The following is a 71626-nucleotide window of genomic DNA, read 5'->3' as shown; positions in this document are numbered from 1 at the left end:
AGCTCAGGTTGAGACCTTAGGGTGGTGAGATCAACCTGAGTCCGGCTCTGCACTCAGCGGGGAATCTGCTGGAAGGTCCTCTCCCTCTGTCTCTCCCTGTACCCTGACTCATGTACTCTCTCCCTCTCTAAAAGAAATACATAAAACCCTGAACATAAATTAATACATAAAATGGAAAAAGACAGGCAGTAATGCATGTTGGTGAGCACATGAGCAACAACAATTAGAATCTATACGTCTGTTGCAAGAACGAGTATAAAACAGTCGCTTTGGAAAGTGGAAGTTTCATACAAAGGTAGCATACACCTGCCCCATGACTTAATGATTCCACTTGCATGCATATACCCAAGATAACTGTGTGTGAATCCTCAAAAAGCTGTTCTTAGGGGCTTTATTCAATGGTTTGCCAGTTTCATACAGTCAACATGCATCAACCAACCACTCAGGCTTTCACTCCTGCATATACCTGGGAGAACCAAGTATGTGTTTACAAAAAAAAAAAAAAATGTACAACAATGTTCATAGGAGATTTACTTATAATAACCAAAAGCTGGAAATAACCCAAATGTTCATCAGTAGAAGAATGAATAAACATTTTAATGTACTTATACGAGGGACTGCTACACAGTAATACAAAGAGAGGAAAACCTAGTGACATATGGGATGACATGAATGAATCTTAAAAACATTATGCTGGGTGAAAAGAAGCCAGTCCCCTTCCCTGCCATATATATATATATATACACACACACACACCCCTTACCAGTTACATGAAGGGAAAGAACAAGCAAAACTAGTGTATCATTAAAGAACTGAGAGAAGTGGTTATCTCCAAAAGCAAGGAGATATTGATTAGGAAGAAACAGAAGGACACTTTCTAGGGGAATGGAAATGTTCTGTAACTTGATTGGGATGGTGGTTACAAGGGTGTGTTTGTGGGCTGAAATTCATTAGGCTGCACATTTAAGACTTATGTATTTTAGTGTTACATACACTAAAATTATACTCCAGTAAAAATATATTTAATAAATATTACCAAGCTTCTGTTATGTGCCTGGACCTGTATGAGGCATTTAGAATTCAAAGATGAATGAGACAGAAAGGAAACTTCTGCCTAGAAGGGATGTTGGAGTTTTGGGTAATGTATTGATAATAACCTTCTTTCTCTCTCTCCTGGGTCCACAATTAAAAGAAGGAAGGAAGGAAGGAAGGAAGGAAGGAAGGAAGGAAGGAAGGAAGGAAGGAAGGAGAAAAAAAAAAGCACAGGGACTTATGGGTAGCAGAATGTCAGCATTATTACCACATAAGGATTGGAGAAAATGGCTCTGGATTTATCATCCAAATCTAGACATGATCTGGCAGTCCTTGGACTCCCAAGAGTCCATCCAAGGAGAAGTTTGGGTCTACAGATCAGACTTCCCAAGATGGCCAGCTTCACAGCCTGACATTTATAACAACATGGATGGACCTTGAGGGCATTATGCTAAGGAAAGTAAGTCAGAAAGAGAAAGACAAATACTGAATGATCTCACTTATATGTGGAATCTCAAAAAAATGAACTCATAGAAGAGAGCAGAGCAGTGGTAACCAGGGGCTTGGGGGTAGGGGATGTGGGGAGTTTTTGGTCAAAAAGCACAAATTTCTAGTCCTAAGATGAATAAGTTTTGGGGATCCAATGAACACTATGGTGATTATAGTTAATAATTCTGTTTCACATACTTGAAAGTTGCTACGTGAGTAGATCTTAAGTGTTCTCACCACAAAAAGAAAAAAAGGAGGTAATTACGTGACATGAAGAAGGTATTCTAACCCTGTGGTGGGAACCATTTTGCAATACATAAGTGTATCAAATTAACACACAGTATGCCTTTAACTTACACAGTGTGTATGTCAATTATATCTCAATAAAGCTGGGGGTGGAAAAAAAAAGATTCTTGGCTTCTCAAGATTGTTGCAAAGTAGACCCACTTTCCAAGATTGCTGGCTCAGGGAATGGTAATAGAACAAGAGTAAATCTTTAGTGCTTTTGAACTTTCAGGAGACTAGCTCCACCCAATTGAGAAACAGAGGCCAGTGGATGTCAATCAGGAAAGTCAGTCCTCCTCCATAGGAGTAAGTCAGGAGTGGGAAGAGAGGCTGACTCCATGTTCCAGCAGAAGACCCTCCAAGTGAAAACACGAGGCCAGAGAAAGGCAGGGTGCCCCCAAGACCCCCCACACAGGGAGACAGACATAGAAACAAGCAATTGCAAAATGTTTTGTAGATGACAACAAGTTTACAACAGGTACACAAAAGAATGGTCTGCTTTACTGGGAGTGAGTCATAAAAACCTCAAAAAGGAGAAAGATGAGCTGACCTTGAAAGACAAGGAATGGAGGGACTTTCAAACAGAGTTTTCCCAGAACCCAAGAAAAACCATGAAGATATGAAGTGGTCTGACACACTTAAAAGATCTTTGGGGACTAGGTAGTTGGTATAGCTACTTGGTAAGAAGAGTGTGCTGAGAAAAGAGGCTCCATTACAGATGCCCTTGGACGCTATGCTAAAGATCTGGGAATTTATTTCCATGTAATAGAGATGATCACATGTAATAGAGATGATCATATAATGATATTCCTGTTTCGGGTGGTTGCCTACATGATGAAAGGTAATTCTGAAGGTCAGGGTGAGAATCAAGGAGAGGGACACTGAGGATCTGACATCTTTGAAGGAGATGGAGAAACCAGGAGAATGACCGAGGGGAAAGAGAGAGTTCAGTTCGGGAAGTGTTGCATCTAAGAGATTTACTGGACCTGGACAAATCTCTCACGGCAGCCCAATGTACCACTCTGTAGCTAAAGGGGAACACTGGGGCTGAATGTATAGATTTGTAAGTGATCCAAATGATTAAAGTTGTGGCTAGACAGGATGAAAATAGAAGAAAGCACTCCCCTTCTTGGCAGAGGATTCTATATTTCCATGTACCCTCTTTCTCACCAGTTGTGTTGTCTCCTGTGGGAGGAGTTTACTGTCCCATCCCACTCGTGTCATGCTGGACCATGTGACTTGCTTTGGCCAATGGAATGGGATGCCCAGTGCACTGAGAAAGCTCTAAGAATTATTCCATGCTTCTGTAAGCTCTCGCGCTTGATTCCTTGCGTCACAAGGCTGGCGCATGCCGAACAGGGGCTGATTTTATTTTGTTTTTTAAAAAAATACTTTAAAATATATTCTTTTTTTTAAAGATTTTATTTATTTATTTGATAGAGAGAGAGATCACAAGTAGGCAGAGAGGCAGGCAGAGAGAGAGGAGGAAGCAGGCTCCCCGCTGAGCAGAGAGTCCGATGCGGGGCTCGATCCCAGGACCCTGGGATCATGACCTGAGCCGAAGGCAGAGGCTTTAACCCACTGAGCCACCCAAGTGCCCCTATTTTAGAATACACTCTCTTTTTTTCAGTTAATACCCATAGGTTTGTTTTATTTATTTATTTATTTATTCAACTGGTTAACATGTGGAGTTCAGTAATTCATCGGTCTTATGCAATACCCAGGGCTCATTACATCATGTGCCCTCCTTTTTTTTTTTTTTTTTTAATAAGCACAGGTGGAGTATGAAGTAGAATTTAAGTATATGGAGTTTTTTTTTAAGATTTTATTTATTTATTTGACAGAGAGAGAAATCACAAGTAGGCAAAGAGACAGGCAGAGAGAGAGGAGGAAGCAGGCTCCCCGTTGAGCAGAGAGCCTGATGTGGGGCTCGATCCCAGGACCCTGAGATCATGACCTGAGCCAAAGGCAAAGGCTTAACCCACCGAGTCACCCAGGCACCACTCATGTGCCCTCCTTACTGTCCATCACACAGTCACCCTATTCTCCTCACCCCCTCCCCTCCAGGGAGACTGATTTTCTGACTGAGATCTACGAACAAAAAAGACCAAGACTAAGGAGAGTTTTAGTCTACTCACTGTCTGGAGCAGAGCCATGGCCATAGCAGAAAGGTAGAAGACCCTCAGCTGACAGGCAGCATGGGGGGAATTAAACTTTTTTTGTTGTGAGCCATTGAAGCTTTGGGTTAAACCTTGTGACAGCGAAACTAATACCCATTCTCACCTCTCACACCTTCTCAAATCTACTAGAATGTAAATTCCATGAAAGCACAATGTGATTTTGCTCACTAATGTTTCCCTGGGTCCCAAAATGGTGACTGGCCCCCATAGTAGTTGCTCAATAAAACCTTGGACAAGCCACCTCCTCTAACACCTCTCGGTTTCCCCTTTTCTCAGGTGACAAACTTATTTCTTTCATTTCACTGAGAAAATGAATCAATCAGAGGGCTCCTCTCACCTCTCACCACCACATGTATCAGCAGACCTACCTCTGACCCATTATTCACTATCTTCCACCTGTTATAGTAGAAGCACTGTCTATGCAGGCATCTCAGGCTGGGTCTTTTGTCCACACATCAAATCCTTTGGTCTTTCTCTTATTCAAAAACTTTGCGCCTGTAATTCCTCTCTGTCTCTCTTGCCAGCATTTCTTCAGCATGCTACTATAGCATAATAAGTCCCCTCTTAGAAAACAAAAAAGTAATTTTTAAAAGTCACTAAATACGTGCAAACAATGAATCATGGAATACTACATGAAAAACTAATGAAGTACTGCATGGTGATTAACATAATAAAAATAAATAAATAAGTCACTAATTGCCAGGGACCAGGGGAAGGAAGGAACGAATAGGCAGAGCACAGGGATTTTAGGGCAGTGACGCTGCTCTGTATGATATTCCAATGCTATATACATATCATTATACATTTGTCCAAATCCCCAGAATTTATAACTCTAACAATGAACCTTAGTATCAACTATGGACTCTGGGTGACGATGACGTGTTCATGTAAGTTCATCCGTTGTAACAAACGCACCACGCTAGCGGAGGAGGCTCATAGCGGAAGAGGCTGTGTGGGCACAGGGGGGCAAGCGGTAACTGGGAACTCTTCCTATCTACCTCTCAAGCTTTCTGTGAATCTAAAACTAAGACATAAAGTCTATAAAAAATCAACTCACTAGCCTCCACTGCTACCATGTCAGGCCAAGCCACTGTCTGTCTCACTTGGACAACTGTGATAACCTGATCACTTTACTCTTCTGCTCTCGGCTTTCTCAGAGCGTCCATCAATTCAGAATAATATCCCAAACTCCTGACCTGGTCTATAAATCCTTAAATGATCCAGCCCCTCCCTACTTTTCCAACCTGGGTCTCTTTCCTCTGTCCTCTGGCTTGTTCACTCGCACCAGCCAGATGGTTGATCCTAGGACATTGAGCTCATTCTGCCATGGGGTCCTGTTCCTCCAAATAGCTTCCTGGCTGTTCCTTCACTTTACCCAGGACTCTGTCCAAGTGTCACCTCCTCAAATGGGCTTTTCTTGACCCCTCCGCCCCTTCCTGGCGCGCTTTACTTACCTAGGTAGTGTCCTTTGTAACAACTATCACCATGGATCATTACACTACCTATTCATTTGTTTGTTCGTTTATTGTCTACCTGCCCCACCAGAACTTAAGCATCACAGCAATGGCAAATTTTGTCTGTTTTGTCCCTGCTCTAATGCCAGTGCAATGTGGCAGGCACATATTAGGTACCTGATAAATAGTAGTGGAAACAGAGCACCAAAAATGAGCTCAGCAGAAGATGAAGAATTCCCTTCTTTGTATAAAAAAGACAGATAAATCACCAATGCGGGGAAATAACAGGAGAGATGTGGTTTTTTTTTTTTTCCAGAAAAAGAGAAGTGAGGAAATTAGGATTTAGTCCTTGTCTACAGCCTAGATGAAACCAACCTAGTCTCAGCAGATCTCAATCGCTTCATGTATCAACAAAGCAACGGAATGTTTCACAACAGTTTGGGAGGAAAAGAAAGGAGGTAACTCAAACAAAAAGTTTTGAGCTTTTCAGAAAAAATGAATTTCATCAGTTTGAGGTATCGTGAATACCCCAGCTGGTGACGGCAGACAGAAGAGAGTTTTGGATTTCATGAATTAAGCAAATTGCTAATGTCACATTGGGTTCTTCCTTTGTTCTGTTTTACTCCTCCAGGTTGATAAAAAATAAAAAATTTGTCTATTATGAAATAATCCTCTTACCCCATGACCTAGAATGTTCCTGTTTTGGATTTTGCTTATTGTTTTTATTTACTTCTGTTTCGTTTCTTTCCCTTTTCTCAAACTCCGGAACTAGAAGATGCTAGAAAAAATTGTAGGGAAAGTTGTGAGTTTTCACGATAAGGGCAAAGTTTCTCAGAACTTAAGTAAGGAAAATATTGTGCTCCTCCATTCTTACCCTCCCTTGTCCAGCTCAGTTTCTGGAGACCCATTGGCTATTAAGGAGAAGCAGGTCTAGAGTCAAAGAAAACACACTCTGCTCCTAAAAAAAAAGGAACATACATCAGCAGGCTAATTGCATCCAGCTCCCACCTAAAATGAAGGTGTGAGTACAATCAAACCCTTTGAAACCTACAGCATAACTGGGGACTCAGATATACCACAATTGAATGATTTCTCCTCAAACCCAGTTCCACAGAGTAAATGAAATGAAAGTAATGAAACCAGTTAAGGCTAATATTCTATAGATCTTGTCCTCTAAGACCAGAGCTCTAATGTCATCATTCATTCAACAGATACTTACAGAGTACCTATTAGGTGCAAGGTAGTGCATGAGGCACTGGGAATAAAAAGGTGACCTAGCAGCACTTTCTGCCTTAGAAGCACGTACAGTCTGGTTGGAATGATCAGATATGTCCCCAGAGACCTGTAACATGTTATAAATTTGAAAATGCCCTGAGAGTGATGGAATAGTGGCACTGTTTAAGACGTAGATAGACCTAGCTATCTAGACATGACACCAACCCTAATTAATCGTGCAAGTGTGGGTGTTCCCTAACCACAATGAGACTCAATGTCTTCATTTGTAAAATGGAAATTGTGATAGTGCTCTGACCTTAACCAGTTGCTGTGAGAAGGCAATGAGATAATACACATGAGATAATACACATAAATGCTTAGCCTGGTGCTCACCATGTACTGGATGCTTAATCAAGGCTAGTGATTATGATTCTCACTGAGATGCCGAGGAGAGACAGTACTTCCAGGACAGAGGGATAAGGTGAGATTTCCATCAGAAGGTAGCATTTGAGCTGGGTATTAAAGAATCCGATTTGAACCAAGGAAGGAGGATGTTGTGGTGTTAGTGAGCTGTTGATGACTTTTACTTTATTGTTTGATTGTAGCAAAGCCAGCAGAAAGGAAAATAGTGGAGAATTCCTACAGAAGAGCTAGGCTAGGGCAAATGAGGGAGAATCTTGAATGCCATGTTGATGAATTTGGGCTTAATTTCAAAGACATTATGGATTCTTAAGACTCTAGGTTTCGAGTAACGGAAGGGAAAAATGACTGTGCTTCAAGAAAATCAACCTGGAAACAATGGAGAAGAAGGATGGAGGAGCCAACACGTCCCCTCCAAGTAAATCCCTACAGCCCCCTGAGCTCTGATGGAGCCCCAGGACCTGCTTGGGTAGCCATTAGTAAATGATCAGTGTTGGCATGAAGGAAAAGATGTGTGCTTATGCACCCCTGAACTAGAGCTACAACGGAAGAGATGACATCCATCTAGCAAACACATCCTGTTCTCAAATAGAAAAGGGCAAAAGGAATCTAGATTTTTGGCCATCTTTGCGAGATCCAACAGGACTGGTCATCATAAGCAGCAAATGGTAGCAAGGTCAACTGTCAATTATGAGAGAGGGAGGGCTCAGTTTTTGATTCGTTCAAACCAACCATTCTCTCAGTATCTTATAGGCAGGGCAATTCACAATAGCCAAATGGCTCCTGGGAAACTAGACATGAGAAGAGGGGAGTTATCCGACTCACAGTGGATTTAGATTTTCCATGGTACCCCGGTGCCCCGCCTAGTAAAATCTGGTGGAAATTACAAACTGTAGAAATTCAACTCTGTATTACAATAACAGGATGCACCTGTAGATTTCATAGAATTAGCAGCGGCGTTCTCTCAACACCAGTTTGAGAGAAATAAGGCTGTTTGCATAGCACCAACTGGGGCAAAATCTGAAATAGTATGACATTCCTCTCAACGATGAAACATGTCACTGACAGCAGACGCCGACTACACATCCGCCCCCACGTAACAAACAGGTATTGAAGCCCGCCACCCCCCAACTTCTCTTGTATTGGTTGCTTTGCTACTTGGGGGATTGCCAATTTAACAGACATGTTTGCAGGTGCCTGGGGGCTTTTCTAGAGGCTCCCAATCCCCATAATTACATTGTGGGCTCTTTGAGAGCAGGAACCCTGGATTTCTTTGTCTTTGCATCTTTCAGATCCTGGACTGAGTGCCTTGTTCCTGGGTCCCCGGTCTGTATTCCTTGACTTATAATGAAGGGTGCACCCAAGAGCATGTGTCCTGTGTGAGAAAAAGGAAACGCTAGGACCTGTAATGGAGATTTCAGACCTATAGCTAGGAGATAAAGGTGAGAAAGGCTCAGGACACCGTAGGCTTGGGAAAACAGCCTCTTACTGAACTGAACAAGAAACATGAACTACGTAAACAGTCGGCTTTCTGCAGCATCTCCCGTCATTGGGCTGCCAAGGGTCCTCCTCTCTCTGGATTCTGCCTCTGATGCCACAGCTCGGCGAGGTGCTCTGCTAGGAGTGTGAGATGACAGAGCAAGGCTGCTTTCATGTGGTGCCGCTGGGAAAGGCAGGGCAGGACTGCACACTCAAAGGATCCCTGCAGAACCCAGCAGTCATTTCTCTTGTCAAGAGCTCGTTTCCTTCTCTGAGTGGGTTGTGAGCAACCTCAGAGCAGGTCTGAATTTCTCAGCCTGCCCCAGATCCTAGCACCACGCTTTAACCATAGGTATGCGGTCAACATTTGTTGAGGGATGACTTGACAGAGGCAAAATTATTTTATCCAAGTTCTACCTTATCCCTTCCTGAGACTCGCCTGGTGGAGAGAGGAGCCCACAAAGAAATGGTGAAGAGGATGGCAGCAGGAAAGAAGAGGGAGAAACTGTGGGATCCTGAGCTCACTGGCCTTCTCTCTTGCCCCTATCTCACAGAGAAAGCTGGGCTCAGCATGTTAACACACCCTCAAAGTGAAGTCAACTCCAAAAGGCATGAGCAAGAAATGGGATTTTTTACTCAAGCTTTTTGTGGAAATATTGGGGAAAGGGGCTAACATTGCAAAGCAAATCGCAAACTATTATTTGCCAATGATCTTAAAAATCTCTTTAAGTTCGCTATCATTTCCCCAAAGTTCCCTTTAATTTTTCACTCTCCGAACCCCTTCTCTGCCAGCCTCTGTCATCTCTACCTCTTTTTTTCTATAAAGCAATTTTTCTCACCCTTGGCATCTCTAATGTGAAAACTCAGGCTCACCCTATTGACTATGCCTTTGAGAACTGGTGACACCATCGTCGATAAATAGGAATCAGCAAGCTATGTTACCTCATCACCTATAGGACCCACCATCCCTCCCTGTGATCACTGCTTTCTTATCTCTTTCTTCCTTATCCCATCCTTTCTCCTCATTTTTTGTTTCTGCTTCCAATCATTCAGGATCCGTCTCTTACCTTTCTTTCAAAGGAGAATATGTGCCACTTGGGACTAGGGGCATTGTTGAAAGGGCCATCAAAATGACAAGCCATAATGGTAATGAGGGGAAAGTGAAAGAAGGTGATAGATTTCTCACGTCTTTTCTCTTCACCTGCTCCTCCTTTACCCCCTTCTCCCTTATCCCTTAGAAATCATTTCTGCTGCAAGCTAGCTACTATTAGTGGGGTGATGGAAGAGATGGGGGAACCAAGGTTTAGGATAGTCTGGATGATAAATGTCAAAAACAGAGTTCCTCCTTAAGGACCACCCAGCATAGTGGGAGCAAGAGAGCAACCAAAAGTGAACAACTAACTCTTGTCCATTAATGGCACCGCCTTTCTGCCTCTCACCTAACTTCAGGCTCAGGCACCTGGATTTAGCCCCCTGTTGCTTCCTCCCATCTGCCCTTGCTGGCCTCTTTGTTCTGTGTTCACTAGCATCTTCCCCAGGGAACTTTCAAGGAAGGGAAAAGATGAGACTCAAATCAGTGAATTCTACCTCTACCAAAGCTCACAACTTCCACTCTTTACTTCTTGCCCCTGTATGCCAGGTAAAAAAACTGCATTTTTCCTTTGCAAGGTGTCCAGACGTCATTCCTCCTTGCCATTCCAACTTGTGTCACTTGATTCAGGTCCTCATTATTTCATGCCTGGGGACTATCATAGCATCTCTATACTCTCAAGATCCCCTGGTGTCTGTCCCCAGCTCAGGCATCATATGGATTGTGTCCCACTCCTTCTTTGACATCTTCAGTGGTTAAAGTCCAGATATCTTATAATGTCCATCATGGTCCACCCCAGTTTGAATCCAGGTGACATTTGTACCCATAGCTTCCACCACCTGTCTACCCGGCTCTTCTTCTGCCCAAATGCAGACCGTGCCTTGTTATCTCAGTATGTCCTACCAAGGCTGCACTGACCCCTCAAGGGTAATTCTTAGGCCTTCCTTGATCATACCAACCCACTAGATTTTCCCTTCCTGACTTTCTGCTGTTCTTATCATGGCCATTTTTATTTGTCATTTTTTACCATAAGAAAATTATTTCTCAAGCCTAAAATAAGGCAGATTGGTCAGCCATTTGTTGTCTGATGTAAGGAAGAGTTTCTTCTGGGAAGTACCAAGCTTTTCTGGTAACAGGGTTGAGCAATTTCCTGATTAACTGAGACTAAACTTGCAGAGCTGACCATCTGTCCTGTGAGGAACTCAGTTACCTTTAACCAAATGTTCCTTTCTTGAGCCTAATCTATCAATGCCATCTAGCTACTTCTTCTTCCAAAAACAAAGCAAAACCACCTACTAGAAAAGAAATCTTTGGACTCATTGGAAATTACCTCCTTGCAGCAGGCTTGAAACAAAACTTGGACATATGCTCACAAAGAATTTGCCTGCAGTTGCTTTGTCATAGGCTAGTTATATTTTTATGCATAATTGTCTTCACAAATAGCAGTATAACAGCATAAAACAGTGGATTATGGGACAGCGTGACAGGTACTATGACTGAGTAGATACGATTAGAAAAGACCTCTTGGAGGCAGTGATTCTTATATGTCTTTCCATCTCAACTGTAAATTCATTAACCACAGCAGCTTTGCTATACAGAGTGTCACTGTGAGATGATGTATAATTCACGACAAAATGGTTCTGCTACCCTCTCCTCTACCTAGATCTTCTGTGTCTGCACTGTGCAGTGTGTTCAACTAGAAAGCTCAAGGTCAGGAAACAAGGACTGAAAGGTCACTTAGTGCAAACTGGAAAATCAGCTATTTGTTTTATATTAGCCTGTCTTAGTACCAAGAGTGGGTCCTCTTATTTTGTCAGAAAAATTGTGAGGCCTTTGTGATCTGGTATTATTTTGAAACTTTTCATTAAGATGATTTAAATATTTTATAAAGACCATCAGTTACTTTAAAGGTATTTTTTGGTGCTGCTTTATTAGTGGTCCTAGGAGTTCCTTAGCTGCTTGACCTTCAACAACTTCCTGTTTCAAATGTCAAGATATGTTTATGTGAAGCTTTAATATTAGGGAGAAACTTCAAATTACAACCTGTCACACAATGGAATCATTGAGTTAGATTTATTGTTTAAAGCAAAATGGCAGAGTCTTCATATTGGGAAGGATAAGGTAAAAATGTTTTTGCTTAGAAGCTAAGAAAATGCTTTGGGGGGGCTTTTAAACCAAATAACTGTAATTTTTATGAGGATTGTTGGCTTAGTTAGGTCCTTGTAACGAAGGCCACATTTGACAGTCCTTACATGCTTACACTGGTATGTAGGGAAAAAGAGAAGAGCATAGAAATTGCACGTGGCTCCAAAAAAAATTGTCAGCTAATTTGCCTTCAGAAGCTCACTTCTTTTTCAAGAAATTTCAGGTTGCATTTTTTTTCACAGTCACTTAGAAATGTTAAGTCTTGCTGCTTGTTCATGTCAGTCCCAGTTGCAGAACCATGTAAAATTCTTTTAGTCACAGAGGTGAGTCTGCAGGGCTGTGGGATATACATGTTGGGTATTCGCTAAACTGAGTAATGTCATAAGCACAGGATGAAATTACTACCCAAGTTACGTGACAGACCGGAGACCAGTAAATTGACAATCACAACATGACAGTGTGATGGAGACCTCAGCTCACCAAATAGCTCACCAAAATCATTCTTCCTTTCTTCTCTGGTAAATGAGTAGAATACATTCCCAAGCCTCCCATAGCCGAATCACTATTTTCATTTTAACAATTTGTTACCGGGGTATCTGGGTTGAGTGGCCAACTCTTGGTTTTGACTTGGGTCATGATCTCATGGGTCCTGCAATGGAGCCCTGTGCCAGGTTCCTGACTCAGTGCGGAGTCTGCTGGAGATTCTCTCTTTCCCTCCCCCAACTCATCCATATACATGTTTTCTCTAAAAATAATTAATACATCTTTAAAAAAGTAATTTGTGGGGGTGCCTGGGTGGCTCAGTAGGTTAAGCCGCTGCCTTCGGCTCAGGTCATGATCTCAGGGTCCTGGGATCGAGTCCCACATCGGGCTCTCTGCTCAGCAGGGAGCCTGCTTCCCTTCCTCTCTCTCTGCCTGCCTCTCTGCCTACTTGTGATCTCTGTCTGTCAAATAAATAAATAAAATCTTTAAAAAAAAAGTAATTTGTATACTGTTTTTATAATAAAAATGAAAAATAAAAGATATTTAATCTATTTTACTAATACCTTATCACTTTGTTACTAATAAAATAAAATAGATTTAGTTCTTCTAATTACTATGAGGAGGAGCTGAGGGAGGTTCTATTGTAAAACAAAAAAATCATGCTTCAAATTTTGATTATTTTATAAAGAAATTAATTTGTGAGATTAACTTCTGTTGTCTACTTTAATCCAAATGTACATTATGAGTCCTGGTTAGTATTTCTTTGATCCTCAAACAATTTGTAAATAAATATCATTAAATTTAATTTTACTTTAACTTCATAAAGGAAAAAGAAGCTGACATAAAATTGAAGGTATTAGTGAACTTTAGGTAATTGTCACTTTCCCTCAAGAAATATTAATTGCTAAGACCTTCTAGAGTTTAAGAAATCATGAAGCACACAAAAAATCTTGGAGGTGATCATGGTTTTATTTGCTTCTTCATTACCTATGTGCTCATTCTCTGAACGTGTCTGGATTTCACGTTGTGGCCTTATTTTCCTTTTAGTACTTTAGTCTTGCTGGTAGCCACTAGCCTGCCTTTTTCTCCTTCCTTTTTTGAACAATTCAGTCCTAAATCTTTCAGGGAGAGCAAAGCAAGGAAGACAAATGTGGTTTCCGGTGGAAGGTGGCACAGTTGCCCAGAACAGTGGTGGGGTCACAGCCCAAAGGTAGTGAGGAAGGTGTCTCCATGGGGAGACTGTCTGAAATGAGGAATCAGGGTCTAAGCAGAATGGAGTGGGGGTCCCCACAGGGAGCGGTCCAGTGGGGGAAGTTAGAACCTGATCAGGGTGAGAGGGGCCCAAAAGGACAGGCCGATTGGCAAGGGCTATCTGAGCCCAAGTGAGATGGAAGGAGGTTCACACGTGGGGTTGGTGGTGGAACTCAAGCAAGTAGAGAAGGTCATGCCCAAAAGGAAGGGCCCAGCATAGTGGTGCTAGGGGTGCCGCACCCAAGCAGGGTCAGAAGCACATCCGTGAGGTGTGGAGGGCTAGCCTGGTAAGGGCTGTCAGAGCCTGATCAAGACAAGCTCATTCCCTCCGAGTTTGGGAGTTGACTCAGAGTAGGAAATCAGAGTCTGAGCAGGGAAAGGAGGGAATCCATGTGGGGTAAGGAATCGTGGCAGGAATAAGAGGCTGATAACATACAGGGGGCTTTATCAAAAAGTGAAGAGACTAGAGATAATGGAAACCAAATTTCCCACTGTCAGGGAAGGGAGTTAAAAAGACAGGAAAGGAAAAAACTAGAATTCAACCCTGTGGTATTAGATCGAAAGTGGGATGTTGGGATGTATCAGTGTGAACACATTCATGATTTTCAATATGCATAGATGGGTATAGAAATACATATAGATAGAAAGGTGAGGGTGAACATGTGTGTGTGTGCATATGCGTGTGTACATACATGTACTGTACGTGCATATATTCTCTAGCTTTGTCCACTGGGAGAGCCTGGGATTAGTTCTTTCCCGATGGCAATGAGCACATCATTGAGCATATAGTGGCTTCTAAAGACTATTTTCCTTTAAAGGAACCAGGGTCTTTGGATAAATGGCTGATTCCAGGGCTGGGAAAGAGAAAGTAAAAGATGAGCCCAGAAAATCTTTTTATGCCCCCAAAGCAAGAAGTACTCAAGAGGAATGACGAGGCACATCAAAAGGACACAGAAGCCAGCTTGAATGGGCCCCCAACTGACAAATGGAGACAATTTGAGCACTGAAATGAATAGTAATAGATTATAACCTACTGCATAAAATAAAAAATCATGGGTCCACATAGATACAAATAAATGAATCAATAATGGATATTAAATCCTATCACAAAATATTTAATACAAAGAGGAAAACAATGTCTCTAAAGCAGGGGTACCTGGAAGATACCATTTTATTTAACCAACGGACCAGAGTAAACGTCATCAGTAATGGGATAAAAGGGTGTGAGTAAGAACACAGCCCCACTTCCACATTATTCCTGCCAAAGACACAAAACTAAATCGAATCACCAGGAAACAGTCTATAAATCCAAACTGAAGGAGAATCTACAAAGTGTCTTATCTGTCATCTTCCAATGAGTCAGGTCATGAAAACCAAGAAAAGACCAAGGACCTGCTAAAGGCACACGACAAAGAGATGCAAGAAATGGTTCTGAACTGGATCCTTTTGCTGGGAGGATGTCACCGAGACAACTAGAAAAACCTGAGTCCAAGGACAGATGGTAGTAATGCATCAACCCTGTTGCCGAACCGATGGTTGTAGTGATGCTGGGGAATCTTCGTTGGTCAGAAATACTCACTGAAGTATTTGGGGCAAAGGAACGTCGCACCGGCAACAATTCTGACATAGTTTATTGGGAGGAGGTATTTGTATTGTACTTACAATTTTTCTGTAAGTTTGTTTCAAAATTATGCAGTGATAACTATGTCTAGTAAAATTCCATTAAATTGGAAATTTTGATCAGTGAGGTACACTCTGGAGAAAACAGGATTTGCTGCCCTCCCCTGTGTGCAGTTGAACGTGTTCCTAGCAGTGAGGGTAAGCCCGCTCTGGAATCTTAAAAAAATAATCTTGTCACACTTTGATAAGTATCCCAGAAAGAGATCAGTTGACTGTTTTTCTCTGCAAACTCTGGTACTCAGCTAGGAAACCACCCACAGTTCATTTGCAGAATTCCAAGGCTCTCTTCAGAGCTAGTTGCTTTCCTGAGAGAATGTCAGAGGTGGAGATAATATATATTGGTACCATGAACTACTTTGGTCTGCCCAGACGGTCTTCTTTTGCTTGTTTTTGAATACTTAAAAAACTGTATTTTATGATAACTAGATGATTGTTAATGAACATGAATTTCTGGACAGCAGAACACAGTCAACCATTTCATGAAAAGCAGAAGGTAACTCTGATAATTCAACAAGGAAGAAAGATTTAATTTGGGGGGAAAAAGTCCAAAGTTTAAAACCAAAGCCCGCTTTTTAAAGATTTCATTTATTAGAGAGAGAGAGAAAGAAAGAGAGAAAGCAGGGGCAGGGGGAGAAGGAGAAGCAGACTGCCCATTGAGTAGGGAGCCCCGATGTGGGATTCCAGCATAAGACCCTGGGACCATGACCTGAGCTGAAGGCGGATACTTAACCGACTGATCCACCTGGGTTCCCCAAAAGCCAACTTCTAGTATGACCCTTTAAGAGAAAGACAAATCTGGAGGCAAAATACCTTGTAAAATGACAACTCACATTCAAAAACCTGGGCATCATGGTGAAATGATTATAGCCACTACTTAATATAGATGTCAAGAGACAATTCATGAATTCTGAGTATGGGTCAGTCTGTTTCATTTTCAATTACCTCAATATTGAAGACCCCGCCATGGTTCCCCCCCATCTCGTGTGGGACCTGCTGACTCCCCAGGGAGCCGCAAGTCTGGGGGAGGACCTCGATTTCACAGTGAGGTCAATTTATGAAATGTGAAAGGAGACCACTGCCAAGAAATGCTTGCTCACCCTCTTTCGGCGGTGGGGGAATCTCCCTTCCCTTCTCTAGGTGAAGCTAAAGAAAGGATTCATAAATGAAGTCCAATCCTTTTCAACCCCCCCACCAGCCCACACCTCCCAGCAATTGAACTTGAAAAAAAACCTGGTTAAAACCACTTCCTATATTTGAGACTAGAGAGGGCTAGGCACAATTTCCTGACTGAACAAAGCAGCCTAATAAGAGCGACTCCACACTGTCCTAGAGACTAGAGAGACCGCAGCAAGGATGACGGTCCGGACGGACTGATATCCTTTCATCTCCCATCCTCCCAGCATGATGCAAATAAGAGGCTGATAGGAAACTTGACCTTCTGCCAAGAAACACCTTCTCTCCACTGCCCTCAAGAAGGCAGCTGATCCCACGTGCCAGGACAATGGAGCCAAGCTTGCTGATGTGGGGAATCTCTACCTTCATCACAGTATCTGGCCACATGACAGGTAAGAGGTCACGGAGTGCCTTCAGAATCTGGGTAAGGCTAATGGATATTACCTCTTCCCAGCCACAGAATCAGGAGTGGGGAGTTACTTAAGTAGAAAATGCAATAAAAGGGGTTGAATCTTGGGGTCTATGCCTTGTCCATGACCCCCCTAAGGCCCCATGTTATGCTTCCATCATCCCCGATCTATAAACAGAGCTTGAAACTGGGGGATCTCCTGCCACTCAGTCTTTGTTATCTCTAGGGTGAATGGAGTGGCATGATAACGGAATGTTAACAGGGCTACTAATGAGCAGGTTCCTCAAGAAATTTCCTCTTATTTTCCAATGGATTTGGTTTTTCACGGCACCAACCAGGTGTAAGATAACAAGAAAAATCTACTGGGAATCTCTCTAAGACCAAGGTAATATCCTGAGATGTCAGTAAGCAATATAGAAAATATTGGGGTAATTTTAAGTTTGGCTTCAAGGATGTATATGTTATTTTTAACTGCCTCAGGAAATAATATCGAGGGTTTTCCTTACATATGCAACATTATAGAAATTTTAGAAAGCATAAGTGTACTCACTTTAAGAACTCTACTTTTTCTTATTACTTTATGTGTATGTATGCGTGTATCCATATGTGTATATATACACACACACATATGCAAATTTCGGATTTCATTCATCCTTTCAAATGGGTTTTGTCAAAGATTTTTTTTTAACAAATCAGAAACCACTAACTTCTACCTCAAACCACCTTCCCTAATTGAGTGTGAATTTTCTAATAACTTCTTCCCTTGCTTACCCAAAAGGACAGATAAGATATCAAAGTCTACAATTTCATAGCCTTAATTTCTAGATGAATAATAATGCTAACCAGCCATAGAAGGGTGTGTTAAGAAGTGAAGTGTGTTGCGGCCTATAAGGTGCCTTTATGCTTACTTGGTGAAGTAGTTAGGTTATGTTGAGCTGTGAGCTGACCCAGGGGTAGGAATTTCTTTATTGTGGAGTTGAAGAAGGCATGATTTCTGGAAAGTTTATGAGATGACTTCTGTTTCATTATGATCTTTGCAAAGTGGGAGGACAGTCCAAGCTAGAACAGAAAAGCCTTTACAACATATCTGGGAAACACATTGCCAGTAAACCTGTTTTATTGCTAGCCACTGGTGACTTATCTGGAGATATGAATGGTCTTGGTGGCCGTGTGGCAAGTGGGAGTATTATGAGAAATCTTCCATTCACTCAGGTCTCCAAAAATCTATTCAGCACCTCTCAGTCCCCATCTCGACACCATAGGAAATATGAAAATGAACAAGACATAGTCTCAATCCTTGAGAGACTTATAACCCAGCAAGGGAAGGAAAGGCATGGACATCAGAACAGTACTATGGATTAGAATGTGATGGAATCTGTGAGCAGGACAAACAGAGAAGCTGCATGACAGTAGCATGCAAAAAGAGCCTTGAGAGACTAGTAAAGTTGCCCAAGTGGACGTTCCAGATAGAAAGGCCCTATGACCAAAGACACATCAGAAGATGAGGGAACAGCAGGGGGTTTGTTGTGGCCCCCAACACTGGATGAGCATGTGGGGACATTGGGGATCGAGTATGAAAATATAGGATGGGGTCAAATGGAGGATCCAAGACTACTAGACAATAAAAATGACCATGACCATTTATAGAGCGCCTTCCTTGTGCTAGACATGCAAGTCTCATTTTCGTCCTCATAACCACTTCGCAGTGTGGATATCACAACCTCACTGGGTGAAGAACCCAAAACTCAGAAGTCACACAGACAGGGACAGAGTTGGCGTTCCAACCCAGGACTCCCTGACTTACGATTTTCCCATTCATTGCAGACACGTCTGTGGAGATGACCCTGGCATAGAGTGGAGGGAGATCAGGTGCACAGAGACAAGTTGCGAAGCCCCTAAAATAGTCCAGTCAAGAGGCTAATGAAGACTTGGTGGCCAAAGAGTGAAATGGGTTGAGTTTCTTGGATTAACATACAGTTTAGGAACCACCCCAGGATAAGAAAGAACCTCATCTCAGACCTTTTCCTCCAAGAGGAGGAACCCAGTCTTAAAATAAACAAGACTTTTTATTCCTCAGGGGGGAGAGGTCTCTAACGAAATCAAACAGACTGTCAACAGATGCAATTTCTAGCTGATTCATAAGGCAGATTTTCATTCTGAAAATTTCCAAAGCCGCCAGTTAAAATTGTGATGGGTTGCAGAGGATGTATTAGTCAACTTAGGTGTTTTAGTCTCTGTATTACTGGGTCCTGGGATGTGGTTAAAAAGAGAATTCTCCTGATGTTACCAACATGGCACGTTAGCGAAGGCACCTTTCTCAGAATTGTGGAAATTCTGAAAGTTTATCTGTGCTTTCATCATCTTTCTTTCATTCTAGGAATTCTGTGATCAAATCTTCATCCCCTAAATTAAAAAAAAAAAAACCCAAAGTGTGGAAACCCATTAAGATGATATTTTGTCTAATTATCCCTTCTTGTAAAGACTACTGCCCACACCGGAATTTCCCCTCTTCAAGTTTGTCATTAAAACCCAAAATGCTTCACTCTCCACATCTAATCATTCCATTTCTTCAGATCCCAAAGTGTTGTTACCATGGTTGACTCTGCTCATGTTCAAGATACACCTTGGAGAGACAGGGCTTTGGTAAGCTTAGGGAATACCTCACAGATCAGTTGCTACTTTCTTAAAACAGCATGTCTTACATAGGCAGTGCTGTATGTCACCTGTATGTACGCTCCATTTTAGATTTGAGCCAAGCAAGGCACACAAAAAAGTGACTTCACCCATGGTCAGTTAGAGGGGCTAGTAAAGAATCCTTGTTGATTCCTACAACTCCAACACTTGGACCCACTCATCTCAAAGAGAAGTATCCTTAAATTTCTTTGGCTAAGTCTTGAGGATTATGGATACTTCTCTGTTAGGTCTGGTGGAAGTTGTTGCTGTAATAGCTAGAGGTCATCCCTGAGTCAGGCTAGTCCACAACATGGTAGCTGTTCAAGTGAATTTCCTTGTTTCCCGCCTTGCCCAGGGGTCAGGAGAAACTTCAAAAATTAAGAGTTCCTTTAGAAAGTGGGGTCTATCACCTCAGGTGAGTGGAGAGAAGAATTGGGAGAAAATCGAACCTTGAAAGTGAGACAAGGCCCATCCTAACAAGCATTGTTGGAGGATGGAAGACAAGACATGTGAACAGCATGACTTTTGACAAACTGCCCCTCCCTCCCTGGGCCTCAGTTTCTCCCTATAAAATGAGAAGGATGAAAGAGAAGATTTTGAGGCTCTTGTTGTTCTGTCAAAAATTCTGAAAAGGAACTAAAATAAGCTCTGCTTAAAAGGCATTTTCAAGCGAGGGTATTTTCAGACGAAAAAGTTTCCAGACTGAAGAGACACACACAAGGTCTGGGCTAAAGAGACATTTAAGTGGCAGAGTACCGAAGCCTGGCATGTCATGGCAGGTTATTTCCAACTCTTGAAAGGTACGCCACAGCGCTTAGCCATGACCCACTGCTTCCGTACATGCTACAGTTTTGAGCGTCAAGACCAAAACACCACTGAGGGCTGGTGACGCATTCTGCTGCTTGTTTGCTTCCTCAGGGAATCTTCGCCTTCAAACCATTTCCTTGTTCCTCACAGGAGCGGTCCTACACGAGTGGGAACCTGTTTCTCCTCTATTTATCCCTGGCCATTTCCTGTGAGAAAAGGATAGGTCCTCATTCAATGGACTGCTTCAAAAGTTACAAGCCCTCTGTCCCTGAAAATGTTCCAGTAGAGCTGTCTGGCCACTTCTGGGGTCATCGAGGGGTGTAAGGAAGAAGGACAGGGTGGCCTTCTGGTCTCTTTCCAACCTTCCGTGCTGGTTCTCCTCTGCCTCCTTCCCATATGTTTTACCTCCCGTCTTAGAAAATGAAATTAAGGATATGTGATTTTCACATTTTGCAAAGCCAAGATCACAAATAAGTACAGGTTTTTGGCTCTAGGAGAGAAAGCACAATCCAGTCCACTGCCTGTGCCCTGCCCCAAACTCTGGACAGTGGTGAGAAACAGAAAAGCAATGGGTAACGGGAAGTCTCTGAAAGGGTACAACTTGAACCATAGCTTTATTTGTGTTGGGCAAATTTCCAGTTGGCCAAACATTTGTAGTAAAAATTCCTCTGCTCCTTTCCTCTCCACAAAGGGCTCTCTTTCTCTGGAAGTGGTTGAGCGAAGCTCCAATCAGAGGTTGTCAAATAAGGTGGAGAGATTTCCCAAACCAGGCAGGAGGCTGAAGTGAGAGCCTCTGATCCCTTTGGATTTAGAATCTGTGACTTTCTCTTCAGGCTGACCATGTGTGCCACGCTGGCATCAGTCCATGGCCCATCCAGGGGCCCTCAAAAGCTCCTGGGAGACTCTAAACTTCCTGAGATCTTCGTCTCTTGTTCAGCTCTTCCTCGGGGCAGGTATCACGTGAGGAAAGCTTAAGGACAGTTAAGTACCTTCTTCTTCTCTTGGCTTCCTAATAATTTCTTCAGGAATTTCTTCTTTGGTAGAGTCAGCCAATGCCCCAGGTAGCATCAAGGGAGGGAAAAAGCCCAGAGAACCTCATTGCATAAAGATCAACTCATTTGTCACTCCTCCACATAGAGCCTGAACATCTCAACAGGGAGAACATTGTGGTAGGAAGAATCCATCTGGCTTTTTTGGTTCTTAATCTTTTTTGAGTGGTGAGTCCTTGAGAAAACTTGATGAGATCTGTCTCCTTAGAAAAATGTACGTACACACACAAAATCTGGAGTATAATTCTCTGGGTTGTAGTCTCCCTGTAAACCACGGTCACCTGGCAAGATCTCTGAACTGATCTTCACCAAACAGAGAGAATGAGACACAGAAAGTTACCCTCCCTGGAAAGAAAGCTGTAGCTGGCTTGGCAAAGGCAACTTAAGAGGCATGGTTGTATGCAGGGAGGACAGCAAGAGAAGGGTGCCAATGACAAAACAAAAACACTAGGCAACCAGGGAAAGCAGAAAGCCGGGATTAGCATCCAGGCCTCTTAAATTCCAGTCCAATGTTCCTGCACATCTTCACATGGAGTCTCGGTGGTACACAAGCAGCCGTCCACTGGTGGGTTAGGATCACCAAGATGAAAGAGTGTGTGGTCCTTGCCCTCAAGCTGCTTGTGGGGATGAAAGGTCTGCTGAGCAGTTCCTTCTAGAAGACAGCCAAAGAAGAACCAAGAGTGTCTGCCAATGAGTCAGTGCCCATCACTGAACCCCCACCAGGCTTTCAAATAAGTCACCCATTTAGGGCAAACGATAATGTAGTCATCTCTAGGTATTTTAGGTATTTTCCCCCCTAAGATTACTCAGATAGTTTTTGGCTATTTGACTTGTTCTACGGTTCCTCCCAGATTTGCATCCATCGGTAAGAGAACGCAAGTCTCACTGGGAAATGTATTTAGAGCAGAGGTTCCCAGTGTGTATCTGGAGTGCTTTAACAAAGGATATCCAAGCCCACCCAAGACCAGTTAAGACCAGTTAGGGTGGACTCTCTGGAGATGAGAACTGGACACAATATTTTTTTCCTAAGTTCCTTAAATGATTTAAGACCCAGTTAGGATTGAAATCCACAAAATGATGATTCCCGTGGTTGTCTGATTCCATTATTTCATTTCTATTCACTAAGATTAGGGGCCTTAATGCAGTACTTCCCAAAATTTAATATATTTACAAATCACCATGGAATATTGTCATGTAGCAGATTCTGATTCAGGATCTCTGGGGTGGGGATTGAGATTCTGGTTTCAAACAGGCTCCCATATGAGGCCCATGTTGTTGGTGCATAGACCCCATTTTGAGTAGCAAGGCTACCATGTGAGAGAAGAAATAGACATTGTATCTACCAGCATAGAACTTGCAACTAAAATGGGAAAACTGATTTGGGAAAGATACAAGATCAAATATTCCAGAGTAGTACATGGCGAGGTCATCGCGTGCCATTGCGATCCGAAGGGTGTGGGTAATCTGCTTCTGGAGAGTCTGGAAAGTCTTCTCAGAGAACACGGTCCTAGGACATAATGACTCTGAATTTGTGCTTGTGACTCTCAGGACATGGGATGGAGGACAGTATTTTCTAATGATTTTGCTAAGTTGTATACATGGATCAGGTTCTGTAATGGACTTGAAAACTGAGGAGTTGACGAGCGCAGGGAAATAAAAGGCCCTATTTCATGTATAAACCAAAGCTTCTGTGTACGTGCTGAGCAAAATGAGACTCAAGGTGCTGGTGGTTCTCTGATGAAAACATACCTTTGCTCAGACAAAAAGCACCTGAGTCCTCCCCTCACATTCATCCTCTAGGCATCTACACATCTCAGCGGTGTCTGGTTGATTTCCTTTGCACGATGAATCACTGGCCCCGCATCAGCAGGACCATATCACCCCCAATAATGGTCAGAAAGTCCGGGTCTAATTTCCCTACATCCATATTTTGCCCCGACCTGGCTGCAGCTAACCGCATACCATGAGGCTAGATTCTAGAAGCTTCCCTCCCGACAACCCGTCCCAATGCCCTCACACACCCAATCCTTGGGGCTTTTTTTTTTTTTTAAGATTTTATTTATTTATTTGACAGAGAGATCACAAGCAGGCAGAGAGGCAGGCAGAGAGAGAGGAGGAAGCAGGCTCCCTGCCGAGCAGAGAGCCCGATGCGGGGCTCGATCCCAGGACTCTGAGATCATGACCTGAGCTGAAGGCAGCGGCTTAACCCACTGAGCCACCCAGGCGCCCCTCCTTGGGGCTTTTGATCAACAACTCAACTCGGTGCTGGATATCCTGCAAACAGGAGGATCTCAGGCAGGAGAAAACTCTAAGGCACACAAGTGAGGGAGATGACCTCACCAGGAAGGGAGAGGGGAGGAGGCATGTGCCGGTCAGAGCTCTGTGCCTCGAGGCAGGCCTGTCCCAGGGTGCAAGGCAGGAGGCTGATTGGTCAGATGTGCCTTTTGGGGTTGTTTTCTCTCCAAGTTCCCCACCGGCCTCTTGCCGTACGCCATGAGAAAGTAGGTTGGTGGCTGGAGACCAGGAGCAGTTGAGTGATTTTCCCACAAGTAGAGAAGCAAGAGCAGCAGGTTTCTAAGGAATAAAAAGGAAGCTCTGAAGAGGCAGCTGGTCCCTTTCCCCCGAAGATCAGGGAGAATGGCCCCAGTAAGCCCGGCCGCCTCCGGGGGTGGGGGGGGACGACACGGGGGGTAGGGGAGAAACAGGAGCAGGTGAGCGAGAAACTGTCAGCTGGGACCTGGGAAAGGTAGGCCAGGAAAGGCAAGCCGGCCTGGAACCCGCGTCCCGATGCCTGCTGCCTCCTGCAGGCCGATTGGTTCCCGCCTAGTTCCGAGAATCTTTCAACAGGAACCCTAACAGGAGCTGAGAGCCGCGGCCCGCACGCACTCCTTCAGGAACTATGGGAATGCGGGGCGTCCGTTCAGGTAACGCTCACAGTCAGGAAGGCCTCCTTGTCATCCCCATTTTACAGCCGGCACACTGAGGCTCGCAGAGGCTAAGTAGGCTGCCCAGCGTAATGCAACCAGGCAGAGCTGGGATGTGAGACTGCATCCTTCACTCTTCTTCTAAACTGCTGCTAAGGGCATAAATTCATGGGCCATATTGAGAAAGAAGTTTATTCTCACTCTGTGAAAAGTCAAAGGAAGTGTCTCCGAGCTACGACTCACCGCTCCTGCCGTGCTGTCCCGGGTCCGTGTTCCCGTAATGCAAACCCTCGGGCCACACGCCCGCCCCTGCCTCTAGTCAAGGGACCCAACCGACCTCTCCAGTCTCCTCGATTCCCTGGGGTCTTAAACTGTGACTGCTGTTGTCCCCCTCCCATGTTCTTTCCACCACCACCGTCCCCCACCCCCCACCCCCAAGAGCAGCTCGACTCGGTTTTGACTCGGCTTCAAAGAAAGCACTTCGGTGGAGCCCAGTCTGCCCCAGCCGCCCACAAAACAGAGGAAATTCTGAGCACCTTCAGGCATGAGTCAACCCCGCCAGGTTCAGGAATCTCTGCCCACAGCATCACCCACTCTTTTCTGTTTGGGCCCGAAATAGACACCTTCTTTAGAAGCTTTGCTGCTTTTGGTATTCTCAGCAGTTTAAAAAAAAAAAAAAAAAAAAAAAAAAAAACCAAAGGTGAGGATCAAGTGTATGTCCCCGAGGCATGATAGTGGGAGTTTTCTCTGCTGTGGAGTTTCTCAGAGTTTAGCAAACATTGCCGCTCAGGGACAGGGGACAGACAGGTGGAAGAGGGAAGGGGTAGGGTGGCTGAGGACAGTCTTGTCTGTGGCAGGACTCCTGGTTACGAGTTCATTCCTTTGTATATCAATCAGCGAGTCGTTAGTTGAGCAACTACTAGGTGTCAGATACAGGGTCAGAGATGATGTGGTCGCCCGGTCCTGGGCTGTCGGGAACTCCTCACCCAGGAGGAGAGAAATATCTTGCAGAGGTAATTACAACACACGGTAAGGTCTAAGATCTAAGTGTGAAGGAAGAGCGGATGGGACACACAGAGACGTTCCTTCGTCTTGCCAGCCGGGTCCTAAGCTGTCTTGCATTTACCCCCACATCTGGGATAGAAGGGAGCCCTGGGAGCACTGTGTTGTCGTTATTAATTACTGAAGTTATTAAAATCAAACACCACGGATGCCGAATTACAGTAATATTCGAATCATACGGACAGAGGGTTTGCCGAAGCTCTCTCTGTTGCTCAAGAAACTCCTTGATGGAGAAAATGGGAACATTTCGGGTGGGAGCACGGACATTCCTTGGAGAACAACCTGATGCTCCCATGGAACCCAAATGTTTGCAAAGCCACACGGAGAGAGACCGCACCGCCGACCCCTGCACCCCGACTGTGTGAGAACAGGTCCCCAGCCCCAGACGTCCGGAAAGCAGGGGCTTCTCCAAGGAAGAGGGGAAGGGCCCCTCATCACTACTTAAAAGCAAAGCAACTGGTTTTTTTTTCTTTTCCTTTTTCTTTTTTTTTTTTTTTTTCATTTCAAAATGAAAGGAGCCCCGCGGAGCCCACTGGCCGATCTCCTCAGAGAAAGGTGGGTCAGTAACGATACCACGTACAGGGCGTAGGAATTACTGCTAACAGTGTGCGTGGGGGCCCGGAACTGAAGTGACGTCAGCTTCTTCCCGTCTGGGAGCCCGGTGAGTTTCCCGGGAGTTTTGGGGGCGCTGACTTTGCAGGAGGCCACGCACCTGACAGGTGTCCTGGCCACCACGGCTTCCCCGCCCACGAGGCCGGGCCAGGCCCTGAACCCAGCTGAGCAGCCCTGTGGTGTCTTGCTTCCGGCCCCTGCGGTAGCAACACCTCTCTTCAGAGCCTGACTTAGAATAAAAGGACCTTTGTAAAGAGAAAACCTCCCTATTTTAAATGGAAAGCAAAATAACTGTTAAAAAAAAAAAAAGAAAGAAAGAAAGAAAGAAAGAAAGAAAGAAAGAAAGAAAAGAAGAAAGAAAGAAAAGAAAGAGGAAAAGGAAAAAAAGAAAAAAAAAAAAACCTTTGTCAAATGAAAGGCAGCTTCCTCAGACATCCTGCTGACACCCGGGGGAGCACAGAGACCGCAAAGGGTAAGCGTGTCAGCTCGCCTCGCTCGTTTCGCTGGAGAGTTCACTTCGGGGCTTTCACTGACTGTCACCACCTTTCACACGGCAGCCGGGCAGGTTTCACTTTCCCACTCCCGGGGTCTCTGGCCTGAGCTGGTGATGGCTGCGTGCGACCGGGCTGGGCCGGGCCGCGACTCTGCACCCACCGTCCCGGGCACCCTCCCAGCAGCCCTGCCAGACAGGCGCCGTGATCACTCCCATTCCACAGATGAGGACCCGGACGTGTTGAGGCAGAAACTCGTGTGACCGAGCTGGACCCTCTGCTTCATCCGCAGGCAAAGGAAGCAAGCTGACGACAGGCGTCATCGAGTCCCATGCGCGTCTTAGGCAAGCCTTCAGGTCTCGTTTTAAGGCCTCTTTCATCCATCCCCAGATTAAGGCCCCGAAAGTAAGGTTCATGATGACGCCTTGACCCTGACCAAAGAGCCCGAATCCTTCCCGGCTGCCTCAGGGACGCAGCCCATTTCCTCTGCCTGGCATCCAAGATCCTTTCCACCCGGGACCATCCATCCATCCATCCCCATGTCCTCTGCTCACAGGACACCGCAGCCTCGTGCATCCGGTCAGCAGTTCTGTCCCGCAAACACCACTTCCTCGCCTGTGGTTTCAAAGCTCGGCGCCTAGGGGCACCTCCCCTCTTACTGGAATAATCTTCCACGGCTCATTCGCCAGCGCGGCATTCTTCCCGATTGCAAAGCATCTTGGGAGAGTAGACTAGGCACATGACTTCGGGAGTCTACAGGCTTGAATTCAAAGACTCGCTCGGACTTGTGTGACTCTATCTCCCTTCACAAGCATGGGTGGGTGCTGTTCTCTGCAGGCACGAGCAAGGGGTGGGCATCTGACTGAACACACTGGGCAAAGAAACAGCAGGGTGTCTGGGAGTACAGAGGAATGCCACAAAACCAGACAGTAGGGTGCAGAAGGCTTCCAAGAGAAAAACGTGGAGGGAGCCTGCAGGAGAAGCAGGAGTCAGGAAGATGGGAACTGAGCTGTAAGCCCAGCATGAGCGAGGCCAAAGACCAAGGACACAGTGAGCTCTGAGAGCGGCATGGACTTCCAGCCGACTGGAGAGTGTGGGCGGGCAGGGGCGGGGGCGATTTCTGAGGCTGGGCATGAGCTATGACACAGAGCCTTGCCAAGTACAGGGCTTTGGACTGCATCCCACAAGGAACAGGATACTACAGGATGGTCTTAGGCAAGGAAAAGACACGATCTGGGCCTTCGACGGTCTGGGGAGGAGTTGATGGCAGGTTGGTTCTTTAAACCTCCATGGGCCTCAGTTGCTGTGGGTATAAAATGGGAATAACACGGGCACCTGGCTGACTCAGTCAACGGAGTGAGCGAGGCTTGATCTTGGGGTTGTAAGTTCAAGCCCCACGTTGGGTGTAGAGATTCCTTTAAAAAATAAAATCCTGAATAAAATGAAATGGGAATATCACACCCCCGTCCTGGGTGAGTCTAAGGCTTGCAAGATAGCCTGCCTATAAAATAGCCAGGATGAGCAGGTGCTCAATAAACATGACTTGCCGGACTTCGAAGCCTCACAGTCCCCACGGAGAGCTCACAGTCTTCCCCAACTCGACACACATAGAACTGTCCCCCTGGGCCTGCTCTCTCTCCTCTATCTCCAGTTTCAGCAAAAGACACCCCCATCCTCCCCTGCCTAATTCCAGCCCTCACCACTTCTCCATGCTCCCTCTCATCCCTCCCGCCAAGATGCCAGCCATAGCCTTCCCGCCACACGGGTCAGATGCTAGACGAGGGCAGCAGGAGGCCAGCGGCTCCAGGGTACGCAGGAACAGGGTGCAGCCGAGACACGGGGGGAGGACATGCGGGGGGGTCATGAGCGCCCAGTCCCATCAGGCTACCGGATCCAAACGCTAGCTTTGCCATCAGCCGGCTGTGTGACTCTGGGCAGGTCACAGAGCCGTGTACCTGACTCCAATAGTCTGTAACATGGAGACGGTAATGACTAACCCAATAATTATTAAATGGTTTCATTTATAATTGTGTTAATTATACTATACTATATAATTATAATTATATAATTATATATAATATATATTACATATATAATTACATATATAATTACATATATAATTATAACTATAATTATACTATACTCTTAATTACTTATTATATACTTATATATTTGATTATATTTTAATTACAATAACATAAAATAATAGTGATGTTAATTATCACTAATACTGGTAATAGCCTACTTCCATAGCTGGCTGGAGAGATGAGAGAAGTCCACGGGTGTAAAGTGCCTTGGACAGTGTCCAGCGTGCGGTAACTCTGAGACAATCGTCTATGCAGGCGAGCAGATCCATAGAGAGTGTCTTCATGCCCCCTCTGAGCCCTGACATTCTGCAGCTTACTAAATATTTGCCCTAGAGCAGAGTGAAAAGCAACAGCTCCTCAGTGCTGTGCCCACTGAGCCGTCGGACCTCCCCACCGGGACAGCAAGCTCCCTAGCCGCTGCCTCTCCGTCCTGAGCAGGACTGAGGCATCGGTTCCAGGCAAGGAAGAAGGTCTATCCAGTTCATGCTTTAATTACCGTGTCCCTGATGAGTCCCACTTGTCACGTTGCAGCACAAAGCGATTCCCAGGGAACCAAGGTAACAGACTTTAAGTTCCCACGTCCTTGAAAACTGCAGGCACCGCGGGTTTGAGTTCTGTGGGAAGCCCGGCAGTCGTGCCCACGCGGACCACCGCCCGGGGCCACGGCCACTAGCGCTGAGGTCTCTGTTGCAACGAGGAGCATCTGCTCCTTGAAAGGATCGAAAACTGTGGCTCTCCGTGTTAACGAGGAATTCAGGGAGGCTGCTGAGCCGACCCCTGACGGACGGGGAGCTCTGAGGTCATGGAAGGCTGTGTCTCCTCCAGGGCTGGTCGAGCCCATAGACTAAACTCAACAGAAACCTCTCAGGGGAGTTTGCTTTTCCGAGGCCTGTTTCTCACGTACAGGCGAGGGCTTCGGTACAGCTCACTTGATAGTCTTAACCTCCTCCCCGCACTGCGTGGTCCACCCCGTCATCCCTCCCGCCCTGAAGCGTCCTGTGCTGCTTCTGTCTGCGAGGTAGCGCTTGTCAATATGCGGATTTGGGGAAACTTTCCGGCCGCTGCTTGTTTATACTAAACCGGACACAGGCAAGGCCCAGTGGGCGAGCGGATCGGGCCATTGCCAAAGCACCAAGAACCCCGGGACCCACAGAGGCACTTGCCCTTCAGTTAGGTTGTGAGCTGCATGTCCACGTGCGGATTGTCCTTCTCTGTGAAATGCATCGCGCCCGTGCCGGTCCATTCCCACCCTCTAACACACTCCACACACTGGGGTCCCTCTGTGCCTAGATCAGGGGCCAGCATGGTGGCTTAGGGTGAGGACTGGCCCCGGGGCTGCTGGACACCTCGGATCCAGGGCCATCCGGGTTTCCTATGGATTCTCTGTGCCCCACACAGTTAGGACCTGTGACAGCACAGCTGGCCCTGGCCTGACACCCAGGCTGGGCTGTGGTTTGCGGGAAGCACGTCGTTCCTGAAGGCTCCCCGGGGTCCTGAGACTTTCTCCTTATTCCTTCTTTCCTATGTTTCCCTTCTGGGCTTGTTTCTCCCGGCATCATACTCAGCCCATCTGGTGTTCTGTGAAATCTCAGCGGAAACGCTTGCTTTCCAGTTGATAAATCTCGATTCTGTTTCGCAGAAGAGTCCCTGGGGCAGACTCTGGGTGGGATTCACCGACGGACCGATGGACCGTATTTCTACTAAAAATATGATTCCATCCCAAGAAATAGGTTTCAAAGGTTTGAAGAAAAACTGCTTTTAGATTTCAAAGAACAAGAGTATATTGTTTTTCTTATCTGACACGGCTTTAATTTTCATCAGGTTGACATTCTGTGGTAAGTGTGTGGTTAACTCTTTCATGTGCAGAAGTTTATTGAACTGAGAAGACTCCCGGGGCAGAAGAGAACCACCCCCTGCCCGTTTCATTCGCGGCATTTGAGATCCCCAGACAATGTCCCTGGTGATTCAGAGACAGCTGCTGGGAAGACTATTTCTGGTTCCCTGCCTCCTTTCTCCCTTCCAGGGTAAACAGAAAGTAACTGGATTCCCACCCCACCCCCGCTTCTTTTTTTGGGCCTTGGTAACAGTGTGCAGGAAGGTGCGAGCTGTCCTCCAAAGGGTCTCACGCCGTAAGTCACTCATTTCTGGGTTGTGGGAACTGACCCTGTGGCTTGCCAGGTCCAGCCAGACATCAGAAATAGCGGATCTGGGGGCACCTGGGTGGCTCAGTGGGTTAAGCCTCTGCCTTTGGCTCAGATCATGATCTCAGGGTCCTGGGATCGAGCCCTGCATCGCATCACATCGGGCTCTCTGCTCAGCAGGGAGCCTGCTTCCCCCCACCCCCCTGCCTGCCTCTCCGCCTACTTGTGATCTCTGTCAAATAAATAAAATCTTAAAAAAAAGAAAAAAAAAGAAATAGTGGATCTGATAACACACGAGTCACAGACCATCAGTGCTCCTGACCGCGGGTGTGTTCATCTGCTCTGAGATATTTCCCCTCAGAGCACACGGCCGCCCCCCTTGGTCCCCCGGGGACCCTGCACATTTTCTTTGATGGCACTCACTTCTTTTAACCCTGCGACCCTCGAGTTCCCAGCCCTGTGATGCTGAACTTTGCTCCTGCCACGTTCCCCTCTGCATTTATGCCTGCCCAGAGAAGATAGGTATTTGTTTGAATAAATACACAATATTGCCAATGCCAAGATACCCACACATTTGTTCAGTGCCTCCTGCTGCCCACGTTCATGAAATAATTTAAATAAATAACAGGTGATGTAGGCAGCCCACAACAGCCAGAAACGACTAGGAGTATTCAGACTAAACGGAGGTGATGGGTTGGCAGCGAACAGGAAAGGGACCCTGTTTTAACCTATTTGAAATCCATTATAAGGTCTGCATGTGAACCTAGGTGAGAAGAAGGAAAGTCACAGAGAACGATCATAAACAGTTCTTAGAAGATGAATTCAAAGAAACTCCATTTCCTCATTCTGACACAATCAAGGTTTATGTAACTAACATTTTAAATATTTTTTCCAGTTCACAAAGTAACCTGACGTATTTTATCATTTGGTCCTGAAAACAACACTGCCCAAGGGATAATAAGCAACAGTGAGAATGTGCAGGACAATTTACAGAGTTCAAGGTCCTTCACTCACACACACGCATGCGTTTCTGTTACTCACACCCTTGCAAATCACACGCAAGCAACACATTCAACACGTAGTCCCCTGGACACAATCGTCCCTCTGCCAGGGTGACCTTGTCGGCTGAACCTGCCAGGTGAACCCGATATGCCCCTTAAACACAGTACAGACAAGAGCGGCCTTCCTCCTTACCTGGCTCCCAGAGAGGGAGCAGTTCCCCACCAGGGCCCGGCACGTTAGGAGGCCCCGAGGACCAATGAGCATGGCGAAAGGCAGTGACATTGGAGCGACTAAGAAGCTCCTGCGGTCATGTTTAGTTAGTGGCCCCGAGGAACCTGCCCCCTGCCGATGGATGGGCAGACTCCATCTCCAAATTTGAGCAGTGAAATACTGTAGTACGTCCCAACAACAACTCCGCGCGTGTCCCGCAAACCCATTTTCTGGATCCTCCTGAGGTTTGGAATGTGGCAGGAGCAATGCTGGGAGCCACAGGGCTGGGAACTCGGGGGCACAGGGCTAAAGGTTTCTTGTCAAAATCAGAGGTTAATCACAGGGGCAGAGAACATACTAGAGCTCACCTCCAGGCCACTGACTCTGCTCCAGGTGCGACTGGTTCTGTAATTTAGGATGCTTGATTTGGCAACATTTGAAGGACACGTCAGAGGGGTGGGGAGATGGGAGGTAGAGCAGGGTAGTAAGACGCTGCTGCTATGACAGGTGAGCAGAGGGTGAAGGTCATGGACGTGAGAGGAGGCACGTACAGGAGGGACTGAGGCAGCAGAAATCGTGACTCTTGGGAAGTGATTCCACAGGGGGGCAAGGAAGGGGTGGCATTTGAAGAGGGTGCTGGAGTGCCAAGCTTAGGTGACACAAGGGATGGGAATGGAAGGATCATGAAGACAAACAGGGACAAGAGGAGGAGCAGAGGACTGTCTGTGTTTGCTTTTGTGACTTGTAATTCTGAGATGATTGTAGAGTCACATGCAGTTGCAAGAGATACCATAGAGAGATGCACTATGGCCTTTACGTGCTTCCTTCCATAACCACAGCGTGACATCACAACCAGGAAACTGACATTGGTACAACCCATCAATCTGTTTCAGATTTTGCCAAACTGACATGAAGGGTGTCCGTTGTATTTAGTTCTTGCAACTTTATCACATGTGACCGTCACCGCAGTTAAGACGTACAAGAGTTCCCATCACAAGCGTCTCTCCTTAGCTACCCTTTGTAGCCACAGCCATCTGCCTCCTTCCCTCCTAATCCCTGGCACCGTACCATTTCCGTCAGTGTATTTTTGTCATTTTAAGAATGCTATGGGATGGAATTATACAAAATTAACTTTTGAAATTGAATTTTTTTTTCTCATTCAACACAATTCCCTTGAGATCCATCTTTCTGCATTTCTTAGCTGGCATTTTCCTATAAAAGACAGCTTTCTCCCCTCCCCAGTCCCATCCCACACTCTTATGGTATCTCTATGGATTGCTATCTTTTAAAATAATTTCATCATCTTGTTACTTTCATCATGGGCCCTTTTGGATTTACCAGACCTACTATCATATAACCTACAAGTAGGGATAGTTTGTAGTTCCTTTACTTCCCATTGTATGCCTTTGCATTCTTTTATCTGATTGCATTGGCTAAAACTTCAATGGCAATGTTAAGCAGAAGAAGAAATAGTACCTTGCCCTAGAAACAAAGATTTTTTTTTTAAGATTTTATTTATTTATTTGACAGACAGAGATCACAAGTAGGCAGAGAGGCAGGCAGAGAGAGAGGGAGAGGGAAGCAGGCTCCCTGCTGAGCTGAGAGCCTGATACGGGACTCGATCCCAGGACCCTGAGATCATGACCCGAGCCGAAGGCAGTGGCTTAACCCACTGAGCCACCCAGGCGCCCCAGAAACAAAGATTTGAAGAGAGTTGAAGCACTGGAGGTGGAAAGGTAAAAGGGCCGTTATGTTGTTACGTTACGTATGTTACTTTTATGGCCCCACCAAAGCTCAGGGTTGGAGGCAGGAATCTGGACCAGGCAGCACAGCATCCTTATTAAGAACGTGGGCTCTGAAGCCTGGCTGGGACTCCCAGCTCCTGCGTCCTCTAGCTTTGTGACCGCACTGGGCCACTACAGGCAGTTTATTGAAACCTTTCGGTGTCTCATCTGTAAAATGGCAGTAACAATTACAATATTTATTTCACAGTAGAATTGAATTAGTTAATATGTGTGAAGATCTTAGAACAGCTTTTTGAGCTTGGCAAGAATTCAGTAAGTGGCTAAGTCTTCTTTTATCATATGGAAGCCGTCAGCACAGAGGTAAGACTTGAAGCGATGAGTCTCCCGAGAATAGAATGGCAAGAGCATTGGGAAACGCCTCTGCTGAACCCTTCTGGACACTTTTTGGGACTCTGATGAATGCTATCCTCCTCCTAATCCCAGTCCAAATATGCAAAGAACATCAGACAAATTCCAACAGTGGGACATCCTCCAAAATACCCAACCAGGATTCCTCAGAGCTGTCAGGGTCACCAAAAACAAGGAAAGTGGGGAAACTGTCACGTAATCCTCATAGCCAAGAGGAGCTTGAGGGGATAGGACAACTCAGTGAAATGTGGAATCCTGGATAGGATCCTGGAAAGGGAAAGAACAGTGGGGGAAAACAGAGGGAATCCGGGTAATGTATAAACTGTAGCTAATAACAAAGTGTCCATATTGGTTACTAGTCATGACAAAGGTACCACACTAAGATATCCATAATAGGAAAAGTTTGGGTCAGAGGATGTATAAAACAAGAGTGAAGTGAGCATTCAGGGAAAGAAAGCCAAAGAATGAGGAACCAGCGGGTCGTGGTGTCTTACAATACCGTGAGTGAAGTTTCCAGAAGGAAGGGCTAAAGGAACCAGATGCTCAACGAACGAACTTTGAGGCAAACAAGTGTCACTGGGTTGTTGACTCATAGCTTTCTTGGTGTGTTCTGAGAAAAGAACATCATCCCAGTGCAAACAGTAGGCACACTAAACAGTTCTGGAGTGAGCGGGGCAGGGACGATGTAGGCACCACGAATGCGCGACTCCCGTGAGATAACAGGATTCCGAGGGAAGGACATGAAGAGTCATTCCTGGTGGGGCTGTAGGCACCTGGGATGCTTCCAGGCTCAGGAGGTGATGGTGAAACCGGGAATGCCAGAGAGGGGCGGCGGGTGGGGCACAGCTCCAGAGGCAGCGGAGGGGACGTGACCCGAGCCACGCCATGTTGGCTTGGCGAAACCAGGAACGTGTTTTACGTGGAGAGACAGAAGGAAGAGGCTATGCTGACTTAAAGGGGGTGTGATGGGGAAATGGGGAGAAACACAGAGAAAGCTGAGGAAGTTCAGAGATGAGAGGACAAATAAAGAGTAAGTGAGAAAGGGCGATTGAGCAAACACTCATGTGGACCAACTCTTCAGTGTCGCTAAGGTTGGGCGACAGTAGGACTGCAGAAGTACGGCCGAATCTTTTGATTTCTACTTCTCTCTTAACCTACGCCATTCACTCTTAACCTACGTTTCCTTATCTATGAGTGAGATGCCGTTCTTTTCAAAGGGATGGTATGAAAAATCTTGGGTAAACTTAAAAAAAAAAATGTGTCCCTAAAGATAACATTATAATTTTCAAGCTAGTAAACCCCAACCCAAGGATCCCCAAATTCTCATAAACTTCACCCAACTATCAGAGTGAGCCTCTGGTTCCAGTATCTTTCTTCTAGCCTCCCACTGGAGGTAAATGAACTTAAGGCATTGTGAAATTTGACCAGCGATCTGGGAGGAATGCTTCCCACTCCCTCTTCCAGAAAGACCATCACAGGGGACAAGGGGACAGAGTGAACGGTCAGTGGAACAGGAAGAGGACTCAGGTCTCTGATGCCCAGAGCTGACTTGCTTTCCCTCAACATTAGGGGGTAGACACGAATAGGAAAGTAAACTCTCAACTCGAGATCATCGTGCTCAATAACTGACATTTTAAAATGAGGACAAAAATTTCTCTTCTAGAAGATGGTCACATCTTAGCCTACCGACACTCATTTTTGTTGACTGCACCAGCCACTCTCCTTGCCCCGCTGGGTTCCTGCACGTCTTCGATCCCTTCTCTTCCATTCCCGACCTCCGCAAATCGATGTCCAGTGCTACTGATCTTCCCACCCCTCCAGCTACCTACACCCTCTGCTCCTTTCCATTCCCAGATTCCTCTTGGCTCCAACCCAGCCTATTGTAGTGATCTCCTAGCCCCTTACTCAAACTGTGATTGGAACAGCAGCAGAAAACCCTGAAATGAGGATTCTAAGGCCCTGCCCCAGGCCTCCTGGATGAGTATTTGCATTTTAATAAAGACCCCCCGGGACTCAGATGCACACAGAAGTTTGAGAAGCACTAGCCTAATTGGTCACCCTGTCTCCCACCTGTCTGCCCCACAGCTGCCCCCAGCTAACCACATGTTGTTATAGACCCATGAAGTCTTTGTATTGAGAAGGTGGGGGGCATAGAGGGAGAAGGAGAGGAAGAGAGAATCTTAAGCAGACTCCATGCCCAATGCAGAGCCTGATGTGGGGATCAATCTCACGACCTTGAGATCATGACCTAAGCTGAAATCATGAGTCGGACACTTAACCAACAGAGCCATGCAGGCCTGCCACCATGGGCCCACTTGTTCTTCTCAAAGAATGGGTCCAAGCACAGTTATCACTTTCTATTTTGTGTTAGAATCATATATCTGTCCTACCTTCTTTACTAAATTATAAAGATTGCCAAGGAAGGAACCACAGCTTAATTTTTTTAGTTATCCTCCAGGGTCATAAGTACTCAGAAGCCATTCACCGGAGGGAAAGTCCACAAGGGACCAAAGTTAATTCATATTATTCATTGTACACAGAATGTCATTACCAAATAAAACAAAAGGGAAAAGAGTCAATTATCAATATGCTCTGATAGTAGCTTATACTACATCTTTCTGGTACCTACTAATTTGTAATATTTATTTAATATTGCTTTAATACAATATCTATCTAGAATATAAGTTCCATGAGAGAAAAGGCCCGCCTTCACCACTCACTCTAATCTCCAGGCCTCAGCAAGAGCTCAACATGTGGTGGGTGTCATGTATGGCCTATTACACTACATTATCCGTCGTAGAGCAGACGAGTCCCATCGATAATGCCCTTTGAAGTTGGAAACAGAAATGCCCTGTGATCCAGCAAGGGCACTACTGGTACTGACCCAAGGAATACAAAAATGCCACTGCAAAGGGACGCGCCCAGATAGTTACAGCAGCACCATCTACAACAGCCAAACCATGGAAGCTTCCCATGGAAGCTTCTCGATGAGTGTGTAAAGAAGACGTGGTGTGTACACGGAGCCGCAGAAATACTGAAATCTTGCCACTTGGAACATGTAGCTCGAACCCTCCCGGATCTTACGGCAGCTCCTCCCGCTGGTTCCTGCTATCCTGCCTCTTGAACACTTTGAGCCCTGCTCCTGCAGAGAAGCCAACAGTGTTGTCCTGTGGGTGCTCGTGGCGACTAGCGTCAATGAAAACCTTTTCTCTACAATTCTGTCCTCTTCCTTCTTGTTCCTTCCTGACACATTTCAGTTTGTTATTTGATAGTATTTTCTGAAAGTAAAAGTGAGTTGTTGTTTTTTTTTTTTTAATGCAGAAATGAGGGCCTCAGTACTAGGCTTTCTCATGATTCCTGTCCCACCACCTTGAGCTGTACGCTTTGGACAATTTGCTAAAGTCCTCTGAACCTCAGTCTCCTGCTCTGTGTAAGGTGGGGATGATAATATCTACCTTTCAGGGCTGTTGTGAGCTTTAAAGGTAAACTAAACAAAGAAGCAGCACACAGGCAAGGCTCAGATATCATATATATACTAAATATATATATACATATCTATATATATATCTCTATCTCAAAATGGAAGATCTGAGCTCTCTGACTTCTTCAAAGATAATGATCTCAATTAAACCACAACATTTCACAAACACTTCCCAGTGACCCAGATAGCTTAGACATAGCTCTACCCCTCAGCAAGAGAAAGCCTTCCACTGCTGGGTTGAAAGCACCCATATTCCTGAAGATTCTGATTGTACATGATGGGAAAACACTGACCTAGGAATCAGGGGTCCTGCTCTCTTGCCACAACCTGAAGAATAACACACAGCCTCAGTTTCCTTACCTACAAAATGTGTGGATGGACCTAAATAATCTCGGGATCTCTCTCGGCTCTCAGATCCTAGGATCCTATTAAGAGGAAAATTTGACATGTCCTATGGTGTTTTATTTTGTACCAAACACATACTTTCTATAAGGCCCAAACTGCTGGATGGGTTTGCCAAGGAAGTTGGAGACTATCTTTGACATTAGGTACAATTTGGGGGATTTTTTTAGATCTGACGTAGGAAATGAATGACGTTAGGTCAAGAACCAGATTCTTTATCAGGTACACCGAGCTCTCGATGTACTTCTGTGTCCTTTGTGTAAGCTTAGTAAATCATGATCTAGAAGTTTCTGTGCTTCATCCATTGCTCTGCTGGAGAAAACGAAGGCACAAAGATGAAGCCATCTACTCAGTGCTGGCTGGGTTGTGGGTAAACATCACTTGACCTTGATTCGCCCACTGAGTAAAGAATCTTATCTCAGACTCTGTCCACATCCTTTTGAATCCCCTTTATTTTCCTTGTCTTTCATGTTGCTCACATTGGCCACAAGGACCAGAAGGGTTCTCTTTCATTTTGAGCAACATCAGAGAAGAAAAACAAATCACCTAGCCCACAACCGTTTTTCACCCACCCACCTTTCCTCCTGCCAAGAGTCAGTTTTCACTGCATCTTCTTAGATACTGAGGAAGGCCCCTGGTCGTCGTAAACAGGATCACCAGCGCCTGAGTCCTCTCCGGGTCCACCAGGGGCAGGTGCGTGTCTCAGAAAGGGGCGGATGGAGAGGGGAGACGTGGCAGCCGCCAGTACTATGTGATTGCGGACCCCACAGCATCTGTGAGTGTGTCAGAAATCATCTTAGCCTTCGTGTTTGCCCTATTGAATCCAAATGCACATTTTAATAAGACCCCCCTCCCCGCGACTTGTAGGCACAGTAACATTTGAGAACCACGCCCAAGGAGGACAGCAGCACAGTCCCACTGTTTGTACAGAATCCACCTTAGATGAGACTCTCAGATCAAAGGATCGATGGCCAACCAAGTGTTAGTATTTCTGGTTCACTGGAGGGACCCAAAAATATCAGCAGAAGACTCATTTTAATTCTATTCCCCTTTCAAAAACAAAAGGGTGAAAGATAAAGGAGCAGATTGGGGGATGGAGCTGAGGGGAAGCGAAATAACGGGGGGGGGGGGGGTCAGCATTCCGAATCCAAGCAGGAACCCCCGGTCTGCTCCCACCTTTCTCACTGTGTGATAGGGCCCCTGACAGGAAGAAAGTGCCTCGTTTCACCAAGTTTCTTATCTCTTATTTGAAACCCAAGCACTAGAAGCTGCTCCGGTGTCCTCCTGGGAACAGGGGTGCGTAGTTGATGGGAGGGCCTACTAGTTGAGAGACCAGATGCCTGAGAGACAGAAAAGCTGGTTTGATCCTAATTCTGTCGCTGTGCAACTTTGGTTGTCATTCTTGTCCACGATGACCCGAGAACCACAAATGCCTACTCTCTCCCCGCCTGGTAGGGGCCATGGCGAGATGGGGAAGTTGAGCCTCCAGCAATCCGCTGAAGGGAAAACAAAACCCAAGATGACAACAGTGAAAAGAGAAGAGTGTCTTATGGCTCCTCACTCTCACCCATCCTTCTCCCCAGACCTGTTGGGCCGTACAGGGCAGAACAAGGAAGCTCTAGTTGCCGTCAGCCATGTCCCAAAAGCACCCAAGGAGGGTTGCACTTCAGTTGAGCAGGAAGTGCCTGGAGGCAATAGATCTGCAGATACCCCAGGGGAAGATGCCCCCAATTCTGCTTCGGGGACAGTGACGAAGGTAAAGTGTGAGAAGGAGGAAAAACACATGGCATCCGGCCTGTGTCTTTCAAATCACCATTCAGAGCAAAACTCTAACACAAGATGTGGAACACTTTCAGGGTCAGAAAAGCTTAATTTAACTCCCTCTTAGTACATGACAAAGCCCTTGGGATTTTCAGGATTAATAACAGGCGTTGTCTCTTTTCCCCTCTGTGTACACAAAAGTACAAGAGCTAAAAGGCAAGGCCACATGGATAATACACCTCTGCGCCTGCCCAGAACTCTCATCCTTGGAGCCCCATTTTTCCAGCTCTGAGCATTTGCCGCCACATTCCAATGTCAAGTTAGTAATCTGAAATTTTCCTCCACTCCATAGGAAGCAGACACTTGACTCTCAGGAGAGAAAATGACATCTAAATCCAGAAGGAGACCAGTACCAAAAAATTACAAAGAGGAAACTTCCCCTATCCACCTTTTAAAGAAAATTCTGGAAAGAAAAAAAAAAAAAAAAAAAAAAAAAAAACCAGAAAGAAAAGGAGAGGAGAGGAGAGGAAAAAGAGAAAAGAGATTTTTAAAAAAAGAGAAAAGAGAAAAGGAAAGTTGTGTTTGCTTCCTAAGCTTCCAGGCCCACTGTGGTGTGAGCCAGAAGAACGGGTATAACTGAGAGCACAGAACAGTATCTTTTTTTAAAAAAAAGTCAGAGATAGAAGCAAGAAATGTATCTGGAAAGGGAAAAGCCCCTGTTAGCTGAATTTCAAGAAAGGATATTCCAAATTTTTAGTGAGCAAACTTAGGGAATGGCTGTGGCTGCCATGCTGTGTGGGGAGAAGGTTTGTAAGTGATCGTTCGGGGAAAAGTATTTAAAGACATTGGGCTGCATCACATACCCGGAACTCTCCTTCATTGCTCCTGCGCAAGACTTCAGAATAGACAGTGTTTGTGATTCTTCTTCTGTTTTCTAGATGTTTGACTGCTGCTTTTTTTGTTTTGTCTTTTCTTTAATGATACCTAGGGGAGCTAAAAATATCCCAGACTTACTCCTGTTAGACTAAAAAGAAGGAGTGTTTCCCACATGCCTTGTTTCCCACTCCCTTCAGAAGGAGTTTCCCACATGCCTATACTCCCACTTTCTTCAGATGCCATCTGCAACACCCTTGGCAAGGCATTCTAGGGAAAAGGATTACAGCCAAGTTCTTCACCTGTTCTTAGCTATAGATCAGAGCATTTCAGTGTTTCTAAATTCCAGGAAAGGTGCTTCTTTGAACATGAAGTCTGTGGGAGAAAGAAATTCTGGAACTTCCCTTGTCCCCACATGACGGATGTCCTCAGATAGTCAAGCTAATTGTAATGACTCTGGGAATTTCCATGGTCTTATTTAGAAGAGCACATCATTGTGTAATTCAATAGTTTTTAAGGACACAACGTTGCTTCAAAGGCAATTTTCCCTAAAAAAAAGATTTAGGTGTTTAGAAGCATTCTTGGTTCCTGATTACGTCATCAGATTCCAAATGCATCTGAGGTCAATCCTTGATTATTTGTGCTAATGAGTCATTACAAGAGTTGCTAAGTATACTTCTTACTGATTTTCCTGAGGCCAAACTATAGAGAAATGCCATTCTCAAGTGCACAACTTGATGAGTTTTCCAATGCACACACCCACATAACCAACACTTCCATCACCGCTGGCTTCCCGCCGGCCCCACGCACCACGAGCAACCAGTCCTCTGATTTCTTTCTGTATCTAGTCCTGTCTTTCCTCGAACTTCCTACAAACGGATTCAAACTGTATGTATGATTTTGTGCATGTCCTCTTTCATTCAACACAGTATTTTTGAGATTACTTAAAGCCGCTATAAATATCTTGTATAAATTTCTTGTAAACCTGCACTTTCACTCCGCTGAGATAAATACCTCGGAGTGGAGTGGCTGGATCCTATGATGGGCGGATACACAGTTACCTTCCCTAAAAAAACAAAAACCAAACAACTCTCTGCTCTCCGAGGAACGGTATCATTTCACACTCCCACCATCCCGTGAGAGCGCTCTGGTACCTCTACCTCCTCTCTTCTGTCGTTGTCAGTCTTACCTGTTCTAATGGAATATTCCGAGGTCGTCTCCCACGTGCTTTTCTTGCTGTCTACCGATGTGAGGCGTCCTTCCACGTGTTTACAGATAACCATCTGTCTGCTTTGGAAGAGTGACTTGTTCCGGTCTTTGCCCATCTGTTTATTGGGTTGTTTGCCTTTTAGGATTGATTGGTAGTTCTTTCGAGAATGTGGACACAGTTTTTTGGTCAGAGGTGTGTGTTGCAAACATATGCTCCCGGTCTGTCACTTATTTTTTCATTTTCTTAGTGTCTTGGGATGACCAGAAGTTTCTGATTGACTTTTTGCTTATAGTTGGTACGTTGTGGGTCGTCTCTGGGAAATCTTGGCCTATCCCTAGTTTGCAAAGCTGTTTGCCTTCACAGACCCTTAGAAGCTTAAGAGTTTCAACTTTTATGTGTATACCTAACCTGGATAAATCTAAGGTATGGATTTTTTATATTTAGATATATAATAAAATTAATTTTTGTATATGAAGTAAGCTTCTTTTCCCCCATAAATTTATCCATTTGTCCCAGAGCATTTGCTGAGAAGATTTTCCTGCCCCCGTTGATCTGCCATAACATATTTATAAAACAATTAGCTGATTGTACATGTATGAGTCTATTTCTGGCCTTTCTCTTCTGTCCCATTGTCTATCCTTCTACCAAAATATACTGTCTTGGTTACTGCAGCTTTATAGAAAATCTTGGTATCAGATTATGTGAACTCTCCAAATTTGTGCATTCTTTGTAAGATCGGCTTAGAAATTCTGGTCTGTTGTATTTCCAAAGAGGTTTTAGAATCAACTTGCCAAATTTCTACCACAAAGTATATTGGATTTTTTAAAATTGTAACTGCATTGGATCTGTCAATCAACGTAAGGTGAACTGATGTCCTTTTTAAAAAAATGAATCCTCCAATCCATAAACATTGTACATTTTTCCATTTATGTAGTTCTTTAATTTATGTTGGTAATGTTTCAGAGTTTTCAGTTCAGAAGTCTTGCAAGTTTTTGGTAAATTTATTCATGAGTATTTTATTTTTTGATGCTATCATAATTGAAATTGTTTATAAATTTTTAGTTTTCTAATTGGTCGTTTCCAGTATACAGAAATAACTGCCAGTGATTTTTTTTTAAGATTTTATTTATTTGACAGACAGAGATCACAAGTAGGCAGAGAGGCAGGCGGAGAGAGAGGAGGAAGCAGGCTCCCCACTGAGCAGAGAGCCCAATGCGGGGCTTGATCCCAGGACCCTGAGATCATGACCTGAGCGGAAGGCAGAGGCTTAACCCACTGAGCCACCCAGGCGCCCCACTGCCAGTGATTTTTGTATATTAAGACTGCTAAATTTACCAAGTTGTAGTAGTTATTTTTCAGATTTCTTAGTAATTTTATATAAGCAATCAAGTCATCTGTGAATACTATTTATTTTGAAATCTACTTTCTGATATTAACATAGCCGCACCCATTTTCCTATGCAGATCTCTGCATAATATATCTTTATATATACTTTGTTTTCAATTTATTCGTGCCTTTGTATTTAAAGTATGCTCTCTTGTAGACAGCACCGGGGTTGGGGCCTGCTGTTTTATCCAGTCTGAAAGTGCCTATCTCTTAATTTATGTGTTTGGAGTATGTTTCATACAGTTACTGATATGCTTGGCTTTAGGTCTCCCCTTTTGCTACCCTGTTTCCCAGGTGTCCCATTTGGTTTTATATTCTTCCATTCTTCCTTTTCTCTCTTAATTTTGGCTAACCAAGGGGTGCCTGGGTGGCTCAGTCATTAAGTGTCTGCCTTCAGCTCAGGTCATGATCCCAGAGTCCTGGGATCGAGCCCCGCATCGGGCTCCCCCCTCAGCAAGAAGCCTGCTTCTCCCTCTCCTACTCCCCCTGCTTGTGTTCCCCTCTCTCACCGTGTCTCTCTCTGCCAACTAATAAATAAAATCTTTTAAAAAAAATTTTTGGCTAACGAAAAAAGTATTTTAATACTCGATTTTGTGTCTCTTAGTGCCATTTTAGCTACCTTCTCTGTGTTGTTACTCATCAGCTTCCCTGAGCTTTCCGGGAGGCATCCCTAACTCACCATGCTCTCCTTGGATTTAGTATCATATCATTCCCCGTACGAGAACTATACGATAGAAACATCTACTCACCCCAACTTCTACACTCCACTTGTTGCATATTTTACATTGACATATGCAATAACACTGGCCATGCATTCTTATTATTTTTATTTTAAATACTTCTCTTTCAAAGAAATTAAAAGATGATCTTCCACTTACCTAAATATCTACCGGCACACCACTCTTCCCTGCGGATCTGTATTTCTAACTGTGGTAATATCCACATGCCTGAAGAATTTCCTTTCAGCATTCTCTTTCAGAACACAGGTGTGCTGGTAATACATTCTCTAAGCTTCCATTTATCTGAAAATACATTAATTTCATCTTCATTTTCGAAAGATATTTTTTTCTAGGTAGAATTCCAGGTTGAGAGGCTTTTTTTTTTTTCCCTTTTTTACGACTTTGGATATGTTCTACCATTATTTTCTAATTTGCGTTGGTTCCTTATTTCAGTGAAATAATGTCAGCCATTATTCACTGTTGTTTCCTGTATGTAGTGTGTCCTTTTCTTCTGGCTACTTTCAAGATGTTTCCACTAGCTTTAGTTTTCAACAGCGTGGCTACGATGTATCTAGGTTGGGTTTTTTTATATTTATCCTGCTTGGAATTCATTGCTTGAAGCATCTTAGACCTGTAAGTCAACATTTGTCCTCAAATTTCAGACATTTTTGGCCATTATATCTTCAAATATTTGTTCTGCTCCATTCTTACTCTCCCACTGCTATAGGACTTCAGTTAAATATGATAGGCTATCTGATATTATCCCATAGGTCACTGAAGGTCCGGTCAATTTTTTTCTCTGTGCTCATCAGTTCAATAATTTCTATTGTTCTGTCTTCAAGGTCTGGTGAAGCTCTTTTCAGATGTTGTAATTTTCAATTCTAGAATTTTTATTTGGTTCCTTTTTATAGTTTTCATTTATCTTCTGAGATCTCTTATTGATTCACTCATTATGGCCGTGTTTCCTTGGAATGGGTAGTTGACAATTTTTTTCTTAAAGGGCCAGAGAGTAAATATTCTCAGCCAGCCGGACACCTAGTCTCTGTAAACACTTAACTCTGTCTTTACCACACAAAAGCAGCCACAGACCAAATGTAAACGAATAAGTGTGGGTTTGTCCCCATAAAGTTTTCTTTATAAAAATGAATGGCGGCCAATTGTCTGCTAATTCCAAAATCTGGGTCATTTTAGATTCTAATTGACTCTTTTTTTTAAAAATGGGTCACATTTTCCTATTTCTTCACATGTCCAGAATTTTTAAAAACTTGCTGGATGTTATAAATTACACATTTTAAAAGGTCTGGAATATGTCATCTTCCTTTCAGAGGTGTTACATTTTGTTCTTACAGGCCCTTCAGTCCCAGGTGCATCCTCCTGTCAGCTTTGGTCTTACACTTCATAAGGATGGGTCTGTGTGGGGGAGTGTCCAAAGTCCAGCCATGCCAGCAGCCTAGAACCCTTTTTCCCTCCTCAGGTCTGTGAGACCACGGCTCTGCTTGGGTTCCACTTTGGTGCCATTTGGCAGGAAAGTGGCGTGAGGGCCTCCATGGCAATGGTGGGGTTCGCGTCACAGTTCCCTCTTCTTGAATGATACAGTGCTGCCCTGCCTCTGACTCAATGCCTGGAAACACTTTTTTTGCACATTCTGTCTGGTTTTAAAGTTGTTTCAGCAGGAGGATAAGTTTGGGTACCAAAATTTTGCCATGGCTGGAAGCAGAAGTCGTTGTTGATTTCCCCCCCTTCAATTATTTCATCTTGCTCAGGGAATATCCATTGCTTCTAAGTTGTTGTTGTTGTTGTTGTTAATTGACTTTATGGTTTAAAGCAGTGTTAGGTTCACAACAAAACCAAACAAAAGGTACAGAGATTCTTCACATACTCTGGACCTCATTCATGCATAGCCTCCCACGTGATCATATTGTCAGCCCCCACCAGGTGGTACCTGTCTTTCAGTGGATGAACCCGCACAGACACGCCATCATCACCGGGTCCACAACAAGACATCGGGCTTCACTATTGGTGTCGCACATTCTGTGGGTTTGGGCAAGTGTATAATGACACGCACCCACCAGTATAGTACCCTACAGAGTATTTTCACTGCCTCGAAAATCTTTTGTATGCTGCCTATTCATCTCTCCCTCCTCCCTAACACCTAGCCTCCAGGATCTTCTTACGGTCTCCATAGTTTTGTCTTTTCCAGAGTGTCGTATAGTTGGAACAACACAGAATGTAGCATTTTAAGTTGGCTTCTTTCACTTAGGAATATGCATTTAGGTTTCCTCCATGTCTTTTCATGGCTTGATAGCTCATTTCTTTTTAGCACTGAATACTATTTTATCATCTGGATGGACCAGAGTTCATGTATCCCTTCACCTACTGAAGGACAGCTACACGTAGCTTCCAAGTTTTGGCAATCACGAGTAAAGCTGCTAGAAACATCCATGTGCGGATTTCTGTGTGGATGTAACTTTTCAATTCCTTAGGTGAATACCAAAAAGTGTGCTTGCTGGTATACAGCAAAGCAATTTACTTTCGTACATTAGCTTTGTATCCTGCAACCCTGCTGAAGTTGCTTATTGGTACCACAAGGGTTTTGTCTATTTTTCTAGATTGTCTACAGAGGCAATCATGTCATCTGCAAGAGAAAGTTTTACTCCTTCCCAATCTATACAACTTTTAATTCCTTTTCTTTTCTAATTGCATTAGCTAGGACTTTCAGCACCATGTTGAAAAGTGGTGATGAGAGGGGACATCCTTGCCTTGTTCTTTCATTTATTTTTAAATTATTATTGTGCATATCTTATCTTAGCAATAGATTCACCTTCTGATACTCAAAACATAGGTTGGTTCTAATGTACAGCAGGTACAGTGACTGGTCCTAGGGATGCAGGCTGTGCAGAGAGATGACCTCTAGCAGGAGATAAGGGTTAAGGTGAACTTCAGTCCCGCCTCTATCTGAATTACCATTCTCGTTTCCTGGACAGAGGCAAAAAGGAAGGAAGAAGAACGGGCATCTGTTCTACATCTCTTATGTGTGGACAGTCTCCAAGTTACATAGTCTTCTGAGTCGTTGGGAAGTACAGTGTTCATTTCATGCAATCTTTAAAACAAACAGTAAAATGGTGATGATGATTATACTACCCAGTTTATAGAAAAAGTGGCCAAGCCTTCGAAAAGTAAAAACAAGGACACTCTATAGCTATTAAGCTGGTAGGGCTAGGATCTAGAAGCTCATTTTTCTCCCCTTTCTATTATGCTACCTTTCTTGCCTTATTATGATTTTTATGATGACCAGTATCTTTCAGTGTGTATGTTACATGTCCCTTTCCAATCACTGGCTCTCTGAGCCTTTCATATTATTTCCACTTAGACCCTTCTTGGTGAGAGGTGGGTGAGCTGTCCTCCCTCTCCTTGCCGTCTGTGATTCAGGAGATCAGGGGTATCCTGAGTCATGGGTGTGGCAAGATCTGGGGCGCAGTGTAAGGTCAGAGAGAAGATGCACTCCAGTGGAGGGATGATTAATGAGCCATCGGCCGGCAGTGGTCTGCCAGCAATGAGTGCAGCAACCCGCCTAGATTTGTGCCTGTGCCGGCGAGGGGCAAGGCCGTCAGTGCTGCCTCACCTGTTCCTGTCTCCTGTGATCCTTCCTAGCCACGATCTCCATCCAGCCTGGGGCTTTTCCCTAAACATCTAATCTCTCGAAGCAGGACTTGTTGTAAGATAACACAATGGAATCATTTTTCTGATTTGAACAGCACATTTTTTCCCCTTACTACTTGGGCATTTGGCTACTATTTCAGGTGTCCTTGGTGAGAAACCAGTGTCCTTTTTTGAAGGGGGTGAGAAAGGGTCAAGTCCTTGTGGTATGAGAAGGGATTTGGAAAACTCAGAGGTGGGGAGGTGGGTGAAAAATACATGTTACCTACTCGCCAGACTTTGGGTGGAGCCCTTTACATATATTTCTCAAAAAAAAAAAAAAAAAAAGAAAGAAAGAAAGAGAGAAAGAAAAGGAAAGGAAAGGAAAGTGGTACAGAATCACTAATTATAGAAATTCTGACAATCCTTATTTCCTGAAAAGTATTTCTTGCCCACACATGTCCCTCAATTAAATTTATATGACTTTCCTCCCTTCTTTTCCTCATATCCTTTAGTCCCCTTCTCTCTTTCTATACTTGTTCAGCATGAGGCATATTCAGAATAAAACCTCATTTGCTTCTATTCATTTAGTTTGAAATAAATTGTAATTTGGAGGGGAGCTCTGTTGAGGTCAAAGTCTGAACCGTCTCTGATACAAAGGTTTCTAAAGGACAGTGGCGACAGCCTTTGTTTCTTTCTGGGAAGAGGTGGGCTACCCATAAATCCTTTAAAGAGAGCCAAGAAATGTGTGATGGGATCATCACACATCAAGGGTCCATGTGTGAGCGTGAGAGTGGAGCCTCCCTAACCCGAAACAGGCCTCTTTTTCTCGGCAGACCTTTGTGATGACAACCCGCCGAGCCTCAAGCACACTGCGTACAAAGCCCTCCAGTACAGGACCGGCACGATGCTAACTTGTGGATGTGAGAGAGGCTTCCGCAGGCTAAACAGCGTCATGCGTTGTGCAGGAAACTCTAGCCACGCTTCCTGGGAGAACAAATGCCAGTGCGTCAGCACATGTAAGTGTTTCCTTTTGTAACATGGAGGGAAGGAGAAGAACTCCAGCAGGAGGATGCAGAGCGTCAGCCCTACAGACGAAAACCCACCTGCCCAAACTCTGCAATAACTCACCTCAACGGTTCCTGGAAAATCATTCACTCAACAAATATTTAAGGCATGCCTCCCGGTTCCAAGGACTTATCTAGGCCCTCGGGATACCCAGCGCTCAAAGAATTTATATTTTGCAGGGGGAGAGGGAACAGACATACTAATCGTTACTGAACAATTTGAAAATAAGTCTAATTCATGGCAATATAAATGTACTTCATGCCACCAAACTACACATTAAAAATGATTCACAGGGTATGTTTTATGCTATGTATATCTCATCACAATTTTTTAGACGTAAAAACTTAAAAAGACTGGTCAGAATGAGCCCATATAAAGAATCAGAAAAATAATAACCATCCCGGTGAGTATCTACCCGTAAGGCTACACCAACTCTTTTGCATTTTGCTTTCAGAAGCTCCCACCTCATGCCACCCACAGGCTGCCTGGTGCCAGCAATCCATCCTAGCTCCACCCCCAGCAATATGGCGACCTGAATTCCCAACAACTCCCCAAGATGCCTCCGTGCCCTCGCCTCTCAGGGTCCATCCCCACAATCTTAAGGAGGAAGCTCTGGGTAGAAAAGTGGAGGTAGTGGGCGAGACATTTCATTCTCTGATGAGAGTAAAGAGGGAAGAGAAGCTCATATTACTGACTTGGAGAGTCTTATCTATTATGGATATTTTCTATTTTTTTTTTAAGATTTTATTTATGTATTTGAGAGAGAGAGAGCACAAGTGGGGTGAGGGCCAGACGGAGAAGCAGGCTTCCTGCTGAGCAGGGAGCCCGATGCAGAGCTCGATCCCAGGACCCAGGGATCATGACCTGAGTGGAAGGCAGACCTTAACCGACTGAGCCCCCGGGTGCCCCTATTACAGGAATGTTCAATGTGGCTGCCATGAAGTCTTTGAGACATTTCTTCAGAGGACAAATCCATGGTCAAGCAGAAAGGAATGTCCGCCCAGGGTCTTCCCAGCCCAATGTCAGGAGCTGGCATTCCAGAGTGTGAGAAATATTCCCCCAAAGACCCCCCAGATGCCCCCTGCCCCCCCCCCCACGTTCCACTACCGCAAGACCCTGGCTGCCCTGGGGGAGCGAGGAGAGTATCAAGCCCAAAGGCAGGTCAGGCTGGTGTGGGGGGGGGCTCCGAATCTGTGGGTGGCGGGTGCGGAGCAGAGAGGAAGAGGAGGAAGAGGAAGCTGTTCCCTTTGAATGGCTTATTTCTGGACTTTATAAGCTGGCTTGAGAGCCTCCTAGCCCTCACTGCCTGACAGCCTTGGAACCGGCAGTGAACTAAGGGTCCTGAACCCCATCGCTGCTGGCGAGGGCGAGAACAGAAGCCTGAGCACCCCCCACCCTCGCCTACCCACCCCCGAGACAGTAGGCCGGTTGCCTTCCCAGAGTGGAATGTGGAGGGCATGACCCCCCCGAGGGGCTTTCAAGACCTAAGCTGAGCTGACTTAGCTCTTCTATGTTCTCCACCGAGTCCTGAGAGCTCTCTCACAAGCCCAATTTCTCTACCGGGTCTCTTGTCTCTGTGATACTGGAACATGGTGAAAAGTGGTGGGTCCATTTGTCCTTTGATGCTTCAGCCCTGGGGACGGGGTCTGGGAGCTACAGTGAGTTCTATGTCAGCCACCCCAGGCACGGACTGCAAGGTCTGAAGACCTCTGCTGACCCCGTTGCCTCTTCTCCCAGCAGACCCTCCCCAGACCCTCAGCTGGAATCCCGAAGCCCGTCTTGGTGGTGCCCATACTCAGCTCCTTTGCTGAAATCTTCACAACAGAGAGGAGTGTGATAGGAGGCTTCCCTCATCCTTGCTTTACGACGGAATCCCTTACCTTTTAAATGAACTGCTGTAGGGAAACAAGGAATTCCTCACAGCCATGGTGCCCATGCCCGCGTGCAAGGTTGGCAGGTGGATGGGCAGAATGGAGTTCCTTTTGGGGAAACCCACATGCACCAGACAACCTCTCAGTTCCTTCAGAAACACATTCTGGGGGCGCCTGGGTGGCTCACTCAGTGAAGCGTCTACCTTAGGCTCAGATCATGATCCCAGGGCCCTGGGCTGGAGCCCCATGTCGGGCTCCCTGCTCAGCGGGGAGTCTGCTTCTCCCTCTGCCTCTGCCTCTCTGCCTTCTTGTGCTCTCTCCCTCCTTCTCTCTAAATAAATAAAATCTTAAAAAAAAAAAAAAGGAAAAGAAAAGAAACACATTGTGAGTCACTGATGCTCATGGGGAGGTCCCACTGGAAGCACCCCAAGGGCAGGGGGTGTGTGTGGCTCCTCTTTGTAACCCCTGCACCCCCATACTGCCTGGCGGTGGAAAGACACACTTCGAACAAATGAATACCAAAGAGCATCTTCTATTTTAAGCTTCTGTGAAGTTATTTGCTTCTGTCTATACCCCCTAGCCTCCAAGAGAACAGAAAGACAAGTCACTCCCAAACCCGAGGAAGAGAAGGCAATGCAGAGCCTAACGCTGCCCGGGGACCAAGGGAACCTTCCAGGTAAGAGGTGGGTCTGCACAGCGGTCTGGCCGTCTCCCAGGCCGACCCTGCTCCTGCGGGCGCACCCTGTGCTCCCCAGGGGAGGGACATCTGGTCCACCATCCTCTTCTTACAGGATGTCAGGGAAGCGAGAACATCTGTGCAGTGTTTACAGGCTCTAGGGCCACTAGCCTTTCCAGCCCGAGAGGGCTCTGGGCTTCCTCCCGCTCCAGGAGCTGAGCCCAGCAGCCCTGGGCTCAGGTCAGCTCAACCTGGTGCAACTGAACTGAGTTCAAAAGCATGTATGATGCGACTCACGGTGCCCGGCCCTACAGACCGCGGTGTAGGCCCTCGAGGAAATGCACTTGTTTTCCCTTCAGTACAAGACAACAACTGCCAGCCAAGCACCTTACCTCAAAATGTTGCTTATAAACAAGGGTGTGAGACCTGCTGGGCTATGCTGGGGAGCACTAAGGCCACCGACAGACAACTCCAAGCTAATGGGATGCGGGGGAGCGAGCAAGACTCCAAACGAGCCTCGCTCAGATCAGGTCCTCAGGTCACGAGGACACAGAGCCCGTTAGGAAAACCTGAGTTTTGGGGGGACCTACCAACTTTTACAAGACCCTCTGTCCTGTGTTAATTTTATTATTTTAAGTTAAACAGAAGTTAAAAGACGGCTACACTCACATTTAGGAGTAAGGTCTTACTCAGGATCTTTCTACTGATCACCTTTTTAAAACTAATTTTAATTTATTTGCAGCTTCCAATATATATAAAAAAACAAAAAACAAATCGAGGGGCACTGTTGCAATATCGTACTTTTTATCTTGGACCTCCAACTTCGGGCTGACTGGCATTTCAAAACACATTTAATTGTTCATTTTTCTCTCTTTTTCTCATATTACCCTGAACAGTTATTTCAAGGTTTTTACGGAAGTCAAAGTTTGTTGTCCTTATTCAGGAGATGACCAGCCACTGGTTCTGGCAGACCCTCTTAATGGGATGTTTTCATTCAAGAGAAGCAAACGTCATTTACACAGGTTCCGACCATTACAGATTTTATTGGCTGTAAAAGAAATTTTCTTCTGAGACTAAACCTAAGTTCAGCCGTGATCTGGAAGGTGCTACACTAGAGCTGATCCCGTGGGACAGGTCGGCTCTCCACTTGCTGCCGTGGGCTTCCCTCTGGGGCAGGGGGTTTATGTGTAAGACACTTTTAAAGGTCATATTGGGTATTCGGACTGTGGAAGGTCTGGAAGGCTAGAACCCACGTCTGGGGAGAGAGGGTACATGTGCTTCTGTATACGCAGATGTGGGGTTGGGTAGGGCACCCCGAGAATAAAACAGAGCAGGACATGATCCCTGGGGTCAAAGACCAGTCAGGCTTGGCTTTTAGCTGGGCGAGTGGAAAGTTTGAGGGCATGGAGAATTTCAGAGGTTTTGGCAGGGCTCACATAGAGCAGGCTTTAGGCATGGTTTGATCAGAGATCGGGTTCCATTTCCCCGAGCTTCTCTCAGCCCTCCCCTCCCTCTGGTGTTGGCTCTATCTCCAGTTCTTCCACCACAGCCCCAAGAGGACCAGCAGCCACCACCTGAGGAAGGACCTCCTCGCTTAGAATGGACACCGGGGGTGGGCTTCACCTTCCCTTGGACGCAGTGGGCTTGAGCCTACCTTTATCCTTCAGCTGAGACTGCCCCCCCTCACTCCTGAGCACTTACTGAGAACCCTCACCATCACAAGGAGCCGCTCATTGCCCTGGGCTCCTCAGTGACAACACTCGGGACATTGTGCCTCCAGACATCGTCTTCATTCAATCGCTCGCCCCCTCCCACGGGAGGGACAGGGTCTGGGTGCCTTCCCTCGCTCGGAGTGCCTGGCAACGTTCCGGACGCACAGACCTCTCAGCGCATATTGGTGCAATAAAAGAAAGAAAGAATGAACAGTAAGAACCGAGGTCCGGTCTCCAGCAAGAGGCGACTCGGGTTCACGGGACGCCTTCCGAACTTCCTGTCCCTGTTCCAGGTCACTGCAGGGAGCCTCCTTCCTGGGACCACGAAGATTCAGAGAGAATCTACCACTTTGTGGTGGGGCAGACGGTTCACTACCAGTGCGCGCCGGGATTCAGGGCCCTGCGGAGAGGTTCTGCCAAGAGCGTCTGCAAAACCGTCTCAGGGAAGACCCAGTGGACGCGGCCCCAGCTCAAGTGCATAAGTGACAGGGAGGACGGTCAGTTCCCAGGTATGGAGGCACCCGCGTGGGCCTGTCCCCCTGCTTTTCCCACTGGGCTGCGCGGAGTGGAATTCCTGGCCCGCCAGCTCCGTGACTGCAGGCAAACCACTCCATCTCCTCCGGCCTCTGTTTTCTCTCATTCTAGAAAATACACCAGATACACTAAGGTCCCTATAACCTCAGGCTCCCCGCACCCTGAGTGCGGATAAACGGTAGAAGGTGGAAGAGGAGGGAGATCTCCCGAGTGTTCACTGGAGACAGTGCTGCCCCTTCCTAGCCGGTCCTGAAATCTGACCTCTTCTAAGCTACCAGAACTTTCTCTCATTCAAAAGGGCAAGGCCAGCCTGCCACACATGCACTTCTAGTTACGGATACGTAACATGAACTCATTATGTGTCTGGCAGTCCCCCGTTAGCCCGCTCCTGCTCCTCGCGCAGTGCCCGTCCGTGCTTTGGTAAAAGCGCCAGTGTGCAGGGAAGGGCCAGGTCAAGCAGGGACGTGACCGTGTGTGTGTGTGTGCGCGCGCGCACGTGTGCACACACACACACACGCACACTCATTCAGACATGCGTGCAACCCGCCTCTGCGGAGGTCTGCTATTTTCATTCCGAAAGCGTACTACTATTTTTACAACCCAAAGCCGCTCAGATTTAAACATCAACGTTACAGGTTTCTCAGCTCGCGCCCGTTGGTTCTGAACTCTCCCCGGAGTTTCCCGGGGTGAAATCTGAAACCGCCCCCATACACGGAGTGCGCAGGGAGAGACCAGAGAAAGAGGCGGGACACCGCTGGCTGGTGGCGTTTTGAATAAGCCGAGGAACTTACAAGGGGCTAGTGTGAGGCAGCAGAAAGAGGCATGGACACCCGAGCTCGGCCACCAGATCTTACAAGTTTATAACAAAGCCTTAACGGGATTAGTCACTGATGCTCTGCAGGTGTTCTCGATGGCCCATCGCTAGCTCCAGGCTGTGTCCTTGGAGCAGCCTCTGGGAGTGGGAAAGGCAAGCGGGGCCCGTATTCCGAGCACAGGGACGGGGGTGAGGGGTCAGCTGGCACTTGCATCCTTCTGATGACATTCCCCGACCATGTGCTGGCAGGGAGCCACGTGGCTGGCCGGGCGCCTGTTGCATGTGTCCCCTCCCGAGTCAGAGGATGGGAGGGCAGGGTCCCAGGTAACTGCAAACAACCACAAGGGGCAGGGAACCTGTCCCCGGGAGAAGCTGTCCTTTTGTGCGTTTCTACTTCATTTGCTGTTTCGGGACACTTGGGCACGGACGACCTGTTTCCAAGCCACTGGTGGAAACCAGGGCTGACCAGGAAGCTGAGGAAGGAGAGGCTGCTCGGGGTCCCACAGCGCCAGGGTCAGGGTCAAAAGTCCCTCTCGCCCGGGGGTGCTGGGGCCATTCCCGCGTGCCTGTGGCCTGTTGTAGAGGGACGGGACCCCCAGACCACGTCAGAGAAGGGAGATCCGCACCCCACTGAGTGTGTCCGGGTCAGCTGAGGACCCCTGCGTGCCCCATCTTCATCACTCCCTCTCTCCAGCAGATGACGAAGATGAGCCTGAAGCAAGCACCCTCGTGCCCCCTGGGAGAGACACTTCCCGTCCCTTGATGACAGCAGGTACTACAGGTAAGGCTGGCGTTTCTGGGACAGCGATGAGAGCTCGGCCCTGAAGCCATCAGGCAGGAGAGGGAAGACAGGGTGCCTGGGGCAGCCCCTCCCACAGCCGGGTCAGCGAGGCCACCCACCCCTCTGACCTCCCAACCCTCAAACGAGTCCAAAGCAGGGCCCCTGGTCTCAGTCAACTGGGCTTCTGACTCTTGGTTTCAGCTCAGGCCGTGATCTCAGGGTCATGCGATTGAGCCCCGTGTCCAGGTCTGTGCTGGATACAGTGGGTTTAAGTTTCTCTCTCTCCCTCTGCCCTCCCCTCTGCTCTCTCTTTCTCTCTCCAATAACTAAATAAATCTTTACAACAAATAAACATGTCAAAAGCAAGGGTCAGGACCAGGAGAAGCCAGTCTGAGGACGGCAAGTCGACGCAGAAGGCGCCGTGCTTGTCCGTCCCTCGCCCTCCCCCAGGCTCCGAGGCTCTAGCTCGTGAGAGGCCCCGTGCTCCCCAGCGAGCGCGGCCTGATACGCAGCACAACCGAGCATCTTCTCCTCTCTCGTGCACAGATTCCCACAAGTACACAGAAGTGGCTACCACGATGGAGTCCTTCCTGTTCACCTCCGAGTACCAGATAGCAGGTGGGTCGGGGGCTCGTGGCTCCCGTGGACAAAACGCAGCCCAGAGCCTGTGGGATATGTTGCTTGGTGGTCTGGGGCGACAGATGGTCGGTCGGTTGGCTTCGAACACCCCCTCCTGACCCTGTCTAGTAGTCCTACGAGTAAAAGACTAACCCAGACACGAACGGCACAAACTCACCGCCGTCGGCCGCAGTGAGTGCGGTGGGAGGGCTCAAAGCAGCACCGAGAGCTCCTCCAGGACGGACCTGAAACCTCGCAGTGGTTTCCTGGTAGGAGAGAAAAACGAGCTCACAGAAACAGAGAGCAGAGCGGGGGTGACGGGGGCTGTGGGTACGGGAAGCTGGGAGACGCTGGTGGAAGGACAGAGACTCCGGTTAAAGGACGACTCGGTCCCAGGGAGCTGGTGGACAGCGTGGGGACTGTGGTTAACAGTGGGGTGTCGTAGGCCCCGAAACTGGCTAAAGGAGTAAATGTGCAGTGTTCTCACCACGAAAAGGACCCGGCAGACAGGAGGGCTGGTGGGAGGTGTGAGGGCTGCGGCCCCAGCGTGGTGTGATGTGTACTCACGCCGGACCAATGCCGCGCACGTCGGCGGCGTCTGCCCTGCTACACGACTGCGCATCCAGAGAGCTTGGGGGAGAAAAGGGAAAACGCGCTGTGAAGAGCATCCAGGACAGCTGGTTGGCCGGGTAGGGGGGTAGGGGGGCAGGGGGGTAGGGGCTCCCGCCCGGGGAAGGCAGCATTTGGGGAACAGAAACACTTTCAAGAGAGGCTCGTTGCCCCTTGTGTTTCGAGCTTTCCTTCACCCATTGCAGGCCTCCCCGGTGGCCTCCTTAACCGAGGCCCCTGACCCTTGGTGGAGAGCATGCTGGTCGGTTAGCTCAGCCTTCCAGAAAGAGGCAAGCCCCTCATGGAAAGGTGCCAAGACCTCTCCCACCTCCCTGGGCTCCAGCCCTGGGCCCGAGCCTCCCAGGAAACCATGTCGGGGTGGGAGCTGCACTCTGAGAAGGGAAGGCGGAAAGGCCAGCGCTCTGGTCTTCAGGGAACCTCTGCTCTGGGGGGATTTTCTCAGGCTGCTCGGCCAACCCAGCCCAGCAGGAGCCTTAACGAACGGCTTCTCTGTTGACAGTGGCCGGCTGCGTTCTCCTCCTGGTCAGCGTCCTCCTTCTGAGCGGGCTCACCTGGCAGCGGAGATGGTGAGTCCCGGGGGGTCAGGGTCACGAAGCCCTGGCCTGAGCTGGCAGGCGGAGCCTGGTGTGTGAAGAGCTCAGGCAGAGAAACCCTCACCCTGTCCTCCTACTAACCAGCAGCAGTTTGGGGAATCACAGAGAACTGGTCAACCCACACATCCCCAGAGCGGCTGGCAAGAACCCAAGCATGAGGAAATGGGAAAGGAAAGGAAACTAGCATAGGCTGAGCGCCTACTGTATGCCAGGCTCCATGCGTATCTAAGGAACATTCCCACAACCTAACTTCTCAGGACATTTGAAAGAGCTGCATGTTCCCCCATCCAGCAACGCAAACAGGGGTGCATGGCAGAGGCCAAAATAATAGCCCAGATGTAGAGCCCAAGGCCTTTCTGCTCCCGTTACATGGCTGGAAGGAAACCAAGGGCAGCGTCCCCCTGAGTTTTCCTCTCCTGTGCTCCCCGCTCAACCTACTGCAGATACTCAGACCAGCATGCCCTTGACCCACGTGTGGCCTTAATTGCATTAACTCGTATTTTCAACAGTGGTGGCCAATTAGAACAACCAGGAGAGACTTTTTTTAAAAATACCAATGCTTGCCCTCCAGCCAGGATCCCTAGGACATCAGTGCTTTTTTTTTTTTTTCCAGCTGGGATAGAATTCATCATTCTGACCATTTTATTTTTTTTTAAGATTTTATTTATTTATTTGACAGACAGAGATCACAGGTAGGCAGAGAGGCAGGCGGAGAGAGAGAGAGAGGAGGAAGCAAGTCTCCCTGCTAAGCAGAGAGCCGATGTAGGGCTCGATCCCAGGACCCTGGGATCATGACCTGAGCCAAAAGCAGAGGCTTTAACCCACTGAGCCACCCATTCTGACCATTTTAAAGTGCATAATTCAGTGGTTTGGGGCAATGTTGTATATATGCCACCACTGTCTCATCACACATCAGAACATTTCAATCATCCCAAAAGGAAACCCTGTACTCCCAATTCCGCGTTCCCCCCAGTCCGTGGAAACCACAAGTCCACTTCCCATCCCTGTGGATTTGCCCGTTTGGGACATTTCCCATAAACGGAACCATACAGTGTATGACCTTGTGTGACCGAGACACCAGTATTTCCTTAAAGCTCCTCAGGGGCACCAAACACACACACGTCCAGTTTTGACAGCTCTGTGCTAGGCCAGCAGTTCCCGAACTTGAGTGGGCTTGCTCCTCAGAAGCTGCTGGAGGGCTTGTTAAAACACGGACTGCCAGACCCTGCCTCCGGAGCTTCTGATTCAGCAGGTCTGGGGTGGGGCTTGAAAATCTCCATTTCTAGCCAGTTCCCAGAACATATTGATGCCGCTGTTCCGGGCACCTGATTTTGAGAACTGCTGCACTAGACAGAGAGTATGAAGGTCAAGAGAGTAAATTCGTTTCACACACACATAGGCCACTTTCTCCCTCCTTTTAGGCAGACCTCCTGTGTCACTCTCCTGACTCTCTGGGACATCCCTAAAGCACCACCCCCTTGCCCCCCACCAGAGTGCCATCGAACCAACCTTGACATGAGCTCCCCAAAAGACCCTGAGAAGACACAGGCTCAACCCCTCCCTCAAATCCCAGAGCTCTTAGATCCTACAGTTAGCCCAGACAGGGGAAACCGCAGACGTCTTTGATCATTCTATCGGTTATCAGGCCCACAAATACTCCTGATTTCCCTCATATGAATCAAAGAGCGCCGATTACCGAGGTGGGGTGGGTAAGGACCCTGGGGTTATTCTATCAGGAATTACTCATATAGAGACCTGACCATCTACCAACTTCTCCATTAGCTGATTCCTAAGGCATTGTTTTAGGATTATGTGCGATGGGGTGTGTCAGGCGCTCAGAACATTGTGGGAACTCAACATGTGCTCTCCCCTCCCTTTGCTGACAAGACTTAATACCTCCTCAAGGAAATTCTCACTTGGTAGCTTCAAGATGAAGAGCCTTCAGACACAAAGGCAGGAAGCTATTTGGTAGTGGCCAACATTTGGGATTTGTGTTGTGACATAAGGAACAGCCTAAAACTAAATGAGTTCCTGCAAGCTCTCCCAGAATGACCTCTTCCAGGAGACCCACACTCCTTCCCCAAACAGCCTTCTCCCACCAGGTCTAGCCAGCCCAAGAAGCCTTCCCCAAATCTAATTTCATCTGATGGTGCCCTCTTGTGGCCACACAGAAATCCTACATGTGACTTTTTTGTTTTTCGGTTTTTGATTTTTGGACCAATTACTAGGGATAAACGGCTGTTGGCTTCCCCGACTCCTAACAACCAAAAGCCAAAAGCTAAATTTTCATGAATCTTGTGAACCGTTTTTAAGCACAGCCATTGTCGAAAATTCAGTATGTAAACATAGTTACATAGATCATATTGAAAACAAAGTTAATACATACTGGGAAGTAGCCACTCTCTAATTACTTAACTGCTTTATTTGTTCTCAGGGTTATTTCAATCTATTGCCTCTATATTATCGAGGCATTGCCGCACAATGGTCTGCTACTACACACCTCTTCCCAGTTCTGTGTTCGGTTGTGTCACGTTGGTAGCTAGAAACTGGGCTTGGTGGGAGTCCTGACGCCATGGAAACAAGCCAACTCTTTTAAAGAGCTGGTTGTTAATCATTTTCCAGCACACCGTTCTCACAGCCTTGCCCCCTGTGAGCTCCCAGGACGTAGGAAGGGATCAGACATTCCTGTGGACTCAGTAAGGGATGGGGAAGGTCTAGGACTATGCTGTCCAACAACACACTAGCCACTGGCCACATGGTGGATATTTAAGCCTAAACTTAAATAAATGAAACAACATTAAAAATTCAGTTCATCAGTGACACTAGTCACATGTCCAGTGTTCAGTAGCCACAGATGGCCACCTCATTGGACAACACAGATGCAAAACATTTCCATCATCAGAAAGTTCTTACAGTACAGAGTTGGCTAGAAACGGTGCTATCAATTCATGAAAGTCACTTAGCACAGTTACTATTATTCTTTTCTGTACCTACTGCCCCCCCCACATAACTCAAAAAAATGTATAGAATATCCCTTGTATAGACGTGGATCAAAGACCAAGCTTGCAGTTAGCACGAATGAGTTCTGGGGATCGAATACACAGCATAGAGACCATGGGCAATAATGCTCTATTCTATACTTCAAAGTTGCTAAGAGACTAGATCTTAAATGTTCTCCCCGCAAAAAAGAAATGATCGTTATATGACAGAGTGGAGGTGTTTGCTAGTGCTACGGTGCTAACCATGTTGCAATATAGTGATACAGTGTGTTAAAAATACATAAACATGTTGTATGCCACACACTTATACCATGTTACTGTCAATCGTAACTTAATTTAAAAAACAAACAGTATCGCAAGAACATCTGCTTTGTGCCAAGCACTTGCTAGGCCTAAAGATGAATAGGAAGAGGAAAAAGAGAGTTCAAGTACAAATTTTTAAAGCCCAAGATTGAGGGGTGATAGGAGCAAAAAGAAAGGACACTGAATCCTACGTGGGGGTGCCAACAAGAGTAGACGGTGCCTACAGCCAGATACGGGAAGTTGCGAGATGGCTGCTCAGCGGCGGGGAGCACAGGGAGAGGTAACGCGGTGTGAATGGACGTGACAATGTCCGGGAGAAGCCAGGCAGCTCTGAACATCAGGTTGTGAGGTGCGTGGGTAGCAGGGACGGCCGTGCTGTGGGGATGGACGGTGACCACATCATGGAAGACCAGGTCAACCAGAGGGGCTCAGACCCCACCTGAGGAAAACAGCCACAGAAGCTTGACCTGGGGACAAATGGTAGCACTGGCCCTTCGGACAGTCTGGCTGCGACAGAGGTGAGATGGAGGGGACCTAGGAATCATGGTGGCAGTTATGACAGAATATTTAGAGAGACAAGGTGAGCATGAGCAAGGTCAGTGGGCACACACTAAAAAAGAGGAAGAGAATCATGAAATACATAAAGGGGGTCAAATGAGCGGGATTTGCCAGCGGATGGGCAGTAAGGATTAAGGAAGATGGATGCAGCACAGATGACCCCAGATTTTCAAGTATGATGGGGGACCCCTTAGCCTCTTGGTGAAATAAATGCAAACAGCAGGACACCCCTTGGGGCATCAGTCCCAAAGCAGAACCATCCTGGGTTGGTTCCCTGAGACCCACCCAGCCCTGGAGCAGACAAGGAAACAGAAGATCTGCTCCCGGCACAATGGTTGTTGAATCTTCGCGCTGTAGGAACCAGGGGCAGGCAGTCGGGACCTCTGGAGGCACGGAGAGGCCTTGGGGTCAGATTTCAGGCTGTGGGAAGGTAACAGGACCCCAGGATGGAATTTTAAGTTAGCAGGTCACCGGGGGTTTATGTTGAAGGCTCTCCCCACAGCGGGGTAGGGTAGGGATCCCATTTCTTCTTCCGTGCGGTATTACACCCACGACTGACTTAGCTGTATCCCTGCAGGAGGAAGAGCAGAAGAACAATCTAGAAAACTGGGAGCAGTAAGAAGCCAAGGACAGCTCACAGAAGTCGTGGAGCCCAAGCAAATTCAAACAAGTCGAACGCTCGGCCAAGAGGCATCTCCTGGGACCTCTTGGGTTTTGGAAAACTCTGCCGTCGCATGCTGACCCACCGGACCACTGCAAACTCAGGACACAGCCAGCTCCGTAGTACCAACGAGTGGACCCGACCAGCTTCTGGGCAGCAGATCCAGGGTCACTGGAGGAACAGGAAGCAACAGCCGGAACTGTGGGTCTCATTTTCGCATCGGCGTGGTCATTCAAGCTTGAACAGCATGGGACTCTCCACACCATACACGGTACAGAGAAAAGTAGCTTCGTGTTAATTTCACCCTAACTTCCCAGTTTAGGAAAACCCTAGCACGAATGTAAATAGACACACACACACAGTCCCCTCCCTGTGGAACTGGGGGATGGACGCAGATCCTTCCTGGCCGCTGGTTGATTAGCCCATTCTCCGGGCCACGTCCTGTAATGAACTCGGAATCTTTTTGTCCTTGGCTCAGTCCTCTAAACTAGCCCCCTTCCACGGAACCTTCAATCTGAATTTCTAAACAGAAGCCACAGCAGCACTCTTTGGGTAACACCGACAGAGGGCAACCCTCTGGGGATCCCAGAGCTTCGGCGTTTAGGATTATTTACTGGAGGTACGCTGGGAAAAGACGGGAAAACTAAGTCCAAGGTAACAAACTGTGCCTAATAAAAAGCTCTATGTGTACCTTACTAACACGCCCCCTCCCGAGTTAGTTTCTGTGGGATTGCGTTAAGTGATGATCTGAATTGGGTCTGTACCAATGTGATGTTCACAGACACATCACATGCAAATGCCTACATTTCCCAATCAGCATCCTAAAAGCACTGATAAAGGACGGAAGAGCACTGATAAAGGATCACTGCATTTGATATTTAGGGATGGAAGGAAGAAGTGTGGTGCAGGGAGGGTGATCCCATGGGCCTTCCCCATGCCCCCAAGTACATGTTTTCTGGGTTGAGAGGAATCTCGGACAAGAAAAAAAAAATTTTTTTAGTGTTACTTCTCTTGAGTAAAATTGAACTGAATTATCATGACTCACTGTGGGGGGGAGGGTGCATGGGAACAAATGTCTTAAATAATAATTAAGATGTTATTTACCTTCTTCATGCTCATTCTAAGTGTATGGTGGAGTTTCCAAAATCTACATGTTATGTGATGATGTCATCTCTCTGATGTTAACACGTAATGAGTTTATTACTGTTGTTTATGAGAGAACTAATAAATAATATTAATAAATAATATTTTTAAACTTTCTTGGTTTTAATGTCTAAATGTGGTAAATATCCCTGACTGTAACTACACAGATGAAAGCAGATAAAAGCTCTTTGGGATTCTCAATAGTCTTCTTTTTCTTTCTTTCTTAGGGAGATAGAGCCCAGGAAGGGGCAGAGGGAGAGGGAGAGAGAGAATCCTAAGCAGGCTCCATGCTGGGCGTAGAGCTCGACGCCATGACCAGAGCTCCATCCCATGATCCTGAGATCATAACCCGAGTGAAAATCGAGAGCTGGGCATTCACCCAACTGGGCCACCCAGGCGCCCCGCCTCGATACTTTTTAATAATGTACAGAGGTCCTGACAAATAGGTAACAAACATATCGTCATTGGTCATTCCAGAAATCCAAATCAAAACCACAATGCGATACCCCTCCATAGCCATTAAGATGACTCTCGGCCAAAAGGAGAATAACAAATGTGGGCAAGGATGTAAAGAAACAGGAATTCTCGTACATTCCTGGTGGAAATGTAATAGGTGCAGACACTGTGGAGAACAGTCTGGGGATTCCTCAAAACATGAAACATACAATTACCACATGACCTGTCAATTCCAAGGGATACCCAAGAGAGATGAAAACGTACGTTCACACAGAAACTTGTATGTGACTATTTCTAACAGCACGATTGCCAGACAGCCAAGAGGTGACAACAGCCCAGGTGCCCATCAATGAAGAAATGGACTGGTAATTTGTGGTCTCTCCACACACTGCAATGTTATTCAGCCATGAAAAGGAATACAATACTGATACAGTATGGATACGTGGTGCAATGTGGATGAGTTTCAGAAACATCATGCTAAGGGAAAGAAGCCAGGAACAAAGGGTCCCATGTTATAGGATTCCTTTTATATGATACACCCAGAGTAGGCAGATCCATCGAGGCAGAAAGTAAATGAGAGGTTGGACACCTGGGTGGCTCAGTGGGTTAAAGCCTCTGCCTTCGGTTCAGGTCATGATCCCAGGGTCCTGGGATTGAGCCCCACATTGGGCTCTCTGCTCAACGGGGAGCCTGCTTCCCTTCCTCTCACTCTGCCTGCCTCTCTGCCTACTTGTGATCTCTGTCTGTCAAATAAGTAAATAAAATCTTTAAAAAAAAAAAACACAGAATAAAAAACAAACCGAGAGTTGATGGAGGGAGGTGGGTAGAAGATGGGCATTAAGGAGGGCACTTATGATGAGCACTGGGTGTTGTATGTAAGTGATGAAGCACTGTATTCTACTGAAACCACTATTACATGTTAACTAACCAGAATTTAAATAAAAATTCAAAAGAAAAAAAAGATTTCTATAATAACATTAAAAAAATAAAGTAACCTAAGGCACCCGGGTGGCTCAGTGGGTTAAGCCTCTGCCTTCGGTTCAGGTCGTGATCCCAGGGTCCTGGGATAGAGCCCTGCATCGGGCTCTCTGCTCAACGGGGAGCCTGTTTCCCTTCCTCTCTCTCAGCCTGCCTCTCTGCCTACTTGTGATCTCTGTCTGTCAAATAAGTAAATAAAATCTTTGGTTTAAAAAAGAAAAAATGAGAAGTTAACTGGGGCTGCAGAGTGATTATTTCACATTTTACACAACACCCTTGTGAATGCACCAAATGCCACTGAAGTCCACACTTTTTATGGTTATGTGAATTTCACTTCAATTAAAAGAAACAAACAACAAAAAAAGAGATCCTGAAACCCAACTATTTGAGCATAGCGGGTCCCAACCATGGCTCTCAAAGAATGGTCCTCAGTTCACAATAGAGGGCCCCCCAGGGGTGCAGGCAAAGGAGCACCCCCCAAGATTTCTTCAGTCTGAGGGGTTCAGATGAGGGCTCCTGTCTGCACTGTGGCCAGAGGCTGGAAGGCCTGAGCCTTGACCCCACCTCTGGACCCAAGAGTAGAACCAACCTCCCTCATTGGTTGCTTGAGGTGGACAGAAGAGTGAGCCGCGAGAGAAAAGGAGGTCATTGCTGAGAGAAGGGAGCACGGATGAAGGGGAAGCAGCCACACCTTTCTCTGTGCCTTTGCTTCCAGGCAGCATTATTCTATTATGGGAGAGCCTCAATTTTCACATCAGTCATACCCTTAGAAAGCTTAGGAGGATCTAGGTCAAAGCTCTGTCATGGGAGCAGGAGAGAAAAAATGTGGACAAGTAGATTTGTAGCGCCAGCATCTGGGAGTTTTTAAGGATGTCGAAAGGCCTTCTGAGGTTCTTCTGACCATGTGCTGGGCTGTCCAGGCGGAACGGGGACGCACACTTGGAGTGGAAGGGAATTGGAGCAGGAGTGTTGAGCGGGGGTTGGGCGAAGGCATCAAGATGTGATTGTCAGTTGACTTGTGAGCCGGACCCAAGGGACTGGAGGCTCCTCACCCCTCCTCTGTCCTTGGAATGTGAGTTCTGCATGCCTCTCCTCTGAGAGGCTGCTCCAAGGACACAGCCTCAGATAGGGATGTGGTGTGGAGGACATCTGCTCAGTATCCGGGACTGACCCAGTTAATGCTTCTCTCTGAACTTGCAAGACGCAGTGGGTGGGTGGGCGTGGCATCCACCAGGCTTGCTGTCCCCACCCCAGCCACGTCTTGTATGTAAATTCCCTTGTTTATTAAAACTGCCACCTACCAGCCTGGGGCCACCTGCCTTCTTCTTCAGTCCCTCCCTGCCCTCCTCCAACAGACAGACGCTGGTTTCAGATTTCCTTGGAGAAGCTCCAGAAGAGGTTGCAAACCAACAACGGGTGAGCCAGCCAGGGAACTGGAGAAATGAGCCCTGGGAATGAGACATCGGAGGGAAATCCTGGATCAGCCAGTGACCTCTGTGTGGGGAGGGGTGGCCCACACGTCAGATGCTTGTTTGTAGGACTACAGGACCCCCGCTCCCCCTTCCAAACACACCAGCTGCTCTCAGGGGCTTGTTTGGGGAAGTGCACGCAGTTCTCCGCGGCAGAGAAGGGAAGCAAGGCGGCAGCGGGCTGGCCTCTGGCACAGGCCATTCTGTGGGCCGAGAAGCCCAGCTCGAGGCTGAAACTGGAGCCAGGAAGCTAGAGCTATCAGGGGAGGACGTGCTGGTGTCCACCACTCTGCTGGCTTTGGGGCCAGCAGATGAGGCGGGAGGGCCAGGTGAGTATAGAGGTCTTAGGCAACCCTGGGAGGTGAGCCAGTAAGTGTCTGGCTCTTGATCTCATCTCAGGTTTTGATCTTAGGGTTGTGAGTTCAAGCCCTGCCTTGGGCTCCATGCTGGGTGTGGAGCCTACTTAAAAAAAAAAAAAGTTAGAGGTCTTAGCATACCCTTTGTAAAAAGCTTGGAGGGTTCCAGATGCTTCGGATTAGGATCTGGGCACTGTGACAAAGCCTGAGTAGGAGTTAAGAGATGTAATCCCTGAGAATGTGATAAGAATGAGGACAAGGATATTGTGGTAACTGAGGAGAAAATAGATAACATGTGCCTTGCCTTCTGACCAGTAATATGGAAACATTATAAATTGCAATGATTGGAGGGCCTGGCTGGCTCGGTGGGTTAAGCCCCTGCCTTCAGCTCAGGTCCTGGTCTCAGGCTCCTGGTCTCAGGGTCCTGGGATCCAGCCCATCATCAGGCTCTCTGCTCAGCAGGGAGCCTGCTTCCATTTCTCTGCCTTCCTCTCTGCCTACTTGTGATCTCTCTCTCTCTCTGTCAAATAAATAAATAAAATCTTTAAAAAATAATTTTTAAAAAATTTAAATAAAATGTTTAAAAAAAAAAAACAATGATCCCAATGCAATGACCCCAAAACTCCTAGGGGGGAAACTTGCATTCTTTCTCTTTCCCTTGGTGTTGAAAATCTTATCGTGTCTTTGAAATGTAAACAGCCAAGAGATAAACAAATCACAGCTCAGGAAGACTGAAGGAAAAAGGGGGGAGGGGGAGGACGGCTTTTTAAAATACACACTGCTTGCTGTAGGAGCTCCCTTCCCCAGAATCAGGTCCACAGCAGCCAAAAGATTACAACAATCAACCGGAAGCTTTACCTGTGGGAGGGGGAACCTGATTCCCAGCTAGAGATTGGGAATGAACGCTCAATAGATACAGAAAGCTGGAGAAGGTCTGTGGAAAAGAAATATTGAGAAAGGAATTTAATATGTAGCCGAGCAATGATTAAAGTAGACTTATGTAAGAGTTCTATCAAAAGTACACTGGTACAAAATTGGAATTTACTTTTCTCTGTGTGAAAGGGAAAAAGTTTTCTTAGATGATTGGTTTGCTCTTTTTTTTTTTAATATTATTTTTTATAAACATATATTTTTATCCCCATGGGTACAGGTCTGCGAATCGCCAGGTTTATACACTTCACAGCACTCACCATAGCACATAACCTCCCCAATATCCATAACCCCACCCCCCCTCTCCCAACCCCCCTCCCCCCATCAACCCTCAGTTTGTTTTGTGAGATTAAGAGTCACTTATGGTTTGTCTCCCTCCCAATCCCATCTTGTTTCATTTACTCTTCTCCTACCCCCTTAACCCGCCATGTTGCATCTCCTCTCCCTCATATCAGGGAGATCATATGATAGTTGTCTTTCTCCGATTGACTTATTTCGCTAAGCATGATACCCTCTAGTTCCATCCACGTCGTCGCAAATGGCAAGATTTCATTTCTTTTGATGGCTGCATAGTATTCCATTGTGTATATATACCACTTCTTCTTTATCCATTCGTCTGTTGATGGACATCTAGGTTCTTTCCATAGTTTGGCTATTGTAGACATTGCTGCTATAAACATTCGGGTGCACGTGCCCCTTCAGATCCCTATGTTTGTATCTTTAGGGTAAATACCCAGCAGTGCAATTGCTGGGTCATAGGGTAGTTCTATTTTCAACATTTTGAGGAACCTCCATGCTGTTTTCCAGAGTGGTTGCACCAGCTTGCATTCCCACCAACAGTGTAGGAGGGTTCCCCTTTCTCCGCATCCTCGCCAGCATCTGTCATTTCCTGACTTGTTAATTTTAGCCATTCTGACTGGTGTGAGGTGATACCTCATTGTGGTTTTGATTTGTATTTCCCTAATGCCGAGTGATGTGGAGCACTTTTTCATGTGTCTGTTTGCCATCTGGATGTCTTCTTTGCAGAAATGTCTGTTCATGTCCTCTGCCCATTTCTTGATTGGATTATTTGTTCTTTGGTGTTGAGTTTGCTAAGTTCTTTATAGATTTTGGACACTAGCCCTTTATCTGATATGTCATTTGCAAATATCTTCTCCCATTCTGTCAGTTGTCTTTTGGTTTTGTTCGTTGTTTCCTTTGCTGTGCAAAAGCTTTTGATCTTGATAAAATCCCAATAGTTCATTCTTGCCCTTGCTTCCCTTGCCTTTGGTGATGTTCCTAGGAAGATGTTGCTGCGGCTGAGGGCGAAGAGGTTGCTGCCTGTGTTCTCCTCGAGGATTTTGATGGATTCCTTTCTCACATTGAGATCCTTCATCCATTTTGAGTCTATTTTCGTGTGTGGTGTAAGGAAATGATCCAATTTCATTTTTCTGCATGTGGCTGTCCAATTTTCCCAACACCATTTATTGAAGAGGCTGTCTTTGTTCCATTGGACATTCTTTCCTGCTTTGTCGAAGATGAGTTGACCATAGAGTTGAGGGTCTATTTCTGGGCTCTCTATTCTGTTCCATTGATCTATGTGTCTGTTTTTGTGCCAGTACCATGCTGTCTTGATGATGACAGCTTTGTAATAGAGCTTGAAGTCCGGAATTGTGATGCCACCGACTTTGGCTTTCTTTTTCAATATTCCTTTGGCTATTCGAGGTCTTTTCTGGTTCCATATAAATTTTAGGATTATTTGTTCCATTACTTTGAAAAAAATGGATGGTACTTTGATAGGAATTGCATTAAATGTGTAGATTGCTTTAGGTAGCATAGACATTTTCACAATATTTTTTCTTCCAATTCAGGAGCATGGAATATTTTTCCATTTCTTTGTGTCTTCCTCAATTTCTTTCATGAGTACTTTATAGTTTTCTGTGTATAGATTCTTAGTCTCTTTGGTTAGGTTTATTCCTAGGTATCTTATAGTTTTGGGTGCAATTGTAAATGGGATTGACTCCTTAATTTCTCTTTCTTCTGTCTTGTTGTTGGTGTAGAGAAATGCAACTGATTTCTGTGCATTGATTTTATATCCTGACACTTTACTGAATTCCTGTACAAGTTCTAGCAGTTTTGGAGTGGAGTCTTTTGGGTTTTCCACATATAGTATCATATCATCTGCAAAGAGTGATAGTTTGACTTCTTCTTTGCCGATTTGGATGCCTTTAATTTCCTTTTGTTGTCTGATTGCTGAGGCTAGGACTTCTAGTACTATGTTGAATAGCCGTGGTGATAACAGACATCCCTGCCGTGTTCCTGACCTTAGCGGAAAAGCTTTCAGTTTTTCTCCATTGAGAATGATATTTGCGGTGGGTTTTTCATAGATGGCTTTGATAATATTGAGGTATGTGCCGTCTATCCCTACACTTTGAAGAGTTTTGATCAGGAAGGGATGCTGTACTTTGTCAAATGCTTTTTCAGCATCTATGGAGAGTATCATATGATTCTTGTTCTTTCTTTTATTAATGTGTTGTATCACATTGATTGATTTGCGGATGTTGAACCAACCTTGTAGCCCTGGAATAAATCCCACTTGGTCGTGGTAAATAATCCTTTTAATGTACTGTTGAATCCTATTGGCTAGTATTTTGGCGAGAATTTTTGCATCTGTGTTCATCAAGGATATTGGTCTGTAGTTCTCTTTTTTGATGGGATCCTTGTCTGGTTTTGGGACCAAGGTGATGCTGGCCTCATAAAATGAGTTTGGAAGTTTTCCTTCTATTTCTATTTTTTGGAACAGTTTCAGGAGAATAGGAATTAGTTCTTCTTTAAATGTTTGGTAGAATTCCCCCGGGAAGCCATCTGGCCCTGGGCTTTTGTTTGTTTGGAGATTTTTGATGACTGTTTCAATCTCCTTACTGGTTATGGGTCTGTTCAGGCTTTCCATTTCTTCCTGGTTCAGTTGTGGTAGTTTATATGTCTCTAGGAATGCATCCATTTCTTCCATATTGTCAAATTTGTTGGCGTAGAGTTGCTCATAGTAACTCATTCTTATAATTGTCTGTATTTCTTTGGTGTTCGTTGTGATCTCTCCTCTTTCATTCATGATTTTATTTATTTGGGTCCTTTCTCTTTTCTTTTTGATAAGTCTGGCCAGGGGTTAATCAATCTTATTAATTCTTTCAAAGAACCAGCTCCTAGTTTCGTTGATTTGTTCTATTGTTTTTTTGGTTTCTATTTCATTGATTTCTGCTCTGATCTTTATGATTTCTCTTCTCCTGCTGGGTTTAGGGTTTCTTTCTTGTTCTTTCTCCAGCTCCTTTAGGTGTAGGGTTAGGTTGTGTACCTGAGAAAGGTTTGTACCGCTATATATTTTCTTGTTTCTTGAGAAAGGCTTGTACCGCTATATATTTTCCTCTCAGGACTGCCTTTGTTGTGTCCCACAGATTCTGAACCGTTGCATTTTCATTATCATTTGTTTCCATAAATTTTTTCAATTCTTCTTTAATTTCCTGGTTGACCCATTCATTCTTTAGAAGGATGCTGTTTAGTCTCCATGTACTTGGGTTCTTTCCAAATTTCCTCTTGTTATTGAGTTCTAGCTTTAGAGCATTGTGGTCTGAAAATATGCAGGGAATGATCCCAATCTTTTGATACTGGTTGAGACTTGATTTAGGACCAAGAATGTGATCTATTCTGGAGAATGTTCCATGTGCACTAGAGAAGAATGTGTATTCTGTTGCTTTGGGATGAAATGTTCTGAATATATCTGTGATGTCCATCTGCTCCAGTGTGTCATTTAAGGCCTTGATTTCCTTGTTGATCTTTTGCTTGGATGATCTGTCCATTTCAGTGAGGGGAGTGTTAAAATCCCCTACCATTATTGTATTATTGTCGATGTGTTTCTTTGATTTTGTTATTAATTGGTTTATATAGTTGGCTGCTCCCACGTTAGGGGCATAGATATTTAAAATTGTTAGATTTTCTTGTTGGACAGTTCCTTTGAGTATGATATAGTGTCCTTCCTCATCTCTTATTATAATCTTTGGCTTAAAATCTAATTGATCTGATATAAGGATTGCCACTCCTGCTTTCTTCTGATGTCCATTAGCATGGTAAATTCTTTTCCACCCCCTCACTTTAAACCTGGAGGTGTCTTCGGGTTTAAGATGAATTTCTTGTAGGCAACATATAGATGGGTTTTGTTTTTTTATCCATTCTGATACCCTGCGTCTTTTGATTGGGGCATTTAGCCCATTAACATTCAGGGTAAGTATTGAGAGATATGAATTTAGTGCCATTGTATTGCCTGTAAGGTGACTGTTATTGTATATTGTGTCTGTTTCTTTCTGATCTACTACTTTTAGGGTCTCTCTTTGCTTAGAGGACCCCTTTCAATATTTCCTGTAGAACTGGTTTGGTATTTGCAAATTCTTTCAGTTTTTGTTTGTCCTGGAAGCTTTTAATCTCTCCTTCTATTTTCAATGGTAGCCTAGCTGGATATAGTATTCTTGGCTGCATGTTTTTCTCGTTTAGTACTCTGAATATATCATGCCAGCTCTTTCTGGCCTGCCAGGTCTCTGTGGATAAGTCTGCTGCCAATCTAATATTTTTACCATTGTACGTTACAGACTTCTTTTCCCGGGCTGCTTTCAGGATCTTTTCTTTGTCACTAAGACTTGTAAATTTTACTATTAGGTGACGGGGTGTGGACCTATTCTTATTGATCTTGAGGGGGGTTCTCTGAACCTCCTGGATTTTGATGCTTGTTCCCTTTGCCATATTGGGGAAATTCTCTCCAATAATTCTCTCCAACATACCTTCTGCTCCCCTCTCTGTTTCCTCTTCTTCTGGAATCCCAATTATTCTAATGTTGTTTTGTCTTATGGTGTCACTTTTCTCTCGAATTCTCTCCTCGTGGTCCAGTAGCTGTTTGTCCCTCTTTTGCTCAGCTTCTTTATTCTCTGTCATTTGGTCTTCTATATCGCTAATTCTTTCTTCTGCCTCATTTATCCTAGCAGTGAGAGCCT

At 45.9% G+C, this 71626-nt stretch overlaps 1 protein-coding gene across 4 annotated transcripts; it reads left to right on the top strand.

Annotated features, from left to right (window-relative positions):
* Positions 1-16500: 16500 nt before the first annotated feature.
* Positions 16501-62198, top strand: IL2RA (interleukin 2 receptor subunit alpha). Of its 4 annotated transcripts, none has more exons than XM_047740978.1 (8): positions 16501-16768; positions 48301-48483; positions 50984-51079; positions 53085-53300; positions 54834-54920; positions 55467-55538; positions 56668-56734; positions 61199-62198. In XM_047740978.1, exons 1-8 carry the CDS (start codon positions 16705-16707, stop codon positions 61221-61223), a joined length of 810 nt encoding a protein of 269 aa, XP_047596934.1. In that variant the 5' UTR covers positions 16501-16704; the 3' UTR covers positions 61224-62198. The 4 variants fall into 4 exon arrangements, with proteins under 4 accessions (XP_047596934.1, XP_047596932.1, XP_047596933.1 ...); XM_047740976.1 differs by having other exon boundaries at positions 48283-48483; positions 54837-54920; XM_047740977.1 differs by having other exon boundaries at positions 48283-48483; positions 54834-54911.
* Positions 62199-71626: the final 9428 nt, after the last annotated feature.

This window comes from Lutra lutra, chromosome 8 (genome assembly GCF_902655055.1).
Source record: "Lutra lutra chromosome 8, mLutLut1.2, whole genome shotgun sequence".
NCBI classification, from domain to species: Eukaryota; Metazoa; Chordata; class Mammalia; order Carnivora; family Mustelidae; genus Lutra; species Lutra lutra.
Note: the sequence above shows the minus strand (reverse complement) of the source record. Positions and strands in the feature narration are given on the sequence as shown.

What these genes read in the sequence shown, in the direction of transcription:
- IL2RA (XM_047740975.1), top strand. Translation starts at nt 16,705, where the DNA reads ATGGAGCCAAGCTTGCTGATGTGGGGAATCTCTACCTTCATCACAGTA. An exon ending in ATGCCAGTGCGTCAGCACAT is followed by an intron (nt 48,484 to 50,983) that starts GTAAGTGTTTCC and finishes TATACCCCCTAG; the next exon opens with CCTCCAAGAGAACAGAAAGA. An exon ending in GGAGGACGGTCAGTTCCCAG is followed by an intron (nt 53,301 to 54,833) that starts GTATGGAGGCAC and finishes CCCTCTCTCCAG; the next exon opens with CAGATGACGAAGATGAGCCT.